Source organism: Anarhichas minor, unplaced genomic scaffold, assembly GCF_050575085.1.
Source record: "Anarhichas minor isolate MPS153535 unplaced genomic scaffold, ASM5057508v1 ptg000027l, whole genome shotgun sequence".
NCBI lineage: Eukaryota > Metazoa > Chordata > Actinopteri > Perciformes > Anarhichadidae > Anarhichas > Anarhichas minor.
In genome coordinates this window covers 14,294,357-14,355,304 of record NW_027466473.1, presented here as the reverse complement: position 1 = coordinate 14,355,304, position 60,948 = coordinate 14,294,357, and the positions used below count along the sequence as shown (strand labels likewise).

Sequence of the window (60,948 nt, the reverse complement as noted above, 5' to 3'; positions counted from 1 at the left end):
GTGTGTTTGGATGCCTGCTTGGAGGGAAACAGGAAAGAAGATGCAGAAGGGCTCATGTAAGAAGCAGTCATGGTAGTTATACAGACTTCCAGGCATTCATATCAAAGACGAGGAAAACTATGAGAACGGGGACAACGTCGGCAGCAACAGCAAGCTGCCTGTGAAAACCGGCAGAAATAAAGAAAGGACAAGAAGATGTAAAAGATAGAAAAAAGGCAATAATAGGAAAACACTTAAGGAACTTCTCTGTCTGTGGACTGCCTGCGGGTTCCTTGTTGACACAGCAGGGGCAGTGGTCAGAAGTGGAGAAGAAAAGGGGGAGACAGAGAGAGAGAGAGAGAGAGAGAGAGAGAGAGAGAGAGAGAGAGAGAGAGAGAAAAAACTGATACAGAGATTGAAAGAGGGGGAAGGAGAGAGCTGCACAGCTCCCTCTGCAGTCTAAATGAAGTACTCTTTCTTCTCTTCTGCGTGTGCATGGTTGCCCTCAGCGTTGATAATAGCTGTATCGGCGTCAGGCGCGTCGTCCGCCCCTTTAGCCTCGTTTGTCAAGTACGTTCCTGAGGAAACAAAAAACAAACTTATATCAAGGAAAACAAATATCGAGCAGCCCTGCATGGTGTTTACTGCCTGGGGTGAAAAACACATCTGAGGACAACATCAGTAATGCTACATAATTCATAAACATAATGATGAGCGGCTAGGAGAGTACAAGATATGCAAATACAGCAGAGAGTAGGTGTGTAAAAGACCTGCAGCAACAAAGAACTTTACTGTTCTCAATGATGGCAGACGAGGCTTAAATATGAAGGCAAATCAATGTCAAAATCTGCGTAAACCCAGTAATTACTTCTGCAGCGCCTTCACATCACTCTGCGAAGCCCGCTAGGAGAAAACCATGCTTTGAGGGCGAGGAGCGCCCCCTGGTGCACGACTTCTATCACCGCTCTTCTGCTCGCAAAGCTTTCACCTGCTCGCTCTCGAGTGTTTTTACTTTCTGATAGTAAGTGGGCGGACCGAGTCACTATTGTATCACTTAATTTGGTTACAATCCTCCTCTTTGGATTGGCCGGATATCACTCCCGACACAGACGCTAGGTGGCGGTATAAAGGTGGTTTTCAATCCTCCACTAAACACTATTCTACTACATCTCGGAGGTAAATATTGTACTTTTTACTCCACTACACCTCAGAGGTATATAATGTACTTTTTAGTCTACTACATCTCAGATGTAAATATTGTACTGCACTGACACAACAAACATAAGATGATCTTACAGAATATGATTGCCGTAGCTTAAAATAACCAAAAGTATGTAAAGGAGTTTAAATCATGCAACATACACGTTAATGCAGCAATAATATGTATCCTGAAACATCAGATACAATAGTAAAACACTGACAGGGAACATTTTACTGCACGCGTACTTTTACTTTCGGTACTTAAAGTACATGTTGCTGATAATAACATACTTGACTAAGGTTTTGAATGCAGGACTTTTACCCGTAGTGGATTATTTCATCAGTATGGTATGAGTACTTTTACTGCAGTTAAGGATCTGAATCATTTTTCATCCACTAATTACTTGTCAGTGATTTAAGTTTGGGAACTCACTTGGCAAACAGTAAATATACCAACAGTGTTTCCTAACCGTGGCTTCAGATCCTTTACCGGGTCAAAATTCTTGCTCATAGAATATACAACTACATTTTATCTGTTAGCTTCTGTAAACACAACAGTATTATTAAATATTATCACATCATGTTTTAAGCGATTAAGAACCACAAAGATCCTTGTTTGTCACAAGAGGTTTGACTATCAAACACACATTGTATGTAATAGAATGATGGAGTGAATTTAAATCCAGTTTATTTAAAAAAGAAACACGATTGAATTATCTTATTTCAAAACGCTATTAACATACTTTGTATTTCATCAGCCTCTACGGTCTGAAAAGTTAACAAAAACTGTCAGACAAATGGAGAATATTTACCTCTGAGATGTAGGCTAATGGTGTGGAAAGTACTATATTTACCTCTGTCCTGACTATATCTAATTCCAGCAATTAGCCACTCAGCTGGGTGCGGGAGAAGACCATGTTTTTTACGCGCTTCAATGACGAGATTCCAGGCTGATTCACTGTTTGATTGATTACCTTTATATTGCAAGCAAACGTGTGCGGTGATATGATGACTGACTTGGCTTTCTGGTTTGCTGCCCAGTGAATACAAGCGTCCGAGCGGTACAAATCGTGCGATCTCCCCGTCACCATGCATCATTAGCCTGCCTGTTGCACCTGTGCCGCATATAGAATTTACCTGCCACACTACTCCACACTGCCACCTGTCGTCAGCTTGAGGTAAGCGACCAATACAAACAGACATAAATACACAGACATAAGTTATGGCTCCTACACCTCTGAGAGGTAGTGGAGTAAAAAGTACAATATTTACATCTGAGATGTGGTGGAGTAGTGTTTAGTGGAGGATTGAAAACCACCTTTATACCGCCACCTAGCGTCTGTGTGGGGAGTGATATCCGGCCAGTCCAAAAATAGGATTGTAACCAATTAAATTAAGTGATAAAATGGTGACTGGGTCCGCCCACTTATTGTCAAAGCAGGTGAAAGTTCTGCGAGCAGAAGAGCATCAAATCATGGTTTCTCCTCGCAGGCTTCAATTTTGCACGAGCAGAGATATTCTGCGCGGAATGATGTGAAAGTAATTTGCGTGCGCGGCTGTTTGAGTTGCCCACGCGGGAACTCTACACACGATCTGATTTGTGCTCGCGGATTTTGACATTGATTTGCCTTCAAACTTAAAGTTCGACGTCCAAACAACGTGACGCAGAACTTGATTTTGTATAAGTGAGGCAATTTTTGCTGAGCAGGAAGGGGTTAATGATTATGTCATAGCCCTCTCTCTCTCTCTCCCGAATACAATATAATTATTTAAAATAAATACAGACATTTCTAAATTGTTCTTAAAAAATAGACCAAATGAGTCTGACACATCAAAGACACATGTCCATCAATGCTACCAATGTTTGCAGGACTTAAAGGGTAACTAAAGGGTTATTAAAGGGTGGTTTTCAACGTGGACCCTTTATTCTCATGTTTTTATATTCAAGTGAATAATGGGGACAACCTTTTATGAAATTGGTCCAGTATTAGGAGAGAACACTGTAACTGGCAGCAGCGAAACGATCTGCGAGCAGGTTACTTTTCTGACACTGACTGGATACGATTGTTTTTCATAAGTGTCTGACAATGAGAAGTAAAACATTTTCCCTTATCTTTTGCTTGATCCAGGTCTCTTTGTTATTGTGTCCAAATGCTGGTCTCGGTGTCTCACTGTAAAATTTGAATATCGAGCAGCAAAAGGTCACACTCTTTACTGCATTTTTCCTCTGTGGGCATAAGGGCACAGCCCCCACAGGAACACCACCAGTCTCCTGAGCTCCTCGGCCTTGCGGCACTTTATCTGTTTACTCTGGCTCGAATAAATACGGGATGCTTTGGAATCCACATGTAAATATTCAGCCAGAATATTGGAAATCTTTTCAATAACACTAAGAGACTCTTTCTATACTCTCACGTTTCCACTGTTGTCTCCCAGCAACACGTCCCCTAGCAAGATTTCAGAATGAGATTTCGCCTTTAGCAAGACTCTTTCTATAACGTCAGACACTTATGATAACAATCGGTCCCTGTCACTGGCAACAAAAAAAAGCCCTTTTAGTGGACGTAAATGACGCTGGCAGCTTGCCCCAGCCGGATTACATTGCATCCTATGAGCGGCTGACATCTACATTGCTCTCGCTCAAGACTCGACCAATTTCAGAAATTGTTGTCCCTATAAATCAGTTCAACACAGACACATTGGAAAATAGGGTCCAGGTTGAAAAATACCCATTAAGCCTTCAGTCACTGCAGGTACGTATGTCACACACTTGTAACTTGGGAATAGGGGAGGGACTTTGATGTCTTATTGGAGAAGGACATGCTTAACTAGTTCCATGAGCCTCGAGAGACTCAGGTCTTTGCCACTGTGGTTTTACCTTTATGCCTGGCCAGGTATCTTCCCAGAACAATGATTAAACACAAGGTGACAAAGACCACCACAGCCACCACTCCTCCGATCAAGGCATGGTCAGTGCCGTGCTGCCCCAGAGCATTGGGATCTGAGGAAAGACAGAGAGAGAAACAAAGAGAGCAGATGAAGGCGCCGGTTGGTGAGGTAACGGAGTGAGGGCAGAGGAGCAGCAAGACAGATGATACAAAACAGAGCAAGGAGGAAAAAGATTATTTCCACCTCGTTCCTGCTCTAATGAGCTGCTGTCATTCCTCTCTCCTTTCACATCACGCAGTCGGAACAGAGCTGCCTAACTCTCTGAGAATAATAAAATAGAGAGAGAGAGAGAGAGAGAGAGAGAGAGAGAGAGCATGAGAGACGGACACCACATTGACACAAAGAGGCAGACACACATTCGCCCTGAAAAATGAAGGAAAAAGAGAATGAAAGAGGAACTCAGGAAAAAAGAGGTGAATAATTCAGGATCACCCCCACGGTGCTGCAGGAGTCCCCAACATGCAAACCAGGGCGGCAGTTGAAGACTAGTACACAGTAAATAAATCATCACACAGAAAATAAAAAGGAAAGATCAATCTTTTTCTGTGTCTTGGCGAGGAAGGATTGTTGTTAGGAAAATGAATTAGGTGTTGGAGAGTTGCTACAGGTCCCTAGCTGTTGGAAAAACTGCGGAAATGATAGAGTCATGAACGAGTGAAGATGTGCCTATTCACGCCTCATGCAAAAACCCATCAACGGTTTCCCTTGATTTAAAAAATAGCTTATTTCCTTTATTCACCTCAACTTCCTCTTTCCACAAAGTCTGGCTTGTAGGTTATTTAAGTTTAGAGGGAGGACATGGCACTGATGGTGTCCACTGTAGGCAAATGAAAAAAGTTGACAGTGACAGCGATGGGGGATATGGGTAATGGGATAGCCTGTATTATTCATATCAGTCCGTGACACCTGAGAAATTAGCACTCATCTCATTATCCTCCTCCGATTGCCAGGGCATGCCATATACCACCCTGTCACTCTGTGTATGTATGTGGGCTCATGATAGCTAGAATACGGCAATGTCAGAGCAGGGTAAGCAGTGATAGAAAGGTGGTTTAGACATACAGCACACGTCTCGTATTGACACTGTTTCTCTTCAGCATTCTCCTTTTCTTTCAGTGTCCGCCCATGTGGCCAAATTGAACAGCTGGCTTGCTCTCGCTCCATAACTCTCCACGGCCTGAGTGACCAGGCCGTCACACTTCACCGCCTCCCAGTGGACAAACACACACTCATACCAGCACACACGCTGATACACACAGACGTGCGTGGCGTGGTTTCACTGTGCCGCAGTTCTGCTTGGTCAGTGGAGCAGAGAGTCGAGGAATGTTCCCCTGGCACGGTCCAGCAGGGTGAGGACTCTGCGTTTAGTTACACACATGGTTGTGTCTCTTCACCTCTATCTGTCAGGACGGTGAGTGTATTTTTTTTTTTTTAAACCATCATACACACACTCACTGTCCTGCTGCTGCGCTTCAGTCCGGCTGTTTCAACCCAGTGCAAGCACAAACAAGCCATGGCAGTCATATGTCTGCCTATAGAGTACGACACAGCTTGGCCATGCAATATGCTGGTGTCATGTTCAAGAGGTTGGGCTATAAGTCTAACGCCTTGACACTTCAAGAGCATGTTGTCAGGTCCTGCTGCTACAGGATAGCCAGTGAAGTCAGTTTGTATACACTCACAGTTTCACAAATGGCTGAAAAGCTGATACGTTTCTATGGATGTTTTGATGCTTTGTGATGCCATCCAAGTCAGCTCACAGGTCTCAAGGAGTACTATTTGTGAAAAACGTTGTATAACTTGAGTCAGCGTCGGTTAGGGCTGAACACTTCAAGTTTGAAAATGAAAGTTGCGGAGGTGTGGAGTTAGAAGTAAGTGAGCTTACTCGACCTCTGTACTGTAGTTCGCTCCTCATTTCTCCTTGAGGCTAGCAGCTCAAGGCTACATTAGCTGCTGCTAGCATAACACACCAGAATCTCCGACTGAACTGTCAGTGGTGGAGTTGAATTGTGGGTAATGTAGGTGGGTAACGTCAAGGTTTTAACGAGGAGGAAAAATGTTGAATAAATTGAATAAAAATGACGGTATCTCTGTTTTTTCTGCAGTCATAGGAGTCCAATGCTAAATCGATTAAGGCATCTTTCAAGCCAACTGGGGGAGAGTATTTGACACAGAAGGTTAAATTCCCCGAGGAGTATTCCATCAACTGGATACTCACGAAGCAACAGAATCCGGTGGCATAAATTCATCACAACCTACAACGTCTAAATACAAAACATGGTTCATCTATTGCAATCTTTTGCATTCTGGTCTGGTCCACATGGAAGGAGAAAAATACAGCAAGAGTGTATGAAGACACACAGAAAAAGAAAATGAAAGACATGATGGACAGGAAAAGGCAAAAATTTAGAGCAAGAAGGACAAGGAAAGAAGACAAGGAGGAGAGGGATCTAGAGGGAGGGTCATACATTTAATGGGTCCAGAACACATTATCTTTTAATAAGGGCACATACATTCTTCTCTCTGCGATTTAATATGAGAGCGTGGAAGAGCAGACTCCTCTTTTAATATTTATAACACCTTCCTTGTCGCCTGTCTTTGCGAGTTGGGCTTGTTTAATATATTAAAGGGGTTCATGGCTTCTGTGAGTCACTGCTTGGCCGGGACTGAACCAAAACTGTTGCTCTTAAACTGCCCCACTAACTTCTCATCTGATCTGTTTCGCTGATCCTGGCTCCATACGGGGTTACAGTGAAAGGATATGTGATACTGGGTGGTTTTTCAAGAGGATGTGTGAAGGCCGGGAATGGAAATATGGTGTCATATTATTGAGTAAGATTAAATTACATTGATTCCTATAATAACATTTCTGAGACTAATGTGAAGCCTACTGCATACCAAAATAAAAGTGCGTTTTAAGTCAAACTTCGAGAACAGTTCACTGTTCATGACTGAAATTTGACAAAACTATACAAACTATATTAGTCCGAGATTGGTACCAAAAAGGTGGTATATGGCTTTGGAAATGATGTGCAAAGCAAGGGTGTATGTTTGCATATGGTATGATCTGGTGTGATCGGTTGTAGCCAGCATTGAGGTCAACGAGGTCCAGACCTCGGTAATTATTTCCTAAACAGCCCACCATCTCTCTGTCTCTGAATGACATGAAATAAGACCGCTATCTGTGGTGATCATTTCATCAGCTGATTCATGTTTTGAATGAGAAGACAATTTTGAACATGAGCAGAAATCTTTCTGAAACACATATGAGGTAATGAAGTCCAGAGGTCCATAAATCAATTCAAATTTATTTAATTTATCATTGTGGTAATAATGCACATTAAAGAGGTTAAAGACACAAAAGAGGAGGAAGAGTAAATCCTGTCTACAGGTGTTTTGACTCAGCAAAGATAACATTAAATGTGAAAAGTTGAGAATAAATATTTGGAAAGCAAAACAGAATGCTTGACAGCCTTACTGCATTATGTTCCATTATATGTTTATATTTTCAATTGTCACCTGGCGCCTGAATTTAGTGGTTTCCTTTACACTATAAATTGATGCAGAAAGATTCACCTAAATGCAGGAAATTAAGTGTTAGACTCTCAAAATCTTCCCCAGACCCCCCCGCTTAATATGTGTCCCCACCCATGTTGAGACCAAGCCTACGCCCTTGGAGCAAAGGAACATTATCAATTCAAATGAAAGCTCAAATATTCCATCAAGAACTCAGCTGGAGAGAAATGATGAGTCCATATAAAAAAAAAATCTGCCGACCTCCTTCCTCAATCAGGTCATCACTAGGCATGACATCAGAATCAGACTTTCAGTTCTGGTTCCTGGGCTTTGGGTATCGGCCGATACCGAGTACCGATCCGATACCAGTGTTTAACTAATAAGCTATCATGCCTCACTGTGTCAAAATCACTGGGATCAGTCTTTTATATGTAAGGCAACATCAGGCTTGAATTGAATATTGCTTCCATAACTTAAAATGTAACAAATGAATACATAGATATAAATGTACTGCATTGAGTACCAACAGGTTTGACTTGGTTGGTTTGATTATCTGAATCTCAATTCATCAGATTCGGCATCCTGGAAACATATCCGTATGCAACTCAAATGGCCTTCGCCGCATCTTAATATACATCTTTCGCTCACTCTCAGTATTACATTTGTTAATAATAAAATTATTGTTCATACCCTTGAGGCATCTTTTTTTGTCTTCTTTTTGGAAGACCTTTCCTCTCTATCTTGGATAGATATAGCTCTGTGATGCAATGGTTTCAGTTGCTCGGATCAATAGAGCAGCAGCTAGCTTAAGCATCGGCTTATAGAGCTGCAGCGTCCTTGTGTCTGCGGTGTGGGTCAGGGAATCTTTGTGTGTGTCAGCATCTTTTTAGTTTTGTAGTTTTGTGCAGTTAATACATTGTTAATTTGATAATCAAATTATTTAAATTACTCTGAAACATATACAAATCTGGATTTGATTATATGATATTCATGTTATTTTAAGTTGTCTCGTATCTCGTCTTGGTTTTTAATTGCGTTTGATGAACAATTTGTGTTCTTATCTTGCTCTTGACCACTTGTCAAATTGTCTGTTACCTGAGTGAATCTAACAAAATAAAAACAAGTTGAGGATAAAAACTAAAATAAGAGGGAACATGTTCTTGTATAGTGTTGCTTCCTGAATGAGGCCCAGTGACTGTTACCTAAGATACAGTCTGATTACCTGAAATAAACTGTGACCAAAAACTAAAACTAAATAAAACCTTGACGCCTCGCCTCGAATGGCTTAACCCGGCATGTTACATCATTTAGCGTGAAACATAAAGAGAAACATATCACTCTGCATCAATTCTGCTGTAATAATGGTACCTTAAAGTTAAAGACAAAAGAAAGAGGTGCCTGCAAACGGAATGGAAGTTAAGGAGTGAGTGTTGGAAAGTGCCTGCAGACTTCACTTGTTCGATGAGTCAATTATACCCAACTTTTTGGCTGAGACTGGAAATTCACCAATCTGCATCTAATGCTGGCTCTACTGCCAAGATGAAAGAGTCCCTGGAGGCTGTAGAAGAGGGCTGAAAGACACATGTGGATACACTTTTGAATGCAGGCACCCATGCATGAGAGAGAGAGTCAAAAAGACAGAAAGGAGGAGACGTAACAGAGACAAGTGTGTGTGTGTGTTTGTGTGCTTCCTGCACATTATTACTTGCTGGGTCAGAGTGGATTAATTAGATTCTGAAAACAAATTACTTCTGCTAATCATTCAATAAAGCCCACACATGGACTTGGACACTATCTTGAATATTCAACAACCTCCTTCTCTCTTCTCAGAATGAAAAGAAATTGTGGTCAGCAGGGTAACAGCATTAAGTTATAAGAAAAGCAAGCTAATTAATCATACGAATTCATTAAGTTGCATCCAATAATCAATTTATCAAAGCAGCTCGATGTTCGGCAAAATCCATAACCTCAGCAAGGCAGGGAGATGACCAACGGCACCAATGTTACTCATTTGTGGTAACTTAATCATAAATATATTGCTGCTGCTTTTCAGATACATAAACTGCATTGTGCTGCTGGTTAGCTTGGAAGAATTGCACTGTGTGAGCCAACAGCAGAACAAGAGCAGGGGAACAGAACTAGCCCGCACTGCAATGAGTGATCCTGGAGGAAGCAAGTTGCCACAACAAGCTCAACAACCCCCCGAGGGAGACAAGCAGAGAAAAATGAATAAAAGGCTAAATACAACTTCATGTCAACAAATGAAAATTAGACTACCTTAACTGTGTGTGTGTGTGTGTGCGTGTGTGTGTGCGTGCATGTGAGCGCCTCTTGAAGATTGCTGAATGTGTCCCCTGCCATTGAGATTTAATGAATAGAAGGGCTATTACAAGTAATTCATAACACCAGCCCCAGGATCTAATGATTGCTCTTTTTCCGTTCTACACTTTGTTCCAAATTGTTGCTATAATTCTTCCCCAAAGCGAGTTAAAGTGACATGCCATCAATAATAATTGCCCAGCAATAAGTGGAAAGACCTTTGCATTATGTTTTAATTCCTCCTGTGCTCCTCAGCTTTATGGTGGAAAGGGTGGAGAGTGGAAGAGGAAATGGAGAGAAGATGGTAGGTAGTGCTCGATATTTAACCGTTTCACCCCCTCAGGGATGCTGCAACCCGAACCCAGCCTTTCTGGTTGAAGCACATGAACCAACCAGCTGCCCTGGATACTTGCCCTCAAGAATATATGTCTTTAGCTCATCCTATGGCCTAACCTGGTCCCTCCATTTAAAACAAGATCAATAGCAATGGAATAAAGCAGTTACGACTCCCTCCAAGCAATGAAAATTGTCCCCTTCCTAATTTAATTTTCACAAAAGGTTTGTCCTCGGTCTAAAGCAGCAAATAGGTGAAAGTGGGAGACATAAAACATTTCTTGTGGAGTTCAACCTTCCCCTTTAATACCTCAACAATTTGAAAGGGTAATTTCAACAGTCTGCCTAAAATGTACGTTATCAAGCATGTTATTAAAGGAATTTGAGTAATCTGTCTCATTATCGTCAGTTGATTTTTCGCTGCTGCAAGTTTTCTCATAAACTCAACATTTTTGCCTTTTTTAAAATGTGAAAGATGTGCAATTTGGTGGTGGAAGATTTCAAAATACCTAGCTAGTATTAGATGTTTTGTACTTGGTAATCAACGTTTAGATTGTTGTTTTATTCTGTGTACTTGTACCGTATGTCCTTCCATTTGTACTGTAGCTCATGTTTTCCAGCCTCTTCTGTTGAAAATCATTCCGACCAAATAAAGAGCTGAACAAAGGATGTCTGTTCACCTGCCACTGCTTTTAACCCTCAAATATATGAAAATATCTTAATTAAATAAAAAAATCTTCAGTACGGCAAACAGGATACGAGTGGTTCTGTTTTAATGTCTTACTATTCATATGCAGCTTTTCGGCCAGCGCTCACTTGAAGAGGGACCCTAACCAATCCCTTGCTCCAATCTTTAATTCTCCCCCTAGTGTGCAGTCACTGCTATCAACTCCAAGAGAGCAAAATCCTTCGTATTTTGCTTTAGAGTACAAGCATAACAAACATGATAGTTATGGATTGCTGTGGTAGCCTCCATCGGACCCCACTGACAGTTAAAGCCTCAAATATAGCAACCAGCCCTCTGGAATAAATGTAAGATAATTTAGCAATGTGTTCCATGTTATAGTATGTGCTCTGATTAAGGTTGTTGGTACAATTCTTTACTTCTTTACTTCTGTTCCTTTCAAGGAACAACAAATGGACCAAAGAAAAGAGAACTCTTACTCTGCCAGGAGGTAGACGGGTATTATTTTAGTCTTTCTCTCCTCTCCACAGGCATAGACACGAGGCATGAATAATTGCTGTCTCCTCTGCAGTGGGCCCTTTTTCTGCGTCAATTTTAGACTACAGGGTCTGGGGTTGGCCACACGAATGCTGATTATGAGAAGTGAATAGTAAATATTTGAAACACCAAAGAAACCCTTGTGCATGATTCAACCTTTCAGCTACACAAGGTCAAAGCTAATTTGCAAGCCATGAAAGAGCATTTGGCAAATTTCAGAGAACTCAGTGGTGGGGGTGGGGGACGTGTATGTGTGTGTGTTCGTGGGGAGAGGGGGGGGGGGGATCTGATGACATTGCATAGACCTCTGATACTTAGCGAAAGAGTTATTACAGCCATTAAGGCTGGCTGGGCCATTGAAGCTGTGTGTGTGTTGGGCATACCTGCCAGCACTTCATTAATAAAGTGAATCACAGACCGCAGTTATGCATCAGTCCTGGCATTATACAGTACGGAGGAAAAAAAGCAGAGGAATCTCTTGCATATCTTTACACTACTCCCCAAAGGTCGACAACAGTTAGTATTAAAGGCATGGATTACCGCCAAATTTAAATTACCATTAGAACCGCTGAGTCTACAGAATGAAGTATTTATTCACAAATATCCCTGAAAGCATGAATAATGCTTCCATTGCTGCATTATTGTATTGCCCACTAATACTTACTGTCACTAAGTCAGGAAATATAAACAGAAAATAAGCTATCATTGGAAAATCATATTGTAAAATAATGTATCATTTTATTTACCACCAACACTTTTTTGTAGATACAAAATATTAAATCCTGTAACTACTGAGAGGAAAACAAGCTATTGCTAAGTACAGGGAGAAAAAAACGTTTCTTTCCTGAATTAAAATATTTTCCCCCACAGAAACTGAAAAATCTGCGCAGCCATTATTTTTTTTCTGAAGCTACTTGGCAAAGAGGAGTGAGCTAATATATAATCAATATCTCTCTTGCTCATGTGTCCCGCAAAATCACGTCTGCTTTCCTGCAACACAACAGTAATGATGTGGCCACCGTCTAATATCATAGCACTTCAATTAAAACTGAGGTCTTAACTCTGAAAGTCTGGGAGACTGAAGCTAGTTATACATTCCGCCTCCGCAAATACGCAAGGGTCCGCAAAGTAAATGCTGTCATCGGAGGGTGTACATGCAGGCCCTGTGCAATTGTCCATGTACCGTCCATTTGTTGTGACTATGCGGTGTGTGTGGATGGTGTCCATGGCGTCGGCAGCTGTCAGATTACGAGTATGTTTGGGAGTATAATTGAGGCTTTAGCACACATACAATATCCATGATCAAATATTTTTATTTTTTATCTTACATGGTTTACTGTTTTCCCAACTGGTTGAGTGTAATGATGGCTAAGGAGTATTGGCATTTATTGTGATTTATTCCCCATTTAAATATCTCCAATGAATTCAACTAAAGGTTTCAGTAACAGCAGGCTTAAGCTGTATATCTAAGGCGATGGAGAAAATAAGGCAGGTGGCTGCATCCACACAGAAATCAACTTTAACTGAATTACATCATTGAAATCATTCATTTGACTCGGTTTCTACATTGCCATGGGGTATTTGTCATATCGTAATCTAAAATTGCCAATTCCAATTGCTGATGTAGTTACGGGGATATTTCAGGCCTCACGCTACAATAGGAATACAATGAACACACAAAGCAACACTCATGGTGTGACTTTTGCTGAATGCTACAGATCCTGTACAGGCCTAACTGATTTTCCAAATGACCATGATCACTTTCCAGGTTTTTTAGCCTGGACAAATGAACAAAGTTGAAGGGGTTAAGCTGGGAAAAGGTGATCATCCATTCAATGAAAACCAATAAACTGTACATCTACAGTGATCTTCTTTCTTTGTTTATTTTCAACACCAACTGCTTATCTCTTCTCTGCTTCTCTGTTCTTCTCTCAAACCGTTTCTTGTTTGAAGAAGCCTCAACCTCAGTTGTGATGATCACGTGCTGATGACGTGCAAGAGAGGAAAGATGCAAGACTAGTATAAAAAAGATGACGGAACAGAGAAAGGTGCACCTAAAAGAGCTCATCAGATATATACTATGCTAGTATTCTGCATACAATGCTGTAATGCTGAACCTACACTGTGTCTTTCATCTGTACAGGAAGACAACTTTATTAAAAGATAAAACGTCATGGGGCTGGTACAGCTCCACAGTTGTTTGCTTTCACGCAGAGCCTGTGAAAAGACCTGGTAATAAATCAAGTAGACACATGAAAGCAGATAGTGTAGTATCCTGTGACTGGGGACACAGTGAAGGAGTCTGATATTTAGATTCCCTGAAGATACACTAAGAGGCTCAGCTTCTCTTGTGTCTCTGCACTACACAAACAGACATCAGAGAAGAATAGAGACATGCCGATGAGGAATATCCAACAAGATGTGAGGGTAGAAGACAAGAAGTGGTTGAGAGAGAGACAAGTGAAACAAAAGCTTCGATAGAAAGCAAAGCAGCAGAGGAAAGGTAGAAAGGGAGTCGAGACTCTTGAAGGACTTTAAAGATGGACATTTAGAGAAAGCAGCAGTGATATGAGGAAAGTATTCTGAGTGAATGTGACTGTGAAGCACTGTGAAGTGGCAGAGAAGGTGAACTCTGCTACATCTATAGAAAACAGACACATTAATGAAAATGAAGGAAGCTGCTTGAGAGAACTGCAGAAAGGAATGCAGAGAATTTAAGACACAGAGAAGTAATCAGTGTCTTGAATCTTATGTATTAATACTATTTAGTCGGACTATTTAGTTTTACGAGAAAAAATACTGTGTTAATTATATGTGAATAGTCTTGTAACAACTTTGCAACAACTTTAAGAATATGTATTTGCATACAGCTTATCACAGCATATTAGTTTTAAATTGACATGTCACTCAAAAACTTTGATTGACACATCACTTTACTGAAGCAGACATGGCGCTGTGTCAGCAACATTGTTGTAGTGTCGCAGTACGAAAAAAGACAGAATCACTAGACGAACTGCAATTCAACAAAACAATTGTTCTTTCAACTTTTTCTTTCTTAGGTGTTTTTTTTTGTTTGTTGCCTTTGGATTATTAAGGTAAATCTTAAAATAAATGATGTAAAATCACATAAATTGTACATTCACCAAGAATAAATGTTTCAATCATACAGATATAATTTGGGGAAATAGGTTCATATTATCCCAAAGGTTTGTGACATCTATTCCATCTGTGATGCCAAAACATCCCTTTCCTCAGCCACAGTCTCCAGCTCCTCCTAAAGCATTTGAGGCTCTATATGTATATCATGTAATTCCCCGGTATGTCTGTCTGCTCCAAGGTCTCCTCCCAGTCGGTTGTACTAAAGAGCCTCCACAGAGAGATTTCCAGTATGCACATTGCCCAAAACAACTTAATTGCCGCCTTTAAATGCAGAGCTAGTTTAGTTGAACATGTTGGAACACCTCCAGTGGGGGACATCTTTGTCCTCCACTGGAGGTGGGTGGGGGCAGCTTTCGATTCTTGAATCGAAAGCTGCATAAGAGGACAACAGAACTACATTATCAGCACGAAGCAGAGCTGCTACTTCGACTATATACAAGATCGGATTGCTCATAACAGCTGTCCAAGCACTTATATTCATGTATCACCCCACAAGACACCAAGGGAATCATAATCATACTTGTTTTTAAAGCCCACGCTTCACGAGAATGGGACAGACGTGAAAATGTAACCAGGTCATCCTTGAGTTCAAGTGGACATTTGTGCCAAATTTGAAGAAATTCCCTCCAGGCGTTCCTGAGATTTTGCGTTCACGAGAATGGACCCGACGAACGGACAACCCGAAAACACAATGCCTCCGGCCATGGCTGTCACCAGCATGGAGCCATGAAAATGGGAACACCAACATCCATCTGTTATTCCATAGATACTGTCCCCAACCTCCAAGCAGGCAGGTCAACCATGACAGCAGAATATTCAGAAATTTCCCCACCTCAGGGTGAATTCCATCAATCTGTCACTTTATAACTGCAGGGCTTTCTGACCACCTCAGTGACCTACACCATAAGGAACGGCAAGGCTTCCCCTAAGCCTTTCAACTGTGCCTCCACTGTGTTGGCAGCATTCTCAAGTTCCTCAAATTGTTCCTTTTATCACCCAAGTCAGCAGTATTCCTATCCCTGTTGAGAACATCTTTCTGGAGTCCACCAGCGGGTTCTTGGGTTGCTGCCATGACAGGCACAAGTGACCTCCTGGCTCAGACTTGGAGGGATCGTATACACAATGGGTCACTCAAACACCATGTCCCTAACCTTGTCCAAGATGCAGCAAATATTCTCTAGAGGTAAACTGGTTGTAGCTGGTATCCCTCCATGTTCTACAACAGCTTTAGCTGCTTCCTCAGCCGAAAAGTGACATTCAACCTCCAAGGGTAAACATACCTCCAACAAACCAGACCACCACTCGAAACCTTTAGGGTCCAAATTGTGGGGTTTCTGAGGCAAGAGATTTATTGAAAGATATCCTAGAGGTATTAACACTATTATGACAAAAATGGTTTGTGTGGATTGCATTGGTTGCCTCAGGATGGAGATGATTTAATTTATACTGCACATCACTCACTTTAAAGTTTAAATCTATGTCATCAGCCTCTGCAAGGATGAGAGGGGCTTGAAATTGGAGAAGACATAAGTATGTTATGCCTCCCCAGCATTTCATTTTCATTCATATTCTTTTTTTCCTTTTTCAAACGTTATATATTATAATGCTTTACAGGTTGTATCACACAGAAATAGATACTCTAAGAACACCAACAAGCAGTAAGATGTCTACATGATGGCTACTGTGTTATCTCTCTGAAAAGGAGCTTTTCAAGTCAGAATTCTTTAAGTTTGAACACAGCATTAGGAGTCACGATGAGACATCTCCAGTGGCCAGACATTTCCAGTTGGACATGACATTTGCTTCTTTGAGGTTTCAGGGCACAGCAGTACTGAACTCTTTGAAATGCCAAGGGGACAGTAGATTGTGTATTTGAACAGCTAGACTCTTTGTGAATACAATCACCTAGAGCGTCTAAGAGACTTAGGACATTTGAATAATGTCCTTAATGGAAAAACACAAAACAGGTACATTTCAATAGACATGCATGTCATTGTCCATCAAAAAGACGCACAGTTTATGTTTACAATCCTAAAGGGAGAAGAAAAAGGAAAGAAATTTGTCCTCGGAAGCACGTTTATCATCAGATATTTTCCAGGTTTTGGTGTCTCCATGTCTCAGTGTGTCCACATGAGGCATGAACACTGACGCTTGAGGCAGAGAAATAGCTGTAAGTAATAGGACAGAGGAAACATAAAAGTAAGAGGGAAGCGGGAATATACAGTAGCATGCTGAGGTGGCTGTGGAGATGCGTGGGGTGGTACTGTACCTCCATTGCCAGTGACGTGGGTGCCTAATAGAGCGGTAGGATCTGGAGGGATGGAATGTAGGGGGGGAGTGGTGGATGGAGGCAGGGTTGTGGGGACGTCTGGTGGGGGGGATAGACAGACACATATATACAAAACAATACAACAACAAAAAATGAATTCACATGGGGGCAGTTACATACTTTAAAAAAGCAACACAAACTGGTCAAAACATTATACAGTGATGGGAAACAAAAAAAGTATGATTATGAAACAATTCAAAGCCTGAAAAAAATAGTTGAAAACACTTTTTGAAACGCAATAATGAGATACTGTTGATGCAAAGTGATGCACTACACGACATACATTAGTTTAATTGCTCATCCTTTTTGCGTGGCTTCTCATACAATTTACTTTTAATGACTTCCTTTGCGTCAATTTTCCCATGAGTCATATTTAAGAGACAAACACATAGGTACTTTTGTGTTATACCTGTTCATCGTTAACTGTATATAGAGCATCAAGGACAAGACATTTTCCTCAATTACCCCCAGGTGTTTTTAAGATACTGCTTTCACAAGAATGGGACGAACGCATGGAAGGACAGTGGAGAAACATAACGCCTCAGGCCACGGCGGTCACTGGCGCAGAGGCATAATTGCAATATGAGTGATGGAAGAAACATTTTAGCAAATTGCCATTTTCAAGTTATGTTCAGAGTACCACACCTCTATATTTTCATCATCATTGTAATTTCATATGTTCTGTCTTTGAATATGAGGGTCATTTCTGTAGCATGAGTCTGCTAATGTTGGCTCAAGTCTGTGAGCAAAGATCCAACACTGGAAACCTCTCTACACCAAATGAAAAGAAGTCATTTAACAAATGATCGGTGCCAATGATCCAGGTTTGCAAGGATGATTTCAGGAGAAGGTAGCCAAGCCATCATTATCATGCTATGTTTTCTATTTCTCACTGCAGCATAATGATAACAGGGCGTCATCCAAGGGAGTGTTTCTCACTGTCACAATGTTAAAGCAACAGGAAAAATGGGACTGAAACATTCCGTGACAAAGTTAATGAGGTTACACTACCACGTTGGCTTTTATGTTTGTGTCACTCTGCTTTTTATGGCGAGCTTGAGGCTTTTAATTGGCGGTGGTACTCTTTCTCAGGGTCAACTGTCCTGCGTGTCTCTGTGACATTTCAGCCTCAGCGTGAATCACTAAGCAGCTAAGTGCATGTCGCTGGGAAAGAGGGTAGAGAGAAAACGTCGTCTCGTTGAAGGGGAACCATTAAAAGGGTATTTTCAAAGAATTATGGCAGCAATTGTGAAAGGCTAAAAGGTGTGGTAATCACTAATGAAGGGTAGGAACAGACTGTGTGCCATTTCAAAAGAACAGGTAATGAATAGGCCTCTTTGACCGTCCTATATCCCCTTTTTGCGGCATAGAATCTATCAGTTTAATAACATCTCTGCAATTAAGTGCATTGGTTATTCTTGATGTTACATTGAGCTGAAATTTGAAGGAATTGTTAGATGCACACAGACATTGTGGCATGTTAATCGGAAGTGCAAAATTAATCTTTTAAGGTTTAAGAAATAAAGGCTGATATATCTATTTGAATGGACCAATAACATTATTTTTGTTATTATTATTTTACCTTGGCGGATCCCAAATCAATATGCTGCTATAGGCTGTCTCTTCTTTTAACTCTGGTAATCAGATTCAGACATGGGTAGGCATTATTCTTATCTGTATGTGAATTCTGCTTGAGAACTTCACAAGTCTCTTCGTTTTAATACAGCCTTCACAAAAGATTTGAATATGAAGGAAAAAACATCATATATATCAGATAGTATGCCTCAGTCCTGCAGTGCTGTTTTGTGGCTTTAAATGCAAATGTGGCACTTGTGATGAGTAATTTACTAAATTTAACTGAATATCTTGTATTGTTATGACTGCATTTGGGATGCTTTAAAAACAATAAGTCTTCTCACAGTAAATACAAAAATTTGAGTATATTTATATCATTACATTTGTCTTGTCACAGTAGCATCTGGATTAGTATGAAAACCGAAATATAGTGTGACGACAGGAATCATAATTTGTCAAGTTTTAGTTGTATAACATTTGGATTTGACCTTTCCTTACCTTGAACCTACCCATTTTAATTTAACTCTGCAGAGACTTCTAAGTGCTGCTAGCTGAAGATCAAGTTGTAAGCCATTACAAAGCCCTTCATTTACAAGATGTCATTATCTTTCTCTGACATTTACATCCTTACTTTCATACATGGATCTAATAAAGCACTTGACTGTCCATGTCTTGAATTTGTGTAATGACATGGCTAAAGTCCAGTTCTCAGAGTTTCTTGTTGGAAAAATAATGAGCCTGTATTATATTATTATTCTGTTTTGTATGGCCAGCAGGAGGCACTTTCACTGGTTAAAGAAAGAAGTCAACTTGTTTAGAATATTTTAGACTACAATTTTGGATTAGAAAATTACACTACTTCTCACTTAATTTATTATCGCAGTAAACATTTTCCCAAAGAGTTTATGACATCAATCGCAAGTATTCTTCAATACAGCACGATGTTCATTTTGTAAATTACGGACCCATTTAGAGTAAAGTAGACGATAAAGCAGCTTATGATTTAGGGTGTGTCAACCTTGTGATAGAAAAATCACTACCACGGTGACCTATCAATCACAGCAGCAATGTGTATCCCTGCCCAGCTCAACCTTCTCATCCAAATATGGTCACTTCTGGCTCCAAAAAACCTAGATGGCAACGTCCAAAATGACAGACTTGAAGCTTCAAAATGGTGGTCGACAAACAAATCGCCGACGTCATGGTGGCTACATCCACTTCTTTCATACAGTCTCTGCATATTACAAGATATTTCACTAGGAGGAAAACCGGACAAGTCTTCAAAACACTTGTGAGAAGTGATACGGGGAGAGATGCAAGAACATGCCCGAGACAGGAATTATTTTTTCTGTAAATGGATGTCCGCAAGAAGCCAGCAATTCAATTTGAAAAACCAAGAAAAAGAAGAGAATATGTAGGAGAGAATGATTGGGGAGATGCGGGCAGCAAGGAGTGTCTGTTCTGCAGAGAGAAAATACGTTTTTCCCTCGTCTCGTATCTTGAACTCTCACTGGCCAGTTAAAACAATTTGTACACTACAGGATATTTAATACATAGCGGGCTAAAGACTCGGCATTAGTCACATTCTCCATCGGCTCCACATCTGGTTAGTTACAACTGTACATCTAACAGTCATGAACCTACTAGAAAACACAGCTCTGTCAAAGCACAGCTTTCTCTCATGTTCATCAGATTAGCTCTGCTTTCAAATTAGAGAGCAAATAAAACACCCCCTAAGTGCATGTAATGATAATAATAATAATATTTGATTGATCCACTTAGGGAAAATATATTTTGCCTCCAGTCGTATGATCTCTCTGGCCAAACACTACCAGCATTTTTGTTCCTCGTCACACACAACCGAAGTCGCTAAAACAGAGGGTAAAAGAGATGCGTCTCTGCTCTGCTCATTTTTAAGCATTATTCCTTAATGCCAGGAGACAAATGGCAGCGGAGGAACGGAAGTGAGGAAGAGCTATCTGTTTTCCCTCACACTTAGTCCCTTTATCCCCCACCTCCTCTGGCGTTACTAGGAATTACTTATCCTTCCTGGTGATATTCCTGACAATGCAGCACTAAATTCTGCCACCCTCACACATTTCTCTCCTGTGTGTGTGTGTGTGTGTGTGTGTGTGTGTAGGATCTGGGACGCAGGTTTATTTAAGGAAAGGCGTTGGTGGCATTTGTGTCACCCAAGGCCCTTATTCTCCCTGTGAGAGATGGTACCACTAATCACTCCGAGCACTGATACAGTATGCAGATCGGGATGTATTATAATCCTGGTTTTTGCAACAGAGTTTGGAGCTATTGCCTGTGAGGTTCATAGTTTCCACTATTTCATGTAGCATTATTGGAGTCCAAGGCATCCTGCATTGCAGCTTTTTCCCCCTCATCCGTATGACGTTTCAAATGAGTAACTGATGAAGATTTCTCTCCGTTTCTTTTCATTTTCGACTTGACCACACGAAACACAATTACCCACATCAGCCTTTCCTTTTGACTCACCATAGACGTAGAGCACATATTTAGCACTGCTGGTCCCTAGGTGGTTGCCGGCTTCGCAGCGGTAGGTGCCATTGTCTGTCTTGTTGAGTGAAGTAAAGGTGAGCTCCCTCCCCTCTACAATCATCCTGTCCAGGTCAGGAAGTTCACCCCCGTCCTTTGTCCACATCACAGGATCTGGCCTGGGAGGTGAGAGGATGTGAAAGAGAAACAAGGTATGATTCATTTTCCTGTCTGAAGCGTAATATAAAAGGCTGACATAAACTAATACAGAATTTGAGTGACTTACGAAGGGTTTCCTTTGGACACACACTCCAGCTTTAAGTACTGACCCTCCTGGGGGACTTCAAGGGAGTGGATAATCTGCACACGAGGAGCATCTAGGAGAGACAGAGAGGCACGAAGTGAGGGCTGACGATCAGGATTACATACATATCAAGATAAACATCCCATAATTTACTTAATATTGGGTCATGATTTAACAATTAACTAAAATATTCAAACCCAAATGGTTAAAAGCATCAGACAAAAAAGGTTCATCCCCTTGAAGAAAATCCTAGAATTTTCAAAATATGATTGAAATATAACTATTTAAGACGTAATGTAAAAAAGAACTGTAACTTATGATATGTCATTATAAGAACATTGTCATGATTCAAACAATGGAGTTTTTCATGAATGATAAATTATCAAATTCTCTTTGCCATCCAACAGGATTCTGCAGCCTTAGAAGCATTCTTAGCAACTTCCTCTTTAATGTAATTTCTCTTTTGTACACTGTGAGGTTTCACAACGTACACTCCATGTGTGTGTGTTTGAGTATGTGCATGTTTTCAGTGTGTTCACTCACAGTGGACCTCCAGTACTTCTGTGGCTTGCTGCGGTGTCTGTGTGAGTGCCACATGGTCCACTTTGCAGGTGTAGGCCACTCCATCATCATTTCTGTCCACGTGCAGCTGCAGAGAGCTCCGTACTGTAAATGTCTTCCCACTTGCATTCACCTCTTTGGCACCTTTGGAGAAAGTTGCATACTGTCACAGATGCAGCACATTTATCTTGCAAGGTGTGAGGGCCGCACATCAATGTGATGCCCCTGTGTACGACAGGCCCCGCTTTACCACCACAGCCAGACTCTACCAAGGTCTTCTATCCATATATCCCAGTATCCTTATATTGATATCTTCATCACAGATCAAGGGCATTTTGGAGGAATTATGTATACAACTATTCCTGTAAGAATTCTGCACTAGAAAATGCTTTACACAAAAGACTGAATAGAAAACAAACAAATGATCAGATGAGAATAACAATTCCAGCTCACATCACACATCTCCCAGGATGCTGCCTTGGCATCTGTACAGCACACGACCCATTCCAGACTCTAACAAAACCCACATGCCTCACTTCTAGGTCAGTGGCTCTTTGAATGTAATGTGCATATTTACACCCTAGGCCTTTTTAAACACCTCTGGCCCCAACTACTATCTTTGCCTGTGGCTTTCTGGGCTTCACTGCTCCCACACAATGTCTAAATCTCACCAAACACTTTCCTCTCCCTCCGACCCATCTACGTGACAACCATTTCCAGCCTCATTGGGACAAAAACATTACCAGGGCCAATCAGATCTTTGGCAATAACTTCAATCAGCCTAGTTGCAAAGAATCATTCTACACAGTCCTCTCCATCTGTACAACCTGCTCTCAGAGCTATCCCTGCCACGCCTGCCTTGTAATATCCATCCACACAGCTGAGTTACCTCTCTGTGTCCATTAACACCCTAATCATTGCCAAGGCATTGGAGAACTCCTTCAACCTAGCTTCCTAAAATTATCGACCGGAAATTTGGCTTGCTCCTTGAGCACATCATTCCACTTATTGCTTCATTTGCCATCCCCACTGATATGGGCCTTAGATAAGCCAAATTTGTTTGATTGACGTTCCAGGACCAACCCTCATGACACCAATCTTCGACCACCACTTTAATGTTCTTGTAATTTTATTGGCTCACAATAAATCATCATCCCTGAAAGCAGTGATGCCTAGTAAGTAGAGAGGTCCTTATAACAAGAAGGTCACAGAGTTGACTTCCTCCGCCCCCATCAAACTGCCCTTGAGCTCGACACCTGGCCCTGGGTGCTCCGTGCTCAGTCTAAATGACCAGAGTTTCAACGCCAAACAGAATGACAGTCCAGTACTAGACTTATATTCTCTTTACATACCCAGACCACCTCATTAATGCTTGCTGTTTAACACCCTCCTAGATGTTAAAAAAAAAAAGAATAACCTTCTGGATTCGGGAAACGTCAAAGTCCGATAGTGATCCTCCACAAATTATAGCAAAAAACTTGAAGAACTGTAACTGTGTTCAGGTACCAGACGACATTTAAGGATGCCAATTTTTGACGAAGCCTCAGCCTACGCATATGACACGAATGTTCTCCGAAATTCAGAGACTGTTAAGTACGTGTTATGCAACACAAAATGACCATCCTCCTCCAGACTACACACATGCCAACATTCACAACTCACCACCGCTAGCTCTGCTTTTACCTACGAGCTGTAACTTAATTTGTAATACGTAACCACCCCCAAGCAGGTATTTTTAAAACATTCTTCTCACACACATCTTCTCAACCAAGTCTTTTGGGGCTTGATGGTCTGCTCACATCATGCCAGCAGCATGTATTTTAAACCATGTCAAGCCTGTTCATTCCCACTCCTACAAGGTTTTTTTCATTCTGGTAAAAAAAAATACTGTAATACTGCATCCAGCTGTCCAGGCTTATCTCTTCATTCAGGTGTTGCCCTGCTTTGTAAAAATGTCCTTTTTTCTTTAATCATCATAACAAATTCAAGAAGGCTTCCGTGTATGTAGAGTCTCTTTCTCTGTCTTATGCTGGCCACCTTTGTTTGTATCTCCTGAAGAGACTGTTTACGCTCCATATCCTTCTCTCCTCTGCGCTCATCTGCTCCACTTTCTAAGCATTCCACCCCACTGTCTCCTCTCCCTCTCCATTCTGCCAATCAACCATTGTCCTCAGTCGCCCCCCCCCCCCCCCTAACTGAGGCAATGAGCCCGCCTCCCCTAGAGATGAATGACTGACAGCTCTGCAGTGTTAGCAACATCCACACAGACAACAAGGGAGAGGGGGAATGGCTGAGTTTCTCACAAAGAAGAAATAGAAGGCGGCAAGAGAGTGAGAGAGAGTGGAGGCCTAGAGAGATGGGACATCTCATTTCTAATCTCTTGGCATGCTTTAGCGGTTGCAAACATTCTCCTACTATTTTTATTAGTTATTCCACGTCCTCATAGACTGCTTCTCCCTGCCTCCTTGTCTCTCCATTAGTTAAACTTGTCTTTCTCCGTCTGTCTGCAGTAGGTTCCTCCCACAGATGTACTGTTGTGAAAGTAACCTTATCCTCCTTCTTGTTAAATTCCTGTATTCTTCTGTTAATATTTGTATGTTATTCTTGAGGTTAGTATTGGGGTTAACGGTTGGTTATGGCTTGACTGACTTGCCCCCCAAAAAATTGCAATTGCACACTGACGCATCTGAAAAATAAAGTCACTTGATTTCAAAACGGGTATCCTAACAGCTGTTTCAAATTCCTCTGTATTTTTGTTTGTTTGTAAAGTGTATAATAACTTTTTTTTTAAGTATGCCAATTCAAAATACTTAAATCTCAATGAATCATCCTGAAATGTGCAACTAACCTGATGTTCTGACTCTATTTATTATTGTAGGTTGGCCTTCAGCAAAAGAAATAAACCCACAGGATTATTTCTAAAAGTTAGTTCATAATACTTGTATTCAATAGAGAAGCTCACTTTCTGTATAATTATACTGTGTGATTATAGTGTCGAGACCCATTTACACTCTTAAAAGCCTGATGGATTCTGATTGCATCTGTGAGATTCAGGATAAGAGGACTACAAAACGTGCTTGCACAACGTTGGAGTTCATTAATGTCATTATTCGGTCCAAAGTCTTTTTAGATCCACTTTGAGGACTTAATAACAGTTGTCCAACAGCAAGTAATACCTCATTGTTACAATGTGTCAATCTGCATGCACTCAATGGCTTCTGCACTGTTGTGTGTAAACAGGAGTGTGGGGGAGAGAAGGTACTGTATACAAAAAAAAAGCCTGGCAGTATTTGTCTGTGAGGTAGGTGCTGCTCACAGCTCTGCATCGTTGGCGCGAGCCAAGACATAGCCTTGGAGGATTAGAAATGGAAATGACAGGCGTAAAAGTGTGAGAATCTGACCCTTTTATGCCATTTCACAGGGGAGAGGAACGACCCAAGAAAAAGAGGATGGGGGGGAAAGAGAAGAAAGACAGAATACTGCTGGGGTGGCGGAGGAATCATCAACAACGGCAACAGAGTTGACTAAACCTGGCAGCAGGGGTCCGGGGGCTGACTCAATATACCCTGAACTGCATCCCATCTGAGATTTAAAACAATTTGCCTGTGAAATCGCCTGTGGGTGAGGGTGAGGAAAATATATATACAAAATGCTCATTTAGATACAATAAAATTCACAATGCAAACAGAAAATAAAATGTTGCCAGATAACTACCTCGTCTGCATGCTTTCATTTGTCTGTCAGATGAGCTGCGCAGCAATAAGTAGGGCTTAACTCTGAAACAAGAGCACTAATACACAGCAGGCTCCAGCTCCAGTGAGGTGCGGAGATGATATAGTGTGCCAGCCACTGTCTTCTCACATATTCTGGCCACCCTGCAGCGTCAGGGAGATGGGCCTGTTGGCTGAGCTGTCTTACCAGTTCGACTCTGCACTTATCTGACGGGTGACTATGACCAGGGAGCACTGTTGAGTTTCTATGGTATCAGTGCCTGGCAGACCCGTCATAATGTCCTTTCTGACATGAAACTCTCTGAGCATTTACAGCTGAGAAATGTCTGCTGTGGATACTGACGACAGGTTTTATTCCGCCCTCAAAGGGAGAGGTCTGATAGGTCTTGGTGCCTTGGCATTTAAAACTGGACAGGTGCTCCACCTCCAGGATGTTGCTCTTAATGGACATAGACAGCGGGGGTAGCAATCTGATCTTATCTTCTTTCGCCACAGTGCTCAAGTCTAACTCCGTTAACCCGATCAAACACTCTTATGATGCCAGAGAAAGAGGATCAAGTAGGTACGCCTCTACCTTGGCATATTAAATGAAGGTGAAACAAGTTTAAAGAGAAAGAAAGACAGTGGGGGTGGCGCATGAGAATTTTAAGCTCAAGATAATTCTGCTCTTCATTTTACCTATCTTGTGGTTGAAAGGTTTGACAGAAACAATTGCAAGTTGTGATGCTACAAAGAGATGTAAAAAAACATAAAACGAGAGAGCTTTACTTTATCTGAACCCAGTGCCTTGATGTTAACTAACATACCAACAGATTTCAACAGAACTCATTACAGGCATGTGTGCAAGTTGTGCTTGTCCGACACATGTATACAGGGATATAGAGGGTGAATATGCGTTTTTGTGTGTGTGACTTAGACATCTTTTATTCATGCCACTGTGACTTGCAGGAGCCATCTTGAAATTACATCTTTAATGGTCATCGATCCACACAACCCCAGGGAGCTGGATAGTATAAATGCAGTCCCAACACAGACTTTTGAAGTAGTGTGCAGCGTTGTCGAACGCTGTCGAAATGACTGAAAAGATATTCCTCTTTTAAGTGGAAAACGACTTTAAATTCCTGAACTTAATTCTTATTTTAGTGTTCACAATGTCACTAGCAGTCTCATCAACTTCAACATCATCCTCTTTGAAATAAGCTCCAGGAGCTATAGCCTATTCACTCTCCTCGATAGTTCTCTCCAGAGCAAACCTTAGAATAACGATGGCCACCTTATTCTGTTCTCACTCAAAGTAGTCAAGGACAATTACCCACAAATGAAGAGAAAGCCAGCACAATTTGAAAAGGTTTGTTCAGTCACTATTCAACTCTTTAGTGTGCGGGCAGACTTGAGTGATAGCGTACTGAAGAGTCAGCAGACAACGACCGAAAATAATGCAAGTTATGTCTGCAGTAATAGTTCCTTGTCCTTGACTAACAACTTTGACAACAGAATAGGGACGTGGCCGCACAGCGAATTTGAATCAGATCTTTGTGTTTTCTTCCTTAAGCCCCGTTGGAATAGAGTTATCGCGTAACACGATGAAGCAATAACCTCTACAGTTTAGGTCAGGGAGTACGATAATACTAGTCTGATAGCGAACATCCCCACCCTTATTTGAAATAAATATTCATTTCATCTCTGCCTCGCTTGGTCTCCACTCAGCTCCCTCTGGTTCAGTGGTGTGTAAACAAGTGCTACATGTGGTGATATTGGCAGAGGTCTCTCTGGGTTACGGTGTGTAACTGAGATAGAAATATATCATTACTGGGTGGGGACTGAGGGGATCTGGGGGACAAAGAGACTGAGAAATAAGAATATTGGATCCTCACACACAAGCTTATGTCCTCACATGCAGGCTGTCTGCTCCATCTGTCTGTTTTGCTCACACACATAAATACACACACACTTAGCATAGGGTGTCCGTTAACTGCATGCGAATGGGTGATGGACTGCTCCAGTGGCTCTGCTGGTAATATAATCTTCTCTATTCCCCCAGATCCCACACCAATATGTCACAATTGTCATTTATTCCCAGCATGGTCGCCCACAATCAGATGGCTTTTCACATTGAACACACCCTGATCCTGTCAGGATGATGAACACTCCAGTTGCACTCACATACACCTACACATGCATGCATACATTGTGTATTAGCCTGCGTTGCTCTTTTGTGTTTGCTTTCCTTCATGTTTATTTATATTGCCTGTTATAAAAAAAGTCAGACCGCTGAAGAGTGGCTTGCACGCAAATAAACTCTATTGGTGAGATATAGAACAAGTCGCACTGACTGTGTCTTGCTTACAATTCACGTCTTCCTATTAATACAAAAAAAACTTGACCAAGTAATGATTTATGGTGTGACAAAAAAGAACTACTGTGTAAATGTGTCAATCACAATCTCACAAACAGATTTTTTTCCTGAACTAAATACCACCTGAATACGTCTGACAAAAGCATCACACTGACTGACGAACTGCTAATTAAAAACAGACACCTTGTCAGGAGAGGCAGGGTATTAATCAAGGAATCAATGTGTCCTTCACCTTTGAAACCAATAATTTCTGTGGTGTAATAAAAAAGATAATGGTGACAAGGTTAACCACTAAGGTTTGATGAGAGATTTGATCAGAGGTGATCATTTGTGGTGTTAAAAATCAGATTGGGATTTTGTCTTCACTCTGTCAAGAGTCAAAGTGTGAAGTCTGAATAGACGTGATGAGACAAATTCAATATTATCTCCCAACTACAGTTAATCAAATGGAAAGAAAACCATGATATCTGCTTGAAACTGTGTGCAAAACCAGCATTGATCTGGGCTTATCTGCTTGCTTATCTGGACCCTGGTAAACCCTCATGTGAGATAGCAGGCTGAGCTGTCTGGGCTTATGCCGGGGTAGAAAGGGTGTAATGGCACACACCGAGAGAGCTTTTCAGTGAATTCAGCGAGGGCCGAAACATTACCTCTGATCGAAATTCTTGACCATTCCAACAGCAGATCTGACAAGAATCTTCTAATCTGACATTTGTATAAAGTCTCAAGGTTCTGCTTTCTGTTTTGGGACAATGTTACCGAGACTTCTTTTACAAAAAAAGAAATCTCGGTAACAGTCTTTCTGGGCAAAAAACTACAACCTTGTCACAGTGAATAATATACTGATATGAAATTGTACAAGACCCAAATTAAAGGGGGTAGTGTGCCAAGTTAAGGAGAGAATTATAGCATCTGACCTTAATGAGATGGCGTATCCTCTTGAGACTACCTTCACTTCAAACCACCAAGGATATCTCTGACTACCTGTTAACTTTCTGTGGCAAATTGAAAGAACATTATGTCCTGGCTAGGTTTCCATTTGCCTTACAGGGAGCTCTTCTCTCAGTCGTGTGCCACTGGGAGAAGCCATAATCACCCGTAGAGACACAATAAGCCTGTAAGGAAAAACACCCACTCTGCTAATTAGTATATATATATATATATTCTTCTATAAGCTTCATGTTCCTCAGAAAAGCAACAAGAGGAACTGTAAAGTGGAGTGACAAATTACTATAATACATTAGAGAAAAACATGGTGATTAGAAAAAAGTTAAACAACCAAAATGCAACTAGAGGAACTACTCACAGACATTATTTAATGAGTGAAATATGAATGGGATTATTGTTTGTAGAACATACAAGTGTGAGAATGTTTATAGAGATTCAACTATTCCATATGATAATAATGAATAGTGATAATATGTTTTTAATAATGAAATGCAATTTGTAATGTTCTACATTTAGTTGAGCATTTAGGATGTGCAACACCTGGCTGCTTGTTATTCCCACTGCTGAGTTTCAGTGATCTGTCGGGTTACACAAAGACTTTGACGGTGCCTCTGCAAACCAGTATTGTTTATGGCAGTTCTAATACAACAAAAATGCAATCTGTCATTCTCAATCCTATCTCTTTGTTTACACATGCAGTCATTTGAATTAGAAAAGGGTGATTTGCATTTTGTTATCTGCCTTCAATCTACTTTGTGAAACAGCATAAAGACCTTTGTAAAAAAGTTCTGCAACTGTGCTGATGATCTGTGACAGTCTGCCCCACTGGGCTTTACATTTTATTTGATACAGAACCACATCTGTTTCTCTGTTCCTCAAAGAGCTCATCTCGTCATTTCATGTCCCTGTCTCTCTTTTCTTCAACATTTTTTTTCTCATTCTCCCTCTCTCGCTCCTGTTCAAACAATTACAAAGCCGATGGTTCATCAAGTAGAACAGAACAGGGGCTGGGTGGAAATGAGGTGTGTATTCCAGTCAGTGTGATTTAGAACTGCCCTCTGATAACAAGGGAGGTTAATGTAACGGTCTCAGGCCAAAGGACACTTGCTGAATCCACTCTATTAGAAACAACTTGTTCGGAAAAAGATTACACCGTTGAGACATCGGCTGCAGCAGTTTCATGGTATCAGTTTCATGAAAAAGACTTTCAATGTATTCTATAACACAAATTCCTATTTTCTGGTACATTTGCTCTCTGTTGGTCTGAGCCATGCTGCAATGTGATAGTCAATAGTTTTTAGTGCCTGACAACACAGTGGAGATTGTGGGCCTAATGGAACGGTTTAACATAAAGGGAAGTTATAGCATGGTATTGGAAATATCAATAAATCCGTAAATATTTTTTATTTCAGCAACTTCAGTAATAGCACAGAATGATTAACTTTATCTATTTAAAACTACAGTAAATAACTGAACTGCTTCATTGAGAAAATGCTCACAATTACAAATATGTAGTCCAATTAATAAGGAAAATATTATTTTTTTTCTAAATATCAATTTGCCATGTTTTATAACAACTAAGGTGAAACCCTTGACACATTGTCTGAATGACATTTAGGGCTGTCCTTGACCAAAGAAATTGTTTTCTCGACTAGTTGATTCGTTGATTTAATCACATTAAGTTTCTTGGAAATAAGTCATTCAGCATAAAAAATTCTCAAAAAATAAACGACTTACCAACTAAAGAAATGTCAGTCGACAAAAAACAAAATGACTGATTTGTTTACAAATGAGTCGACTAATCGACTAAGAGGGGGCAGCCCTGATGACATTACACATGAGTTTGTGTACCCAAAGCAGTGATGCAGATGTAAATGCAGGTACAGATGTTACATACCTTTGACCTCCTTTTCATTCCTGAACCAGCGCAGGTCGGCAGCGGGCTTGCTGCCCTGAGTCATGCAGGTCAGAGTGATGTGGTCCCCCTCCAGAGCGGGCTTCGTCAGGCCATCGATCTCTGGCTTCTCTGGCACACCTGAAGGATGGAATGGGAAATTACAGCGATGGAACTTATTTACACACTGCGGAATGTCATTATGCAACAATAATATTGTTATGCCTTATTGGAAATTCTCCTCTGGCTTGCGCTCCTGCAGGCAGATTAGAGAGCAGACTACAGAGCAGCAGCCCTGAGCAGCCCGATAATGCATCAGGTAGGACTCTTTCTGACACAGCGGCGACTGGTCTCTCTAACCACTGGACCGTCTTCAAGGGTCAGTTCACCAAAATTACAGAGAAGTATGTTTTCTCACATACCTCTAGTTGTATCAACCAATGTGTTTATGATTAAATCAGGAAAATATTAACGAGAGCATAAAGTTATTCGTAGATTTAGCCTCTGAATTTTGCGCTCAAAATGCACCAGATTGCATTCAACTTTAAAATGTAGAATATTTTCAGAAAAAAACTCAATTCGGCACCGCTGGCATCAAGTCGTGTCGATTTTCTTTGGCCAGGTTGTGAAATATCTGCCTCAGCGCAATTACAAAAGAGGTAAATAGAGTTTTGCCTGGGATGGTCACAGATCAGAAGATTTGGTGTGAACACTTTTTTAATAGCACCAGGTGTAAGTAGACAAATATGTTTTTGTTTGTGTGTATATGTGTGTGTTTGTATAGGTGTGTGTGTGTGTGTGTGTGTAAATGTGAGTAAGCAAAGGCTTGTAGTCACAGAGGAGGCCACGAGGTTGTACAGAAAATGTTAATTACTGGCCTTTCCTATAATGAGTGTTTTAGGTGTGTAGAGGCTGCCCTTCTAATGTCAATGAGCAATAAGTCTGCCTCAGGCTGAGAGTCTGAAAGGTCTGTCAGTCAATGCCATTGACTGACTCTGGCCTTGTCTGTCTCACCACCTCCAGTAAGGTTTATTACCAGACTCCTGTTTTCTGTTTACCATCCATTTGAAGGAAAAAAAAACCTGCATCCACAATCCTAACAATGGCTGCTGCTTGGTAAATACAGCATACAGTGATATCTTCCCCTCCTCAACTAACTAAATCCTTTACGTTTTTTCTGTGCACGTTTGTTGAATGCATAGGTTTTTAAGTGTGTGAAGTGTCTCTATATCTAACTGAGTACTGCGCTGCATGTATAAGTATGGGAATGATTAAGTGTGGCTTGACTCAGAAAAGTGTTTGATGGTTTTTCTCCAAGACTGAACAAGATCAACAGATCAAATACAATGTTAATTTTATACAGTCACGTTCCCCCTTGGGTGGTTAGAGGCTGCTAATCCGTCTCTCTCTGTTTGTATGTGTGTGAATGTAGAGGACTGCGGGTCTGTTTGTTTGTATGCTCATTTGTGCGTCATGGATCTGTTTGTGCTTTGGAGTATCCATGTGTGCATGACTGTACACATTTATAAAAGATGCATTTAATACAAAATACAGAGAGGTAATTTCTTTAAGAAGTTATTTAGAACTAAAATCAAAGTCAGCTACTATTACTAATAAGAACAATAACTGAGGGTTAAGTCTGTCATGTTGCCAAGCTAGCTGCATGGCAATGTCGATCCAACACTTTGGTCCAGAAATACCTATTGGATGGATTGCCATGGAATTGTGTAGAGAAATTCATGACTCCCCAATGGATGAATTCTAATGACTTTGGTGATTCCATGACTTTTCCTAGCACCACCATGAGATCTGAAATGTCTCACTTACTCTGAAATTTGTTGCACATATTTGCCCCTCAGGATGATATGTAATAATTTTGGTGACCCCTAAAAGGACCAATATATGACATTCTGAACATTAATATAGCAGCGAACAACTATAAAGATCCATAAAGATCCAGAGGGGTTATGTCTACCTGAGCAGGGATGGAAGTTGCTCTCCCTCTGTGTGTGTTGTAATCAGAGCCTCGCCTTGCTTTGTTTATATATCCGGGCCGTCCGCGCATGCTTTTAGTTCATGTTCGTACATGTGAGCGTACCCCACTGATAGGCTCATGGCCGCCGCTCTGCACTGCTGTCATATGGCGATTGCAACTGATAAAGCCCTATATGACGACATCGTTGTGGAAGCATATAGCACCCACCCTCCAGTTACCCCTCGGGTGTTAGCTGTCAGCACTTTTGCCGTTGTTTGCACTGTTTGCACGTTTAGCACTGTGAGCATGTTAAGATCCTTTAAGAGGCAATAGAAATGCCCCCAATCTCGTATTATCTTTCCACACCATCAGGTCAAATTTGAATTTTTCCAGTAATTTGTTTTCCAACCAAATACCTGCAAAACTAATGCCATTCCTATTAGCTTCAGCTGTTCTTCATGTATAGTTAAATTATGATGAACCAAAATGGTAAACATGATAAACTCCAATTATACCTGCTAAACTCCATCCTGTTAGTGTAGTCATTGTGAGTGTGTTCGAATGTTAAACAGTTAGATCAAAGTACTGCCTCGTCGGTCGTGTTGTACCATTACTATCTTCATACCCAAGAGTTCACATTTCATTATTTCACGCTTCAAATCATGTAATTCATTTCTAAACATATTTATATTGTTTTCAAAATTGTGTGTGAGCTAAAAGATAAACACATGTATACTTATTCACAAATGTATGTTGAGAAGATCTGAATTTGAGGCTCAATTCAGTTTGATATTTTGTCCAAATCATTTTCAATGTTTTCTTGTTTTCATTCCCAGCACACTTTCCTGAAGCAGTGGCAGATAAAACCAGGCCATTCACAGGCCATTTTGAATGTTGAATAAATCTCCCTGTTTCCTGGCTTGCACCATTAACTATTGTTCAGTATTGCAAAAATAATTTCCCCCATATCCTGATTGAGCAGTAGCCTTTAATGTCTCTAATTCTCTGAATGCTTGTTAACACAGAGAGCCTGCTAATGGTCCCGGAGTGCACTTGGACATCTATTAACATTAGCGAAAACTAATTGGCAAGATAATAAGCCCAGTGGCAGGAAATGAGAGAAAGTTTGTGAGGGGCGATGATCACAACACAAACATTACTAGAGGGGCCAACAGTATGCTTTTATTTATCTGCAGATGCTGGCGTAAGCAACGGACGATTTGTAACCACTGTCGATTCGTTCATTTTAGTTTGTCTTAAAGGAGAAAACAAAAGACAGAACCAATAATGGTTTGGACTGAAAAATTAACCAAAAAGCATAACTAGAAAGCATTCAAAGCATAACCTCCACCAAGGATGCACAATTGTCTAGAGGTGTTATTTTTACTGGGCCCATCTAATGTTTGGTGATATATTGCTCTTTTAAGGTCTTAAACTTACACACTAAACAATTATACTATAGACCTTTTTCACAGCAGACATTAGAATGTCCCAATAAGCTTTTCCAAATAGACAACATGCACAATGTCACAAACATTAGCCTCTGTAGACTTGTAAGGCATTGCTACCACACGCAATGTGATTAAGTGAGCGCCCTCGTCTTTCTTACTAATCTACTAATTTTGCCGTCTCTCCAAATGTGTAATCCACAGTTGAAAGCAACGCCTGTGCTTCAAAGTAATTCGGGGAAATGTAGGATTTTCTTAACTATGGTGAACCAGGCGGGAAAGGTTGAGGTTGAAGGAAGGTGTGCGCAACCACAGACTGATCTTAAGTAACAGTGAATTCACAAATGAACATTTCCATTAAGCAGGAATTAGATACTATACCTAATATGAAATCGGTACTTACCAAGAACCGTCATGTAGGCTTTGGCTGTTCTGACAGGCATGGTGAAGAGAGAACAGGTGTACATGCCTTCATCCGTCAGCGTGACATCACTGATGCTAATGGTCAACTCTGACCACGACGCATGCACCAGCTCAATCCTGTTGTCCCTTAAAGCTGGACAGAGAGACAGAGACAGAGACAGAGAGGGAGTTAGTCAACATAAAAAAATAAGAAACGGTGTGTTACTTGATGTCCATTCTGTACATTTTACTTCTGTGGGGGCACAATATGCACACAGACAAACAGTGAAATAGACAGAGAGAAAGAGAGATGGGGTAGACAAGGCACATTCACCATGTGCCTTGTGCAACATGAAAAAGAGAGATCAGTGATATGCTACTTTGCTGCTCTATTGTATGATGCTGAACATGTGCATAGTGTTGAAAAAAACAAAACAGTGCCATGTTAACCACACACAGCATTAATTAATGCTAAACTTGGTGGTATAGTATGGTTTTTGCTCGTGCCGAAATATGTAGGGCTCATTTCCATTTTATGCTTTGACATGAAAAATAGTACTTGAGGTAGACAAACCACGCTGTGTTGTGTAAGTGATATATGCACAAATACATTGAAATGAATAAAATAAAATCTAAATTCTAACTGAAACGGGACCTCAGACCACCTCTATATTGAAACACACTCATACCATTTTCTGTGGTGGAAACCCTCGCAGATATTTTACTTATATGAAAATGTAATCTTACAAAAGACATAACAGGAATGAAAATCAATACTGCAATAACAGGCTGGGAAAAAGGCCAAATGAGAATTTTGGCAAGATGTGAGAGTTGAAATGGATTTGCTGAAATTGGATGGCTTGTTGAAAGATACTCCATGGTCCTCAAAGTATAGACTTTGTACTTCTTGTCTGTGATACAGTGGGAGCAAGTTTTCAGAAATTGGTAATACCTTGAACATGATATAATTCATGCCTGTTGTATCCAAAGGGGTGCATTGTGACGTACAAAACAAAACCACCGAAAAGGCTGACTTCTACTGTAAAAAGACAATATGTGCATCGTTGAGTGCGATAAAAAGTTAATCCATTCTGTGTCTGTGGCCTTGGCTGCTCAAGCGAATTATGCAAGCCTTCCTTTTGTACAACACCTTTCTACAAACCTTATTTAATAGGAACAGCTCTCCATCAAAGTGACTCAGAGAACATCTCGTTCAAGTGCAGTGTGTGTGTGTGTCTGTGTGTGTGTGTGTTTGTGTGACTGTTTGGGTTCAGCAAAAAAGATTATTGATCATCTTGGCACATTTGTTGATGTTTTCTTTCATATGAGGCTACATGAAAGAACATTCTTATCTTATGGTAATTTGGGATAAATCCCATAAAAAGTAAAGCACCCTGGTTGTGTTACCTCTCTACAAAGACTTGAAGAGTAAAGGCCATCAGACAGTCTGTTTGTAGAGTACTTTAAAGAATGGCTGGCTGAATGGTAAAAATGATACAAGAGGTATCTAAAGAACTGAAACTGTGTTTCAACATCCTAAGGCTTTCAGTCAGCATTACAAAAAGTCTCCCCCCCCATGGTTTCAAAGTTTTCAAAACAATAATTTTTTTTAAAACTACAACACAAACCTCAATTAGTTTACTCTATATCAAACACTTGAGTAAATAAAAAAATGTACCTACAAAGTCAATTAACTTTGAAAAGAGCTTTAAGGAACTTGCGACAATGAATGGTATTGCCAAAGGTCTCGGTCTTACATTTGATTGATTGAATCAATGGCGACTGCTGCAGTAGATGTGTTTTTACCCACGTACGTCTGGAATTTGTCAGTCACTGGTAAATGTCTATAACCCTTGAGGTGACTGTGAAGGAGATATTGGCACACAAGCTGCATTTCTTTTCTTTTTTTCTTTTTACAGAGTCTGTGTATGCATTGCTGCAATGATCATGGAACTGACAAATGTAGAAAAATGTCAGCGAGCACACTATCTCGTGTCATTTGGCCTGCCAAGGGATGGATAGCTTTGCTTTGCCGGTTCCACGCTAAACACCTACAGTAAATGGCAGTAGAGTTGTAATCAGTTTGGCTAAACGACAGCTGCTCTCTCTCGTTTATTATTGCATTTGTTCTGTCCCTTCCTGTCCCTCACAACACCGGTTATCTCTACAGGCTGTGTACTGAGCCTGAGCAGGCGTGACACGTTGATATGAGCACATGCCATATCTTTAGGCTTGACACTGGTGACAGTACATTCCTGTTTCTGTGTGTGTGTGTGTGTGTGTGTGCGTGTTTGTACGAGTACACATCGCCATCAATGCAAAACCAACAAATTAGAAGTAGTTTGACTGCCAGTTCAGTTAATTCAGTATGTATGCACACAAATATATAAACCTTGTCCCCTTTAAAAAATAAACTAAGACAAAGAATAGATTCTCTTTGCCTCTGTCTTTCCTTTCTGTCACTTTCTCTCCTTCCTCCAACCCCCACAGACCTCATTCTGTCGGCTCAGGCAGCTCCACTAACCTGTGAATGTGTACAAGTTAAACAATGCTTCTTTTCAACAGTTGTCTTATTTGCTTTGGGCAAGGAAGTATGAGCAGGCAAATGTCTGAACATACATCCACTGTGGCTGGCTGGCTGGCTGTCGCGATGCAGCTCTACTTTCTTCCTTCCCGCTCTTCAACAGCCCATTGTGGGAAGTTGTTTGTGTGAGACTGAGGGTAGTGGATAGATGGATAGTGCTTTGACTTCTTGGTCAGCTTAAGCAAGGTAACGAGAACTCAATGACCTCAAAAGCTGTGATGACATTGCGTCCGCATTGACAATGAGAGACGAGAGCCTAATTGAAACGTGACTTGGCTGAAGCAATTGCGTTGAATAACTGGTAATATCAAAACTACCCCTCATCACCTGCATGTTGTTGAACACAGATTATAAAAAGATAATAATCTGAAGATTCTGATCATTTAAGTTAGAATCTGGATTTAGTGATCCTATAATGCTTTAAGTGTTGTTTCATGCAAATTTCAGTGGTTAAAGGCGGCGATCAGGATCATTTAGATGCCAAAAAGCAGGATCATCCTGATCCCCCTGGAAGGCTGGATTTAAAAAACAAACAAAAAAACATGAAAGGCGTTGCGCATAACCGTGAAATAGTGATATAACTGGTAAATATGCTATAATACGGTCAAAATACAGAGAAAAAAATGATTTTTTTTCATTTAATCAAATGAATAAAACCTTAAAAACAAATTCTCACATGGTCTTATAGCCTATTTGTCACACTTAATTTAAATTGGAAATAAACATTTAAATAACCTTGATCTACTTAAAATATCAAAACCAAGATTTGGTAATTTGTACACTTGCAAGATTTTACAAATGTAGACTGTGAATCTGTCTCAAAGACCATGCAATAATATGAAAGGAGTGAACACATCCACACACACACACACACACACACACACACACACACACACACACACACACACACACACCACTCAAATTCTTACAAGGATTTATCTATTAAATGAACAACAAAGTCTTCTATCTTTTCCCCTTCTCTCCCTAGCAATGCAACCTCCCTTTTCTCATTCTACGCCCAGTGAAAGGTTGGATATCGACGGAGCGAGCAGACGAGAGGTAACGCATCCTTTGCTATTTGTCTGTGAAGGCGCTGCAGCTGCCTGCCATCCATTAGACACTATTACTGCTGTCAGTCCAGAATGTGTTCAAGGAGGATGTTATTGTCGACAACAACAAAAGGTGGCGGATTCTACTAACTATTCTACTAACTATTCTACTAACTGATATCTACTAACTGAATGTACGTCCATATTTCATTTAGCCTTTATCTGCATCTCTCGCTATAAGAGAGACAGAAAGCAAAGCAGCACTTGTCAGCATCAAAGTTTGATTTGTTTCTGCAACAAATGGTCAATACACCTCCATCTATTTTGCTGCTGAAGTACACAGAGCAGAGAGAGAGAGAGAGAGAGAGAGAGAGAGAGAGAGAGAGAGAGAGAGAGAGAGTTGTCTTTCATACATTTGATTTCCTTAATCTCGGCAGAACAAATACGCAGTACCTTGAGACGCTGGCAATTTTATGAGTTTGCCGACGCCGATGCAGTTTCATATTCAGAAACCCAGTGGAGGCAGAAAGATTGCTCATCTTATTATGAGGGCTGATGACCCTCGGCTCGAAGGCCGTGTTGCGCTTCCCCTGAATGAAGCCATGACTGATCAGATAAGAGAGAGTAAACGGCTATAACATCGGAGTCACAAGGCTCTCTATTCCCACACAGCATATTCAGAAAGGGACCGAACAGAGAGGGGAAAAGCCATCTTAAGAAAACTCTGTAAAGGACAAGAAGAAAGAGACATCTTTGAAAAGGAGAAGTGAGAGGGAGAAGGTCAAACATGTTGTGTGTCTTTTAAATTTAAAGCGACGTTCTCATTCTGGGAGAAGATGTTAAGTCAGCCGGTAAAACAGTCCTATCTAAAGTATGGATTCAATCATAATCTTTGAACCATTAATGAGTAAGAAGTTAATACAATTTTAAAAAATGTGTCGGGAAATTTCCACTCAACCATTTCTTCTCACCCGAGGCTCAGCAACTTTTTTTCCACCATTAAAGATGCTTCCTCCTTCACATTATATTTCTCTAAACATCCTGCTTTGCTTTTTTTGGTTTCCAAACTTGCACAGCAAAATTGTACTATAACTTGTAGCTATTTGACAACCCATGAATGCACCACGAGCACAGTCACAAAAACACGACACAACACCCTTTCCCCAGCTCCAAATGCTAGTAACGGGGCTTGGTCTTTTGGTTGAGTATCGAAAATCTGAGTACGACACAGTCAGACGTAGTGGTAAATGCGCTGAATGCCAGGGATTCATTTTGATCACCATTAATCTATGATGCAAGATGGCGTAGGGCCCCAAAACTGTCCATTAATTAACCTTCATGTTCACAACACTTGGTTTGTAAGTGCCACAAAGGAGCTCGGGAACCAAACTACAGGAGTGGAAGTGAGTCCAAAAAACATTTTCCAACTCAACATAGGGAAACCTATCATTATTATTATTATTATCATCATTATTATTATTATAATCATTATCACACGACACAGCTGATGGTTTTGTGACTCATCAGTATGTTGCCAGAGCCTCACTAAAACTGCAAAACATCCCTGTGTAGCTATATGCATGTATATGTTTTATTGTGTTGACACACAGCACATACCCAAATTGGCTGCATATCTTGCAGTTTTTCACGGCTTCTCTCCATCATTAAAGCAGCGGGTGAGTAAACAAAGTGTGTGCGGGCATGTGTATGTATGGCAGCTAATTACATTTGAACATTAGGCATGCGATTATATTATAGGCATACAGAGTGCATGCATAAGCAAATAGTCATGACTCTAAACTCACTCACTTTAAACCTATCATGTTTGCACATTTCACTTTCTCCCTTTATTTCCTTTGCCTTTTCTCCCTCCTGCCCTTTCCTCTCCACTGCCCCCCCCCCCCCCCCCGCTCCCTGTCCCTTCGTCTTTCTAGGGACAGTATGTATTAGTATGGAACCTCGGCAGGTGTTCGCTCAGTCAAGTGACACATATTTATAATGAGAAAAGTGCACATTTCAGAATATACATTCAGCTGCCTGTGTCTGGATGTGACTGTTCTCTTTTCCTTGTCAACACCCCATCTGGAGACTTGAGCTTGTCTGCGTATATATGTGTGTGTGTGTGTGTGTGTGTGTGTGTGTGGAAGAGATAGAGAGAGAGAGAAGCAACAGCATGCAATGTTTATTGAATAGCTTAATGTATATTCTGTATCTCTGCCGTTCCTCAACCTCCATTACCTGTTATGCCTTTCCAAAGGCACACCAGCTTTTTCAAATGTAAAATGTGCCATACTCCATACACAGTAATTGGCTTGTGGAGATGTGGAGATTCCTGTGACAGAAATGATTTTCTTTCATCAGTTTCTACCTGCCATGCCAAGTTCAGTGGGACACTTCCACCAGCCCTACTTCATTAAGTCCCTGTGAGAAGCGGGTCAGTGAGGAGACAGCTCTTCCCTTTAAACCCTCTTGTGTTTTGCATAGTATACATTTTCCCCTCTAGCTAGTACCGTGGTCTTTTCTAGGATACCCACTACAGCTATCCTTCAAAAATGACTTTGAAAAGTGTTCCAAAATAAAGTGGACAGTGTTTGTAGAGTTACATTTTCATTTCGATAATACAAAAAAACCAAAAAAAACCTGAATTCTATTATAAAATATGGTTTCTTTTCTCGGTGCTCCAGAACTTTCTCCCGGAAGAGAAAACCACTAAGCCTACGTGCACCACTAAGTGTGAGCTAATTATTCCCATTTGCCTCAGGTATTTTTCTCTACACCTCACGGATGATAAGTAGCTCCACTAATAAAGGCAGTAATAACTGGATTTATCGCTTCACTTGACAATGTAGTCTCTTTCTCACCCCAACCTGCTTTCAAGGTGTACAGCTAAAAAAAAGCAACAAAGCTGACATTTACCACCAGTTTCTGTGTTCCACAGGCGACACACACACACACACACACACACACACACACACACACACACACACACACACACACACACACACACACACACACACACACACACACACAGACAATGACAACTATATAGATCTCTGCTTGTAATTATTATACCTGACTACAACCTCTAAATACAATGTAGAGTAAATAGAAAAAGGTTTTTTTTTAATCAAAAGCTGAACGTTATACTTAAAAACAGACATATGCAAAGAGAGGTGACAAAGAAAGACGACGCAGAAGGCTCAAGGTGAAAGAAAAGTTTGCCTGTGTCTTTCAGAGGTGATAACTGCGTCTGAAAGCTCGAATAAAATGCCTCCTTAATTCCTCCCCTTTATGCCACCAAGGCCTATATTCCGTCTCCTTTTTCCTCCCTTTCTTCCTCTCATGTTTTATGGTGCTTGTCTTGGGGAGAGGGGACTTGTTAGGGATCTTTGGAGATTTACAGTCAAGTTTTTCTTTTTATCAGAGCGAACACCGTATCAATCTTCAGGCCGATATGAAAGGATGTTTCATAGAGGCACTCTTCCAGGAAATAAATAATAAAAAAGACAGCTGTCTCAAAAGTTGAACTTTCCTGCTCAGATTAAGTTTTGAGAGAAAGTTCTGCTATCTGTTTAATAAAAAGTCTGTCGAGCATTTCTTATTTTGTTATTTACGTTGGAGAACTTTTAAAAGCCTATCCCCTAAATTGCTCAGGCACAGATATTCTGAATGCATCAAAGCTTTCATGGGTGCATACTGGAGAGGTGGAATGCTTGACATTTCACATGCACACACGTATATGTGCACTTACGTACACACTCAAACACGCACTCAACCACAAACAGCCAGCAAATTGATTCAGACAGCTGCATATTTGACATCTGAGGACGCGAATGGCTTCATATTTAGCAGCTCAGGGGGTCTAAAAATGAGCAGTTGGCCGGTAACTGTTCACCCAGAACACTAATCTTAATTTTTAAACGGATTCAATAAATGTGCAGATGACACAGCGTAGGCAGAGATATCCACCACAGGTACCCCAGGTGCTTTGGAAAACATTAACATTGTACCACTCGTACATCCAAAAGCAGCAGATACGGCATTGTACTAATGAACCAATAAATGTACGTGTCTGACTCTGATTTCCTGATGTTAGTGAGGCAAGACTGAATAAAAATGCAATCAAACCAAAAAATAAACCCATGACTTGTGTCACTGTTGTATCCTGCAGAGCACCCAGATTCTCTTTGCTATGACAAAATGACCAGCACCTTAATGTAGTAACCCTTGATACCCCACCTGAGAAATACGTACAGCATCTGTTGTTTCAATATATGTGTCCGCTGCAGTAGCCACATTTTTGGACACAGCTAATAATGCATTCATATCTACCAAATGTGTGCGGAATAGGCAAATACTTTATGACATTTTTAAGGATAGGTAAACCACGATCCTGCCAAATTTCGGAAGGCAGGGATGGAAAGACAATTAGAGGGAAGAAAACGGGATCAAGAGCCACCCGTCCTCACTCCCAAGGCGCCAAGTACCGCAGCCTGTTCAGTGCTCCTCGGCGTCTGACACGGACACACATTTAGCGTGCGTACGCGGCGCACCCACCCGCAGCATCGCGGGGCAGAGTAAAGAGAGTACTGTGGGTTGAAAATGAAAATACTGACGTGGGTGTCGGAAAAGAACTGGGATGATAAAGGGTTAGCAAATTACAGTAACCGCGTTGAATAAATTATTTCAATGTCATACCTTAGCCACTGCTCACACATGATGAGTCCACTAATTAGGCCAGCAAATTTGTCCGGGAAAGTAATTACACATTGGGTTTTTTTTCTCGTACGGGAATAACGAATACATTGTAATTACGCCTCATTGCAAAATTTCTCCATCCAGGAAATAAAGCTATTATCAGTTCGTGAATTAGAATTAAACCAGAAGAGCAATTTGTACAGATATATTAGCCTCTTTTTAATCTTATAAAGGAGAGAATCCCCACTGCCCAGTGCTCATCTCTCGCTCGCTGTCGAAGCTTAAGTCCCTCAGTGGTAAGTGATGGAAAGGACAAAATTGGGTACTTTCGGGACAATTACTTATTTGAAATTCAAACAACTCTTCACAGCCATAGGAGCACCTTATAGAGGACGGAAGACAAGAGGAGTCTCTTTCATCCGACTAAACGTCTTGGAGGTGAGCCTCAGCTCTGACATTAAAACAACAACAGCAGCCAAACGGGCACCACTCAAAGGACTGTAATGGAGTCAGTTGCTGCATTTGTCTTTGAAAAAACAATATGGTTATGCTAATGCTCTGTGGCTGACTTTAATAGAGGTTGTAACTGACACTCTTTGAGATGCAACACATGCAGGCATACGTGCACAGACAACAATCCGTTGAATTAGACAACAAAACATAATAGATTCAGATGATTTTTTGGACAGTTGCCCGTGTATACATAAGTCTGTAATATGAACCTATTCCATATGACATCAGTAAAACAAATGTGTGTTATATATGTATATCTTTTCAATAGACTGCAATGAATAAGTCACATAGACCTCTCACTTTCTACAAAAAGAGAACATTTTAGCACTGACTTCCAAATAAAACTTTTACAGGAAAAGCGTGAAATTGTATTGTGTTTACTTATGTGGAGTCAACCATTAACCTTCAAGAAGGTAGATGTTGAACTGTATAGAACTAATTTATCATTACGAACAAACAATTTTCAACGAATTAAGGTTGTATTTTAGAGCAACTGTGTGCTTTCCTTCTTCTTCTTCTTCTTCTTCTTCTTCTTCTTCTTCTTCCCCCCCCCCAACAGGCAGCAAGGACAATTAATCTGAAACCTACTGTGCTCAAAGGCGTTTGCAGCTGAGACATCTTTCCTTTCTCACACTGCCAGTGGCTCTTTGGAAACGCTCACCATTTCAGTGCTCCCATCAGCATGTGCATCTGAATTTACCACGTTCAGCAAGACAACTAACTCCCAAAGCACACACTCATTCACAACGATCCAAAACAGCGACACAATTCTGGGGCCTCAGTAGTATCCTTTTGCTTTTCTCATAATAACAGAGTTTTTGGCTTCTTTTTCATTTCCAATCTCAGAGCTCTGCACTGAAAATGCCATGAAATAAACCCCCAAGACCGACCCCTGGTGTGATATGGAATGACCTGCAGAGAACATCAACTGTTGAATTTGATATTCAATCCAGGTTTTCTTTTACTGCTGCTCTTTCCGGTAAGGAAAAATGTCAATGGCTAAAAAATTTAAATGCTTTGCATGTATTCACTTGTTGTATGCAAAATACATACAAATATAGACACACAAACGCACACCTATACACGTACAGTGTGCGAACACACAAATGCATGGCAGCCCAGTGGGCAGATGGATAATGGAAGAAGACTGTGTAAATCCCATATGTGCTTAATCCAGACACTTACAAGAGAGTGTGATTCATACTCTATTACACTCAACTAATACAGCTGAGAGACGCACAGGGCACAATCATTTCAGCAGGCATGAACCAACAAAATAACACCCATGAATCCTCTTTATGGGGACTTTACTGAAGAGGGTGTGGAAGGTCAGGAATAAAGCCTTTGTACTTATTAGCCATTAAAACAAGGGTGGCGGTGCGCCACACCCACATTGTGTGTGCAAGTGTTTGTTAGTGTGTATTACTGAGCCTGTGAATGTGTGGAAAGATAACAAGGGTTTGCAGCAAGGTGCAGGTTTCCAGTATATAAAGTGCTTTTCTGCAGATCACATTAATGGCAGGCCATTTTCTCTCAGGAAGTGGGCTGTGAGGTTGATGAGGCTGTTAAAGTCCTGTACTACAAAACTTTATTCATATATATATATATATATATATATATATATATATATATATATAATATACTTTGTTTTAGTAAAAACAATATTAAGCCCCAGTGATTTTAGCATAATTCATGCTGTATTGTTAAATATTGCAAAACGTATCTAAATTCACACATTTGAACTACTCGTTTGAGGAAACACATTTTAACGAGTCTCATTAATTAACATCATTTCAAGGGGAGTCAGTAATGCCACTAATATGGCTATTCTGCAAAAATCTAACCTTCACCGCTGACATCTATGCACCACCAAGTCACCTGTAGCTATTCTGGAAATGTTTGCAAGTGTGCTAATATATTATGATGTCTTCATTTTGGTCCTTAACCATCGCAAACAACGTATGAATACACTACCAAATAGCTGATTGGGTGCAAAGAAGTCCACTGCCTGTCACTGTTCATGTTGTGAAATGGAATGCTCTCACCCCATCAATTACACACAAGGCCATAATGCTGTATCATACAAGGCTCGGGTTATTTGGTGTGTTCTATGTCATGTAGGCTTTGCCCTCTAAGAGCGCACATGCAGTTATAAAAAAGGATTTTCCTTTCGCCCTGCACGGGCCTCTCACATCTTCGCAGTTGTGACAAAAAGTGCTATGTGACCATAGTCCTTCTACCATTTTTTCTTCAGCGTCTTGCAGTCAACAAATCACGAATGAAGAGCGCTGTGACGGACACAAGTCTGCTGGCTCAGCTCCCTCCATAGCAGGTTCTCCACATTTGCAGGCTTCCTCCGTCCCCACAGTGGCCAGGAGCCTCGCAGCAGCGACTCTCTCCTTCGCCACATCAGTTACCTGCCACCAAGGCACATTTTCAAGACTTGCCAAGCATCAAAACAACATGGCAAAGGCTCGCCGCTGCACAAGTCACAATGCAGCTGGCGCAGCTCAGTCACTCCCTCACATTTTCACGAGTAACAAATCCTTGTTTAAAACTTGCATTACTGAATTATCAGCCTCCTCCCATCCTTCAAAGGGAGTTAGAGGTGATATCTCAGCACGGCCGGTGTCAGTAGCCCAATAGCCCAAATCTCTCTTGAGATACTATCTTTCACGACGCGCTCCTCCTGGCCCCGACATCGGCTAAGAGAGCGAGTGACCTATGCCCTCTGTCGGTCTCGTCATCCTGCTTTTCCATTAGAGAAGAGCAACCTTACAGCCAAATCCCTCATTTATACCTAAAGTCTTCTTCTCGGCCCAGAACCATTTCTCTGTAGAGATGCATCCTCACCAGAATGAGGCAGAAGAAGCATCTCATCAACTCTGACCAGTGTGCACTTTGTCTCAGTATGTCGCACATATGTTTAACATAAACATAGCGCAGCAGCTGTTCCTTCATTACAGAGGGCACTCTCAAGACATGGCTCTGTCAAAACAGCATCAGTCTCGCTGGCTGTGTGACGCCATCACACTAGCCTACACTGCAGCAGGAGTGGGGCCTCCGTAGGGCATCTGAAATGCTCTCCACCAGAGCTTTATCCTCATCCATGGCCCTCCTAAGAGGGCTGGCAGTGGCAGACATCTGGGCTTCTCTGTGCCCTTTCATCCGATTCTTTCTGCTCGATGTATCCGAAACCTCCCGAACTCTTTCAGTGTTCAATGTGCTAGATGTCAGATGAAGAGTTGCCTAATCAGGCACCTCTAGGAGGATCTAATCTGATCATCAACAGAATTGATCCTTGTCTAAGCTTCTCCCTAGAACGGCCATTGTCAAATCCTTCGTTAGCAACTGGAAGTAGGCAGAGAAAGCCAGAAGCCTATAAGAGGAGAGATCTCGGTTATTGATTAAACGGTGTGGAAGACTTCAGTCCCAGCTGAATTCATCGGACTATCAACAAAAACTTTGTTTACTCCAAGGTAAGATGCTAACAACGCCAGCCAGCTTTACACATACACACAGATAACAAAGATAGTTGAATATATATTATAATAAATGTATGATATCCAGTGTATGGATCAAGCCCATGATGTGCAAGCAATATCCTGGTGAGCTATAAACAAATGTAAAAGCAGAATGAATTAGTTTTATATTAGATAATCAAAGCTATAGTGATAGCACAATACTCCGCCGACAAATTATATTGCAAATGTAGTTTTAAAAAAAGTATACTGTAGTGCTTTCTATCTACTTCTCTATGCTATTTCAAAACTATTATGCCAATAATCTGCTCTTCTCTCTTCTCAAATATCTCTCACTGATATTGGGCAGGTGCGAAAGCTTGACAGGCCTAGCAACAGTAACCGAGGGGGGAGGGGCTTAGTGAAGGTCAATTGACGTCCCCACTCTTCTGCAACGGCAGTGCTGTGTGAAGAGAGTGTGATATATTTGTCTCGACACGGGGCTGTGTTAACCGCGTCACAGTCAGCGCCTTCCCTGCCATTCTTACATTCGGCATCTGCAGTTTGTGAAGTGGTGCGTGTTGTCTTCTTGTGGACCTCGGTGTCACAGTGGGGCATTGGGAACCCGATAGCGAAGTAGAATGTTAGATACGTACCGTAACTCGTAAGCTGTGGGCCCAACCTACTCCAGCTGAAGAAATGCCGGTTTAAATTGGGAGCAGAACTATGGTCACACATCGCAACTGCGGACGTGCGAGAGGCCTGTGCAGGGCACAAGGCCACAAAAAATAAAAATGTTCATGACTGAGCAGGGATGAACCCAGAATCTGGCGTTATGATATGTAGCTAACTTCTTCTCGCAGAATTTGTATTCATACTTGCACTTGCACAGCGGGGTGAATGGTTGACTTTGAGAGAGTGCAGGCTGTTTCTGATGTGAACAACATGAAAGTATTGAGTATGCATCTTTTGATTCAGATTCCAACCAAATTACACCAATTTTTTATCCATTTCGACTTTTCAAATATACTCAAAAAACCGCTTCTGACACTGAAGTGAAATTGACTGCACACAAAAAATCATAAACATTCAAACCCCAAATTGTTCATGGCAGTTAATGTTCTCGACTAGTTATCTCGGCAAAACAAGTGAAATAGAGAGCTGGCCGTAGTTGTTTTCCATACCAGAGGGGTGTCTGTAAGGTTGACGGATTAAGTGAAAAAAAAAAAGCCACATACAATCCATCCCTAAAGGAAAGCTGTGTATCTTTTTCTATGCACTGTGAATGCACTGTCTGTGAAAACAGAGCATCAACAGGAAAACACAGACACATGCAATGTGGGACAGATGGTATGACACAACAAAAACAGCAGCTTATTCAACTGACAAACACACAGGAACACGAGGGGTTGTTCGGGTTGCTCTCCAGCCTAAAAAAAACCCCCACAGTTTTGTGTGTTTTGTGCATTTCTCAACCAGCATAAACCTAACAGGGAATACTCTGTAAGACTGCATCTGTTGTGCAGCAGCTGCTGTCTGTCAATATTCAAAACCTACCTTTCTTGTCCCCAAAAAAGAGGGTCTGCTGTGCTGGGTTTGACCACTGGAGGGAGGTGTTGTCATTGTACTCCACACGGCAGGTCATGTTCGCCGTCCCACCCTCTGTCACCGTCATATTCTGAACCAGTGGGTACTGACCGCTGATGCCTGTAACACAACCCATAAGAGAAAAGTGTGAAACGAGATGAGGATGCATCAGCAAAGGGGGAGATCGAAAGATACAACGGCAGACAGAGGTACACGTGTACAGACGGTACACGTTTGATTGCTTGATTTGTAAGGTTGCTTTGTTGATGAAATTCGCTTGATGAATTTCAGATGATCACAAAAAATGAAAGCTAGAAAGTAATGCGACTTTATAAAGATGTACATACAACAAAGAAAAGACTCGTCTGTCTCTGGAAGTCAAGAGAGGAAATCTGGTTTAAGGCTTAACACCCTAATTAAAAAGCCAATGTTCAGCCAGGATGGCCAATCACTACTGTGTGCTAAATTGGACCCTAACATAGAACACAAAGGGGGCATTTAGCCTGCGGTACCAACCCTGAAACCTCAACTACACTGGGGAGACCAATTAAAAAAACATTTTTAGTAGACTTGTGTGTGCATGTGTGGATGCTGGTGCGTGCAATGCCCGCATCCAAATGACAGAAACTGGTTATATTGTTGCATGTGAATAGTCCAAGTAGAGAGAGCTTTCAGCACCATGGACAGGTCTCTATTGCAAGTGGTTTGTCAATAGCTGCCAGTTTTCAGAACCCTGGACAGCTCACTGTTGTGCGCATGTGTGCGTATGTTTTAGTGGGTGTGTACATTTGTGTGTGAGGGAGGCTGTGAGCAAGTATATAATAATAACCATATATCTATCCCTGTCCATATTCCCAGAGGACAGGTTTTAAAGACTGTGTGACTAAAGGCTTAGGTAAGAAAGATTATTCATCCCCTGCTAACTCTCCCATCTTAAACCACCATCCCCCCCCCCCCCCCCCCCCCCCCGGGAAAGGATCATGAAGCTGAAAAAAAAAAAACATATATAAGGAAATAAAGAAGTAAGAAATATTTGGAATTGAGGAGTTTTTTTAAATTCCATTCCTGTGTGATTCTGTTTGATGCCTTCCCATTGAAACGCTGCTTATGTATTAGAGCTCATTTAGCTGGCAATTTTGTGTTTCCCTTTCTTCAGATAATGACTGCACAGGTACGATAAACAAACCATCAAACAGTGCTTGTCTGCAAGGTTAGCGGGTGAAGCAAACCCCATCACTGACAGACCTGTGGCGAAGGACATGTTGAGAGGAGAGAGGGTGAGGTGAAGGAGGGGAGGAGAAGCAGAGAGAGGTAAGTCAAGGAGCACGGGTCATTTCCAGTGTTGATTAAGGCCTCCCGAGGTTAATCATGCGTGTGAGAGATAGAGAGGGAAGGGCAGGGAAACAGGGGGGTGAAAAATGGATCAGAGCTATGGGAGGCTAGGAATATGTTTTATTCATGAAAGTTTTGCATGACGCACGATCTGCCAACGATTTACCGTTCTCCTGCGCCAGCCGTCGCTCTATTTATTACTTCCTCTCTTTAAATCACTTATTTCTTTCCTCATTTTTCTCACTCACGCAGTTGGGCAACATACAGCCCAATGTGAAACAATTTATTTCTTTTGTTGCTGGCCGCAAAGGGAAATTAATGGTTAACTGCCATACCGAATGGTGGAGATGATGATTTCTGTGTGAGCTTCTGCACAATATGATGTAGTGTAGAATTCGACATCATGCAGTGGATGTGTCCCTGCAAAATGTAATTGAAGATGGAGACACTTTTGGAGATATGCTTGTTTGTTGTATTGTCAACCCTGTACTCATCCCTGAATATATAATCTGCTAGTTTGTTCTTCAAATTATCTGCTTTTGACAAACACAGAAAAACCACGAGATTACGGCAAAGTGCTTTTAACGTGCCCCTTGGGAATATGAAAAAATTAATATATATATATATATTACATACAGTACATACTGTGCATAGGTGTCACACATGAGAGCCTGCATGCTTACTTATCAGGACAGAAGCTACATATTATAGCATTATGTTAAAGTTTGTTTTTGCTTTCCTTTCCTTTTTCTCCTCTCCACTTATACAAAGTCACAATAGTCCGGGGATCCCCCTGCCTAAGCCCTTCGTCGGTGTCTGGTCAAACACGTCCAGTGGGACTGAAAGGGCCAAAGGGGCCACAGTGATGGTTATATTAGAACAGTGCAGTGTTCCGTGTGCCTAATTGGCCAATGGAGTAGGTTCTTCTATTCTCCCCCCTGGCCACCCAGACCTGATTTAAATGTATCTCCTGAGGGAAGGAGGCAGCTGTTCTCTCCTGATTTCCATGTCTAAATTTAGGTCCTTCCCTCACTTCACCTCCAAGCTTTCTCCTACTTTCAGTTTCTTGCACTCTCTTTTCCAGTTCACAACCATTCCACTCAATTCCTCTCTCTCTCTCTCTCTCTCTCTCTCTCTCTCTCTCTCTCTCTCTCTCTCTCTCTCTCTCTGTGAGTCGCGTTTCCTCCTCTGGTTGATCCCTGAAGGGTGGCATTTCCACTTTCTTTGTCTCTCATTTTTGTATTCTCTCTGTTTCCTGGTGCTCCCCAGTCTTTCAAATTTATCTTGATCCTACCTCCTTTCTTGTGCTCAATTAGGATATATCTCTCGTGGAGAGTGGGGTCAGTTTAATTGCCCTCCACTTTGACTGACACGCCAAGGCTAAGCCAGGTCAACAACATCCTCAAGTGCATGACATTATGAAGTAATGACATAATGAAATTAGCTTTGCTTTATTTAGCTTGAGTTGGATAATATATGTGTGTCACCCCCACCGTCTTATACTATAGAGCAAGGTAAGCGTTGATGTATTCATGGTGACTATTGCAACGCCGGTTGCAGCTGCCTCTAAACAAGCAGCAAATTATTATTTCCTCTAGATTCTCACACTTTACCCTTCATACAGCTGTCTCCAGAGATGAGCTGGATCTTAAGATTTAATGGGACCATTCAGTACCCACTGTATGCACCGGCTAATAATCAAGGCTGGCGGCAAAGCTTCCCCACAATCATTTGGACTTGTGCCTCCCACCACACAAAGTAGAGTCTCTAATATTTCTCAAAAGACTAAACTATTACTATTATGTCAAAAGTAGATGCTGGTGCAGCCAGTAGAGATATTTCCACGACACAAAGGTACATTCAGACAGACAGTACCTGTTGCCAAAGCAAACTACCGGACAAATAATACTGATAAGAGTATCCCGGATGCTTGCTGTCCGCTCTCCGACATGACCTTTCAAGCAAGAGCAGCTGAGTCTACTAACCTTTCTTATTTAGGCATTCAAGAAGCAGAGAAAAAGAGAGCGATGCAGGGAGACAGACGGACAGCCTGGAGCTACTGACCTTTATATCAGGACTGGAGCTCAACTGAGCTGTAGAGCTATGATGCATGGGCCGGGAATACAGGATTACAAAATGGATAGAGGCAGTCCACAGTTTTGATTAGCCGATTCACCTTTTAAGCCAGTCGAACATAAATACCCTATCAACGCAAACTCTGGATTTTATCACTGTATATTTGAATTCAAAGGATCAGTCTCGTTTTCACAGTGCCATCATTTCTATCGGACATGGAACGAAATCGGTGGGATCTGGAAACACTGATGTTGCTTCAATGAAGCAAGAAACAAAGTGGTAGGACAATAAGGCAGGTTGTAAACAAGTCGACAGTAGATAATCCTTCAAATGAACATACTCGTAGTGTTGGTAATAAACCGTCATTGCGACATAAGAACTGTGTGCACGCACTACGGTAAGGAGAGAAGGTAAAGTATCAACCAAAAAGCTGGTATAGTATGCAAACTGGGACGGATATTTACAAAAATGTTAAGTCACAATAATGAAGTGATACAAACGACCTCAAGTCGCTCACTGTTTACATGCATCCCACTCAGAAGATCATGAGTGAGATGCAGAAGATTACAAAGTATATGGCGGCTTTGCCATGAGCAGCTCGAGTCTATACGGTTATGCAGGTGGCTACACAGCTGGATACACAAGCTTCTCAGACTGAGTGATTCTCCGAGTGTCAGGCAGCAGGGTGGCCCGGTGATTGGAGAGACCATACAAGGTCGAGAGTTTGATCAGCTAAAGAGCTGGTGTGAATTCATCAATCAGCTATGTATCCTGTCACAATGTCCTTGAGCAAGAAAACTTATCTACCAACCTCCTTCCTGGTTTACAGCGTCATCAAAATGTTGAAAAAGCAAAATAAACCTGAACTTTCAGGCTGGTTTTTATTTTTTTTCTGGGCGAGAACCAATTTTAGCTGATAATATGGAACACAAAATGTTACCGGTAACTTCCTGGAGGAGAAGCTGACATATCAGAAGAGTGCATCATCACTCCCTGCTCTCGCTCTGGGACTCACCCTCCCACTGTGACAATTTTCACACCAACTCCTTCCTTTTTCTCAGGAACATGCCATGCAAACAGACAGTCTTGTTTCTTTCTCTTTCGCTATGACCTTTTTTCACGCCTTCTATCAACATTCATCCCAAATCCACGTTGCAGCTCAAATATGATTTATCAACATTTCATAACGCTATTACACCTGAAAAATAAGCCTCCAGCATTCACATTTAAATTAAACTGTATGTTCACATACAAATAAAAAAAATACCAGTGTGACAAAACTATATATGTGTCTTTTTAAATAAGAAAGGTGGAGGGTTGCAGCACTGCAAGTCATTTAGCTTTTACATTTCTGGAAAAACAGAGAAGGTGAAGACATGTCGTGCAAGCCGGCCGTTCTACAGCCGGATATTTTGTACTGAAGGACTCAAATCTAAAGGGTAGAGTGTTGAGAATACATTTACATTGACTTCCATTCTAAGTGAAATAACTCTCAATTTGTTCTCCATATACGGTATCTAAGGATATATGCATTTTCCATGACAAAATCATTTTTTATGGAAATACTATAGAAATATCAATTAATGTAAAGCTCATGCTGCAACTAACCGATAGCTAACTAGGTTCTCTACTTTCTGGTTCTTATAGCTGAAGTGATGAAACCTTCTATTTCTCTGCTTTGTTTGTGTTTCTGAGTGAACTGTATGTTAATCTCTGTGTGTGTGTGTTCACACACAGAATCTCAACTTGCTCTTTTGACAGTGATAAGACTCCTGCTGTGAGCAAATTGAATGCAACCCCTACAGAGGGCGGAGCTACCTTTGTATTCAACACTGGCGTACAACCACCTCAGGACAGTCATTTCTGATCTGCAGATATGAAATTAATTATCCTGCACCAGAGAGGCTGGCTATGGCAGTGCTGTTGCTATTTACATACAGTAATTAGACCGGGCAGCTGTTGGGGCTGCCATCACAAAGTTGACGTCCAACTCAACAACTGAACTCAGATCAACAAAATATCACCTACTTCTCCACAGAGATAATAGGTGTTGTTTGAGCGCGGCATGGGGTGACCGAGAGAAGGCAGCTTGGTAGGAATCGAGAGCTGTCAGAGAGGAGAGTGACATCTTTTTGGCTCGTTTGTGAGATTGGGGGAGGGTGTTTCCAGTCACATCTAGGGTGTGAACGGTGTTAACAGAGGGTGATATGATGATTACAAAACATCCAGGAAACAATTCTCCCATGACAGCACATTCTTCTATGAACAAAGCACTATAGGAAACAAACATGCCAAAGCACAGTGCAGTTTCTCTGTTTTTTCGTTGCTGATGAACAACTGTGAATCCAATTTATTAGGGTGTAACCGTACAGAAAAGTCATGCTTCATTTTATACCTGGTTTAGGGGTCACATATATACATGGGTGTAGTGTATATATATATATACTGTATATATATCACCATTTACAAAAGCCCACACACTAATTTCAAATCGGTGACCAGTATTGGTGAGACGGATCATACCATGGGTCAGAGTCATGACTTTTAGAGATCCCTGATCACGTTTTTTTTTGCCGCCGAAACTAATAGCTGATCATTGATGATCCACATTGTTATGTGATTATAGCAGCTGGTCGACAAGGCTCCAGACTATTTCTTTTTGCCACCATCCCAAAGATCATTTCAACCACACTGAAGTCTGTAAACCATCAAACATTCTAAATGTTATCCTTTTACTTTGCTAATAGTTGTTTCCCCTCAAAAAAAACACACAATTGACCAATACATTAGGAAATAAAATATTGTATTTATTGATTAAAACAAATATTTTCAGTAGTAGCTTTAATGATGTATTATTAGCAGCTTAGAGCTAGTGTGAACAGGTCATAATGTATCTGTAACATCTATTTTATGTTGCTGTGAAAACACCTCCTTCATACAACTGGATATTCAAGTTCGTATTACCAAAACTACATTTTACGAGGTTACATGTGAACACGGTGTAACGGACCACGGTCGATCACGGATCAACCGTGGTCCGTTACACCTCTAGTGACCAAAACATGCTTCCAGACACCAATATTATTTGCCCAGTAGCCTATTCTTGCCCTTGATTCAGCCACATCAATTGAAAGGGCAGAGATATAAACCTCTGCCCATTCTCTGCATGCAAGCTGCCTGAGGTCAAGCTTGCTCCGTCCTGAATGGCCAGGGACCTCACTATCCTTTCTGAGCCAAGGGCAGACATCTCCTGGTTTTATGAAAGAGGTAAACCTGGCCTTCATAAATACTTGATACACTGCTTTTCTTCCAGCTGGCAAAAGAGAGCAGAAGAAGCTGAGAGCTAAGCCTAGTAACGGCAAGGACAAAAGTACGTATTTTGACAGATAAGTGAAAACATGGAAGGAGGGACAACAGTAAACAACTAAAGCAAGTGCAAAATGAATACCATCTTGAATGCCTCCTTCAAGCCAAAGAGGACACGTTTCTCAAACTCTCTGTGATGTCAAAGCAGACATGTGGGAAACAGGCATTTAAATGAGGCTGCCCTGATTTATGCATACAAATATAAGTTGGTATAGATGCTTTTCTCTGTGTGCTTGTATTTGGCTCTTTGTACACAACCATAATTGTAATTGCTGCATGAATGTGTAGATAGTGTGTAGGGGTTGTGTCTTACTAATGTCACCAGTTCTGGTTGAAAGTGAGCAGTGCGATATACACTAAATCTTATTCTCAGTTCATCCTTTCCATAAAAAAAAGCAAATTCCCAGTCTCATCTGGTCTATTCTCAGAGCGGCAAGGACACAGAAGGCAAAGCTTTGGCTACGTACAGTACATCTAGGCTCAGATATTCCACTTCATTACCTCTTTAAATATGGCAAAGCAATATTAGCAGTCATACATATGCTTGCTGGCTTAGTCGTTTTTGTTAAACAATTCCAGAAAAGCACAAGGTCAGTCAAAGCGATGCCATGAGAAGGCATATAAATAGCACGCCACTTTCAACAACATTGCGTGTCATGTCTACGCATATTAAGCTTTTGTGTGTCATTTAACGCCTTGTTCTCAGTCCCAACTGCTCACGTACGTATGTACCGGCACAGTTTTAAACACGTGTTTATGTACCAAAACCAGGTGTTTGGGTTTAGAAAGATCATGGTTTGAGTTGAAACAAGTATGTTTGTTATGCAAATTAAGATTTGTATGTAAATGAGCGACTCTCCAAAAAAACCGGCCTCACAGTTCACACCCTGGCGTACAAGGAACACATACAGCAATACAAACTGGCTTTAAACTCTGCTCGCTCCACCTACTACTCTGGCATCATCCGCTCTGGTTCCACCAACCCCAAGGTCCTCTTCTCCACAATAAACAAACTCCTCAAACCTATGGACAATCTCTCCCACTCCTCCACAGCAGAGAAATGCAACTCCTTTCTGACGTTCTACAAAGCTAAAATCGACACCATCTACAACCAACTGGCCACTTCCAGCCCTGCTTTGTCCAACCCTGTATCTGCAAATCCTCCACTAACTGACCGGTCACTCTTCCGATTCTCTCTCATCTCCCCCTCGGATCTCAATAAATCACTCTCTGGCATGAAGACTCCGACCTGTGACCTCGACCCTATCCCTTCCACTTTAGTTATGGCCTGTCTCCCGGCCCTCCGCCCGTACCTCCTCTCTGTCATCAACTCCTCCCTGTCTACTGGCTCCGTCCCTCCCGCCCTCAAACTCGCCTCAGTCACACCCATCCTCAAAAAACCTGGCCTTGACCCCGACATTCACAACAATTACAGACCCATCTCCAATCTCCCTTTTCTGTCTAAAATACTGGAACGCATTGTTGCCCATCAACTGAAAACTCACCTGGACTCAAACCAACTATATGAACCATTTCAATCCGGATTCAGATCTCATCACAGCACAGAAACTGCCCTCATCAAAGTCACCAACGATCTCCTCCTCTCCTCTGATGAACACTCCCTCAACATCCTGATACTGCTCGACCTCAGCGCAGCCTTCGACACCATCAACCACTCCATCCTCCTTTCACGTCTCGAGTCCTCCCTCCACATCACTGGCACAGCCCTCTCCTGGTTTAAATCATACCTCTCCGACCGTGAACAGTTCATCAGCATCAACAAATTCAAGTCTGACACAGCCCCAGTCTCTCAAGGTGTCCCCCAAGGTTCAGTACTCGGTCCCCTCCTCTTCATCCTCTACCTGCTCCCCCTTGGTGACATCATACGCCACCATGGTCTCCAGTACCACTGCTATGCTGACGACACCCAGCTCTACATCTCCACCAAATCCATCACCCCCACCATCCACTCCACCATCACCAACTGCCTCACAGATATAAAAACCTGGATGCAAGCAAACTTCCTCAAACTCAACACCGACAAATCTGAAGTCCTCATCATCGGCCCCAAATCATTAAACAATTCCCACCACGACTTCTCCCTCTGCATCGATGGCATCACTGTTCCTGCCTCCACACATGTCCGTAACCTCGGGGTCATCTTCGATCAAACTCTCTCATATGAACGCCACGTCAATCACATCACAAAAAACGCTTTCTTTCATCTCAAAAACATCGCCCGTCTCCGTCCCTCCCTCTCCTCCGCAGCCGCTGAAACACTCATCCACGCCTTCATCACCTCTCGACTGGACTACTGCAACAGCATCCTGTACGGCTCACCCACCAAAATCATCAATAAACTACAATACATCCAGAACTCAGCTGCCCGTCTGCTCACCCACTCCCGCACCAGAGACCACATCACCCCAGTCCTTCAAAACCTCCACTGGCTCCCCATACAGCAAAGAATCCAGTTCAAGCTCCTCCTCATCACCTACAAAGCCCTCCACAACCTTGCCCCTTCATACCTTTCGGACCTCCTGTACCATCACATTCCCAACCGCAACCTCAGATCTGCTGACGCCAACCTCCTTACCCCCCCTACTCTGTCCAAGCATCGGACCTGGGGGGACAGGGCCTTCTCCGTTGCTGCCCCCTCCCTCTGGAACTCCCTGCCCCAACACCTCAGACATTCTTCGTCACTTGCCACTTTCAAAACTGCACTTAAAACTCACCTATTCAAATCTGCTTTTAACCTCTAAAGTCAGTCATGTATGTTTTCTTTCTTTCTTTTCATGTTTATTTTTATTTTATTTATTTTTTTCTTACTGTTATGTCGTATATTTTGTTCTTATTATAAATGCTTCTATTGTTTCTGTTTTTAACATGTAAAGTGTCTTTGAGTGCCTTTTAAAGCGCTATATAAATAAAATGTATTATTATTATTATTATTAAATGAGGTAATCCACGTAAACAAGTCAACGGTTGACAGTTGGCTGTCTCCTTGGCTAAAGTCATGTGTTTGTTTGACCCCATCCATCCGCCCCGTCCTCCCCCCCTACTTGCTCCGAGCGCATAAAATTGCCGTGGTGTGAAAACAAATACATATAGTGATAATGTGAGAACTTTAGAAAACACCATTTGGCTTTACCAGGCTGGGTCATATTTATTGTGGCTAAGGACATTCTCAAATTTCATCAAACTGATGTGGAGGGAAAATGCACTTAACTTGTTTTTATTCTGTTTTGATGCTTTCATAAGGGGTGAGGGCAGGATGATCGCAGACTAGTGGCATTCATGAGGGAAATCAGACTAATCATTGCTGCCACCAAAAACTCTCCAATTCCCCAAATCAACATTGCCACAGTGTGATTTTCTAATGTCTGGTGATGCGGTGACAGACACTGTTCATCTAAGAGTGATCTTGGGAAGTACTTCTCGCCCCAGGGGAGATCTGCAAGATTCAGTGAACAGAAAGTGCTAGCTTTAAAAACAGCTCTTATCATTTTAGCTTGTGTGTCAAACTGTAATGCTCTTTTACCAAAACTTTCAGTCAGGGCAGGGTTGACACTGAAGATCTAGTCTCAGGATTTTTTTATGTCTAAATATCTTCGATGTCCACAAATATAAGGTCCATTAATCCTCTAGAACTTGTCTGAGAATCATCACATTGCTAATAGCTAATTTGGCACATTTTGGATGGTACAAATTTGCCAAAATGTAGGCTAAAGTATAAATATAAATAAATATAAGCTAAACGGAGGGGGCTTAAGAACATCGTACTTCTTGTTAACATCCCCCAAAGCATTGTATGATAGTTCCAAAACTTAACTACCTAATTAATTTATTCTTTACATTAATATTACATTACTCAATTTTGTCTGAGGGGGGACTCACAGTGTCAGACTTTGAAAACCCCTGATTTGAAGTATTATTTTTACTATACAACCTTCAGTTTGTATCTGGAACTCTACATATGACACACACTTTGAACAAGACAACACTCGCTCTAAGTTACAACGAGTATTAATAAAGTGCATAGCTTCAGGTTCAAGACATAGGTACCTAGAAACTGTGTTCTGTGTGCACACACACACACACACACACACACACACACACACACACACACACACACACACACACCCACACACACACCCTGGGCAGGTGCCATATATCTGTGTGTTGTGTTTAATGAGTTTGTTTTTTATGCTCATTTGCATCGCTGACAGAGATGCCATTATGTTCTCACATTTTCTTAAAATAAACTTAACTTGATCTCCAACCAATGAAATACAAATATTATAGTGACAGGTTGGAAATAATTGTTGGTGCTGTATACAGTAATTGGCTGTACTATCGCTATATATATATATATATATATAGATATATATATATATATCTTACCTAGCTTGCTATGTTTTCTATGCATTATGTTTTCTTGCATTATGTTTTCTTGCATTATGCTATGCTTGCTATGTTTTCCTACCAATATCCTCATTATAACATCGAAAGAGGCAGGAGGGAGACATGTGCTCGACTCTGAACAACACATTCTCTGTTCCCCTATTAAGAGAGCAATGGATTTCCTATACTGTCACAGTAAGATAGAAAAGAATGATAGTCAGGTAGGGAAGGCCTTTAATGAGAGGCGGGTCAACACTGAATAAGACGGAGATCTTTCAGACAAACACTGCACATGCAGCTGGATGCTGGCCCGGAGGGACGCTTTAAATGAACTACGCATTCAGACGCAGCAGGAAAACAAGGAAATCCTGCATAGGGGAGTGTTACTGGAAAGATGTGATGTTGATGCTGTTACTGACATTACTTCTACTGAGGATGATGACAAGGAAGAGGAGGAGGACGAGGAAAAAGGGGAGACTGCATTTTGAAGAGAGGAAAGGGTCTTGAAGTGAACAATATACCAAATCTATCACTCCACAATGGGCAATCTTTTGAAAATGGCAAACCTTGCTTCAAGCACTTGAAATGCAGTATGGATTTACTGCTTATTTGTACAGAAGCACCAGTTTTATCAGAGGAGACCACTGCAGTTATTAAACAGCAGGCCAGCTACCCACTGTGATTTAGAATCTCCATAGTAAACGCCACTTATTTAAAAAAAAAGTGCTCATGAACAACAAACAACTGAAGAGTGCAGTGCGTCTTCCCACAGGAACACTTTTAACTCCGCTGGAGGAGCAGACGCAGAAAGAGTATAGATTTTTCTGAAAACAGAAAGTAACTTGAAAGAGCATTTACACAACGATATTTTATCTGTCGGCTGGATTCGATTTGTTTTTTAATAGATGGGCCACTTGATTAAGATCAAGGTGTTTCAACGGGGTGGTTGTTTTTTTTTATCTCAATGGCTATTATTTGCAACACGTACATTTGGGCACATGTGTTTTCATATTGGTTGACATTTATTTTTCACGTTTGGCTCGGATTCCATAACATAACATAAATTATATCTATACTAAAAATGCCGCCTTTCACTAATCTTTTGATAAACACTGAGTTGATTTCTCTCCTTTCATTGAACTCATCATCACATCTCTGCTCAGGAATGTGACT

General features: G+C 41.3%; 1 protein-coding gene across 1 annotated transcript; it reads right to left on the bottom strand.

Annotated features, from left to right (window-relative positions):
• Positions 1 to 438: 438 nt before the first annotated feature.
• Positions 439 to 34,746, bottom strand: cadm2a (cell adhesion molecule 2a). The gene is made up of 8 exons (XM_076102166.1): positions 34,707 to 34,746; positions 30,884 to 31,021; positions 28,030 to 28,038; positions 21,934 to 22,095; positions 21,373 to 21,463; positions 21,087 to 21,265; positions 4,058 to 4,180; positions 439 to 557 (listed from the first exon to the last, which is right to left on the bottom strand). The coding sequence occupies exons 1-8, from the start codon at positions 34,744 to 34,746 to the stop codon at positions 439 to 441; spliced, it is 861 nt and encodes a 286-aa protein (XP_075958281.1).
• Between the last annotated feature and the right edge of the window lie 26,202 nt (positions 34,747 to 60,948).

Excerpts from the sequence above, each read along its gene's own strand:
- cadm2a (XM_076102166.1), bottom strand. The coding sequence starts at position 34,746 with ATGCCTGTCAGAACAGCCAAAGCCTACATGACGGTTCTTG. Across the intron at positions 31,022-34,706 it reads AGCCTACATGACGGTTCTTG|GTGTGCCAGAGAAGCCAGAG; the intron begins GTAAGTACCGAT and ends TCCATCCTTCAG. Across the intron at positions 21,464-21,933 it reads AGAAGTACTGGAGGTCCACT|ATGCTCCTCGTGTGCAGATT; the intron begins GTGAGTGAACAC and ends TGTCTCTCCTAG.